Source organism: Oncorhynchus masou, chromosome 6 (assembly GCF_036934945.1).
Source record: "Oncorhynchus masou masou isolate Uvic2021 chromosome 6, UVic_Omas_1.1, whole genome shotgun sequence".
Taxonomy (NCBI): domain Eukaryota; kingdom Metazoa; phylum Chordata; class Actinopteri; order Salmoniformes; family Salmonidae; genus Oncorhynchus; species Oncorhynchus masou.
In genome coordinates this window covers 74721327-74793415 of record NC_088217.1, presented here as the reverse complement: position 1 = coordinate 74793415, position 72089 = coordinate 74721327, and the positions used below count along the sequence as shown (strand labels likewise).

The 72089-nt window shown below is 43.1% G+C and overlaps 1 long non-coding RNA gene and 1 pseudogene across 1 annotated transcript; one reads left to right on the top strand and one right to left on the bottom strand.

The window, feature by feature from the left end:
- The first annotated feature begins 16999 nt into the window (after positions 1–16999).
- LOC135541199 (fidgetin-like) lies at positions 17000–52143 on the top strand (annotated as a pseudogene).
- A 9714-nt stretch (positions 52144–61857) lies between these two features.
- Positions 61858–67569, bottom strand: LOC135541198 (uncharacterized). Its single transcript, XR_010455936.1, has 5 exons — positions 66818–67569; positions 65483–65632; positions 65233–65329; positions 63836–63956; positions 61858–63079 (listed from the first exon to the last, which is right to left on the bottom strand). It is a non-coding gene; the product is annotated as an uncharacterized LOC135541198 (long non-coding RNA).
- Between the last annotated feature and the right edge of the window lie 4520 nt (positions 67570–72089).

Here is a 72089-nt window from a genome sequence, read left to right as displayed (position 1 = left end):
GCCAGAGCCGCCCTTCAGTCAGGAGCTGCCAGAGTTGCCCGTCAGTCAGGAGCTGCCAGAGCCGCCCTTCAGTCAGGAGCTGCCAGAGCCGCCCGTCAGTCAGTGGCTGCCAGAGCCGCCCGTCAGTCAGGAGCTGCCAGAGCCACCCGTCTGTCAGGAGCTGCCGGAGCCGCCCGTCAGTCAGGGGCTGCCAGAGCCGCCCGTCAGTCAGGAGCTGCCAGAGCCGCCCTTCAGTCAGGAGCTGCCAGAGCCGCCCGTCAGTCAGTGGCTGCCAGAGCCGCCCGTCAGTCAGGAGCTGCCAGAGCAGCCCGTCAGTCAGGGGCTGCCAGAGCCGCCCGTCAGTCAGGAGCTGCCAGAGCCGCCCGTCAGTCAGGAGCTGCCGGAGCCGCCCATCACTCCAGCGCTGTCGGAGTCGCCCTTCACGCTCGCGCTGCCGGAGTCTCCTGCCTGTCCAGTGCTGCCGGAATCTCCCGCCCGTCCAGTGCTGCCGGAATCTCCCATCCATTCGGGGCCCGCTGCTAGGGTCCCCAGTCCGAGGTCGGTGGCGAGAGTCGCCGCACTAAAGGCGCCACTGAGGTGGGGAAAGAAGCGGGCAAAGACTATGGTGGAGTGGAGTCCACGTCCCGCGCCAGAGCCACCACCAAGGACAGACGCCCACCCAGACCCTCCCCTATAGGTTCAGGTTTTGCGGCCGGAGTTCGCACCTTTGGGGGGGGGGGGTTACTGTCACGTTCTGACCTTAGTTCCTTTGTTATGTCTTTGTTTTAGTTTGGTCAGGGCGTGAGTTGGGGTGGGTAGTCTATGTTCATTTTTCTATGTTGCGTTTATGTGTTTGGCCTGGTATGGTTCTCAATCAGAGGCAGGTGTCGTTCGTTGTCTCTGATTGAGAATCATACTTAGGAAGCCTTTTCCCACCTGTGTTTTGTGGGTGATTATTTTCTGTTTTTTGTGTTTTTTCATTTCACCATACAGGACTGTTCGTTTGTCGTTTTGTTCAGTGTTCAGTTATTTTATAAAAATAATGGACACTTACCACGCTGCACATTGGTCCTCCTCTCCTCACGACGAATATTGTTACAGTAGATGGATGGAACACTCCTTCTAGGCCCGGGGAGAGAGAGAGAGACCCAGAGAGAGACTCAGAGAGACAGTGTAGTTGTTTTAATTGTTTGTGGTGTTAGTTGGCCTGGCTCTATAGACTCCACGCTGCAGGCTGGTTCTCAGGGGACCGGCACCCGAATGCAGGTCATGACCCCGGTGCTAGCGGTGGAGCCTGACACACGGCAGGATCGAACTCAGGTACATATCAATTAACTCCCCAATTAACAGACACAAACAGATGCTGGGCCCAGATACTGAAGGGACAGGACAGGAAGCTGGGTGCAGGGGAACAACACTGAGCTGTTTGTCTATATGGAACCAGTATGCTATTAAGGGCTGTTCAGCTCTAGTCGAGGTGGCATTGATTGTGAATGGAGCATTGGTCTTGAGAGGGCAGGTACATGAAGGTTAAGAGATAGACTCAATCTGGCCATTAGGAAATATATGCTACAGCTAGTGTTGCAGAAGCTTTTTTGTCAAAGAACGGCCAATAAATTTAGCCGACATATTGATCAGAGCTTGTAGACTACAGCCTATAAAGGACAATGTTGCTATGCTAAAAGCTGAAACATTGTTTACCATGTGAAGATGCTCTTTAAAATACAATCTATGCACTTTATAGTCACTCTATGTGACAGGAGGTTGGGTACTCAGTTAAGAAGCACTGCCATTTCTGTGGGACATTCAATGCCCACGTCTGTTGTTTGGAAAGGCCTGTCTGTCAGGGAAGCACATCTCCTGGTACAGAGGAGAGGGTCATGTGGCTGACAGTGCTCAACTAGTAGTTCTGGCAGCCCTGCCACGGCTCACTGACTCCCCACAGTCACAAGGAAGGAGATGAGAATCATCAACGGTGTCCTCTTCTGCTCCACACACACAGGCATGGTCGTGCGTGGCACACACACAGCAAGACAGACATGCATGGACGGATGCATGTCCCACCCAAGCACACACATACTAACAGACACGCGCACATATATGCACCAAAGTAACCCACAGGCAAAAAACGCAAACACCTTGACTTTGTCTATCAAAATACAAATAAGAATGGCTTGGAATACCTCATCAATATGCCGTAATGAATCAGAAGTATTTCACTTTTACTTTTGCCATTTTCAAGGTAAATCACTACACTTTTAAGGCCTTTATATTCATTCAATTGTTTAAGCCAGGCTGTGGCGTAGTCAGCAGACTGCTATCAGACTGAAAATATGTCTCACCCCATGAGTGAATGCCCCAGTTATTAAGAAAAGCCAACAGTCCTTTAATCTCCTTTACTACTTAATGCTCCCAACTAAACGCTCCAGTGTGGAAGGCAGCGAAGCCTTCAAGTATGAAACATGAATATCTGCACTCAGGGGTTGGCCAATAAACTCTATTATAATGCATCAGGATCTATCTGGGGGCCACTTTGCACATGGTTCTAAATGTATCATATCATCGCTGTTTGAGACATGACTTCACAATCTTGTGATGTAAGTATTATTGCAATTCATGAAATTCAAATACTTATGTTTCATTTGAACTATAAGCCGCAGGAAGCGAGATTTACAACTGGATGCTGTGTGGAGTTGAGGGCCGTTTTAATTTCCTTCCATTAAAGGAGTCAGTAGAAAGAGGGAGAGAAAAGGGGGGAGGACTGAGCCGTTGCGAGGTGTGACTGGCTGTCTTACTCTGAACTTCCCTATCCATGTCACTGAGGCATTTACTTACATCTGTTTCAATTGCAAAGGTCACATTCCTACACATTTACATGTAGTTGTGATAATGCAGCTATCCTAGTTAAGGCAGGCTTCTCCTGGCCTCCTGGTGTAGCTTGCTCTGTAGCAAAGCGCTGCATTTTGCATGAGCATATAGCCTCTGGAATTCTATAGTATTGTTTCCTGATACTTCATGAAGGAATCGCGCCACACACACTCTCATGCCTGATAAGACGTGTTTCCTTGTAAGACATTAGAACAGGAACACACAGTGTCCTGGGGGTCAAGACAAACAGACAAAGTACTCTGTTTCAAACCGGCATCATCAGCCACTAGATTAAAGAACCCACAGTGGAAGCTCATGGGTGTTGTGGCCAGCCTATCACAAAACCACATGTCTCCTCAAATCAACCAATCACAGATGATTTCACCCTTGTTAGTGGTAGAAATGATTGTTTGAAGGTTTTAGCCGCTGTTACTGTTGCATTCACAAAGTGCGGAAAGAAAACACGTGAAGGGCAACATTGTCTTTCAAATTCATTTGTGCTGCAGATGTTTTACGGTATCTTTTCACAGATCTGTGCTCTTCTGCGTGATTAAAACGTCCCCCTCAGTGATTGCCTTGCAGACAAATCAGCTCATTCTATACCTGTACTGCACCTCCACTTCAAGCCGTGCTCATCCTCCAAAACATTGTCTGGACGGGGATTTCCCGACGGCCTCACCTTAACCCACAATAATCTCCCATAAGTGGCCTGTGATCTCACATTAGCAGTCATTTTTCAGATGACGCGGGCCAATGCTACGGGTTCAAACTGAAATTGGAAATGCCTCAGTGCGCCCCAACAGCCCAGCTGTAACCTGTCTTTACTCTCTGTAACCCAGGCTAAGATACCATTATCTTCAAGGTATTCTAGGGGAAAAGGCTTCTGAATCTTTTAGTCATTTCAACTGTTTTGGTGAGCTCTTTGTTATCTCTCCGAGGTTCTTTCATTCATGTTCAGGCTCTGATAGGAATGTTTTTAATGAGCACAGATGGAATTCAGAAGTCATTTTGCAGAGAGGCTGGAGAATTAAATCCAGCAGGGTTTTTGAATGTAGTCTGGTATCCAATAGCACCATGGAAAGAATGGTGTAGACTAGACTCCATACAGTATGTGCCTTGGGTCCTTTTCTACAGACAGCCTTATGACAGCATGATAATCATCATGAGACTGTGAGTCGTTTAAAAATCAAAAACAAATTAAAATAGAATCAACTGGAACACTCTCCACTCATACAAGGAACCTATACACTCGAGTTCAAAAATTTGGGGTCACTTAGAAATGTCCTTGTTTTTGAGGCCAGCATCCTGGAGTCCCCTCTTCACTGTTGACGTTGACACTGGTGTTTTGCAGGTACTATTTAATGAAGCTGCCAGTTGAGGACTTGTGAGGCGTCTGTTTCTCAAACTAGACACTCTAATGTACTTGTCCTCTTACTCAGTTGTGCACCGGGGGCCTCCCATTCCTCTTTCTATTCTGGTAAGAAACATTTTGAGCTGTTCTGTGAAGGGAGTAGTACAGTACACAGCGTTGTACGAGATCTTCAGTTTCTTGGCAATTACACAACTAGTCTAAAGAAGGCCAGTTTTATTGCTTCTTTAATCAGAACAACAGTTTTCAGCTGTGCTAACATAGTCACAAAGGGGTTTTCTAATGATCAATTAGCCTTTTAAAATGATAAACTTGGATTAGCTAACACAACATGCCTTTGGAACACAGGAGTGATGGTTGCTGATAATGGGCCTCTGTACGCCTATGTAGATATTCCATTAAAAATCAGCTGTTTCCAGCTACAATAGTCATTTACAACATTAACAATGTCTACAATGTATTTCTGATCAATTTGATGTTATTTTAATGGACAAAAAAAACATGCTTTTCTTTAAAAAACAAGGACATTTCTAAGTGCCCCAAACTTTGAAACGGTAATGTATATTTCTGGTGAAATGTATTATCACTGATTATCACTATAGCAACATTATTTTTCTTTATTTAATCACATTGTATCTACTCCTATTGTTGCAACACAATTGTTGTTGTGGTTGTGTCTGTATACACATGGTACAGTGTGGACACAGTAGTAGGACACTATCTGAAGACCAGGTACCTTCCCGCTGTGAACATGCAGCACTGTTGACCAGCAGCCTTCATTGGGCCTCAGCTATCTGATAGAGTCCATCCAAGTGGAGCGCTATTGAATCAGGAGAGTAAACCTCAGGGACATGGTCTAGCACACCCTGCTATATATATATATATATATATATATATATATATGTATATATATACATACATATATACATATACACATACACTCGCTGAACATACATGGCCCCTTGCTAATTGTGTAGACACATTGGTGACCATGAGATGTTGTGGAGTGCTGCTGTCTGGGCTGCACCAAGCAAAGTAAATATAATACTGTGCTCTCTGTGACCTGTAACCCCCTCACTGTAACAGCAGGAGGTACACATTCCCATACTGTATGAGCTAGACCTGCAGTGAACTTGTAATAACGCATCACTGAAATACTATATCTCTAAGGACCAAGATGCACAATCCTATAATGTACTAGAACGTTACGTAAAAAAAAGGTTGAATTTACACATACATTCGGGGCAAGACCCTAATTGAAAGATTTGAGTGTGATATACCGCTACAATACTATCAAGACAATCATTCACTCACACATTGTTTTATCCCTTGAGATTTTCACCCATTACCAGGCAGAGAATATACAAGATGCCAACTGTTTCAAAGGACTGCAACATGTCTGCTAAATGGCATATATTACTGTTGTTATCATATGAAAAGGCCAGAGCAGGACTGCATCATGTGAAAGGGCCAGGCCAGAGCAGGACTGCATCATGTGAAAAGGCCAGGCCAGAGCAAAACTGCATCATGTGAAAAGGCCAGGCCAGAGCAGAACTGCATCGTGTGAAAGGGCCAGGCCAGAGCAGGACTGCATCGTGTGAAAAGGCCATGCCAGAGCAGGACTGCATCATGTGAAAAGGCCAGGCCAGAGCAGAACTGCATCGTGTGAAAGGGCCAGGCCAGAGCAGGACTGCATCGTGTGAAAAGGCCATGCCAGAGCAGGACTGCATCGTGTGAAAAGGCCAGGCCAGAACAGAACTGCATCGTGTGAAAGGTCCAGGCCAGAGCAGGACTGTATCGTGTGAAAAGGCCAGGCCAGAGCAGGACTGCATCGTGTGAAAAGGCCAGGCCAGAGCAGAACTGCATCGTGTGAAAGGGCCAGGCCAGAGCAGAACTGCATCGTGTGAAAAGGCCAGGCCAGAGCAGAACTGCATCGTGTGAAAGGGCCAGGCCAGAGCAGAACTGCATTGTGTGAAAAGGCCAGGCCAGAGCAGAACTGCATCGTGTGAAAGGGCCAGGCCAGAGCAGAACTGCATCGTGTGAAAAGGCCAGGCCAGAGCAGAACTGCATCGTGTGAAAGGGCCAGGCCAGAGCAGAACTGCATCGTGTGAAAAGGCCATGCCAGAGCAGGACTGCATCGTGTGAAAAGGCCAGGCCAGAGCAGAACTGCATCATGTGAAAAGGCCAGGCCAGAGCGGAACTGCATCGTGTGAAAAGGCCAGGCCAGAGCAGGACTGCATCGTGTGAAATGGCCAGGCCAGAGCAGAACTGCATCGTGTGAAAAGGCCAGGCCAGAGCAGAACTGCATCATTTGAAAAGGCCAGGCCAGAGCAGAACTGCATCGTGTGAAAAGGCCAGGCCAGAGCAGGACTGCATCATGTGAAAAGGTCAGGCCAGAGCAGAACTGCATCGTGTGAAAAGGCCAGGCCAGAGCAGAACTGCATCATGTGAAAAGGCCAGGCCAGAGCAGAACTGCATCGTGTGAAAAGGCCAGGCCAGAGCAGAACTGCATCGTGTGAAAATGCCAGGCCAGAGCAGAACTGCATCATGTGAAAAGGCCAGGCCAGAGCAGAACTGCATCGTGTGAAAGGGCCAGTCCAGAGCAGAACTGCATCATGTGAAAATGCCAGGCCAGAGCGGAACTGCATCGTGTGAAAAGGCCAGGCCAGAGCAGGACTGCATCGTGTGAAATGGCCAGGCCAGAGCAGAACTGCATCGTGTGAAAAGGCCAGGCCAGAGCAGAACTGCATCATTTGAAAAGGCCAGGCCAGAGCAGAACTGCATCGTGTGAAAAGGCCAGGCCAGAGCAGGACTGCATCATGTGAAAAGGCCAGGCCAGAGCAGAACTGCATCGTGTGAAAAGGCCAGGCCAGAGCAGAACTGCATCATGTGAAAAGGCCAGGCCAGAACAGAACTGCATCGTGAGAAAAGGCCAGGCCAGAGCAGAACTGCATCGTGTGAAAAGGCCAGGCCAGAGCAGAACTGCATCATGTGAAAATGCCAGGCCAGAGCAGAACTGCATCATGTGAAAAGGCCAGGCCAGAGCAGAACTGCATCGTGTGAAAGGGCCAGGCCAGAGCAGAACTGCATCATGTGAAAATGCCAGGCCAGAGCAGAACTGCATCATGTGAAAAGGCCAGGCCAGAACAGAACTGCATCGTGTGAAAGGGCCAGGCCAGAGCAGAACTGCATCATGTGAAAATGCCAGGCCAGAGCAGAACTGCATCATGTGAAAAGGCCAGGCCAGAGCAGAACTGCATCATGTGAAAGGGCCAGGCCAGAGCAGAACTGCATCGTGTGAAAAGGCCAGGCCAGAGCAGGACTGCATCGTGTGAAAAGGCCAGGCCAGAGCAGAACTGCATCGTGTGAAAAGGCCAGGCCAGAGCAGAACTGCATCGTGTGAAAATGCCAGGCCAGAGCAGAACTGCATCATGTGAAAAGGCCAGGCCAGAGCAGAACTGCATCATGTGAAAGGGCCAGGCCAGAGCAAAACTGCATCGTGTGAAAAGGCCAGGCCAGAGCAGAACTGCATCGTGTGAAAGGGCCAGGCCAGAGCAGAACTGCATCATGTGAAAGGGCCAGGCCAGAGCAGAACTGCATCATGTGAAAAGGCCAGGCCAGAGCAGAACTGCATCATGGGAAAGGGCCAGGCCAGAGCATGACTGCATTATGTTAAAGGGCCTAGATAGGAGACAGAGAACCATGGCGGTCAATGACGCCAGCACTCTCCCACTCTCAATTAAGGGCGAACTCAAGAATAGACCTTTCAAGTAGTTAATTAGATGAAGCCAGTCATTCATTCAGCGGAAGACTACGCCACAAACAATGAGGTGGTTACCAGCCATGAGCGGCGTTCAAAAAAATACGGCTTATCACCATGGAGATGTGAGTTGGCTTCGATATCCCAACGTAAAAGAGTCGTCAGGTTGAAATGCAGATAGGATGTCATTATAATTTTGGGGGGCCTAATGATGGTCATTATGTGCCAGCCCTGATTGAATTCCATTTGTTAGTTCCACATTTGAGCCGAGTTGGAATAATTACCATTTAAGTGTCTCCATTAAAATTAATGTAAAATTGTTCATGGCCCAGACGTCTCTGGCTTTTTTGAGACTAACATGTTATTCTTTGATTGAGAACTGTTAAGAGGATGTACTTTAGTTTTAGTTATAATATAGAATGAAGGAGAATATGAAATGGACAGGTGGTTTTATGTTGATTTAATTTGAATACATTTAAATTATTGCAAATCAAATATCATATTAATTAATGTAATTTAATCATTAAAGCATACCACATGGAAAACATTAGACTATTTAAAGGTCTGCACTGATGAATTTACTGTGTTAAATGAGGCCTCACCTCCTGGTTACACTAGTGACCATATCCCACGTGCATCCCGCAAAGGCGGAGGTGTTGCTAACATTTACGATAGCAAATTTCAATTTACAAAAAAAACAATGACGTTTTCGTCTTTTGAGCTTCTAGTCATGAAATCTATGCAGCCTACTCAATCACTTTTTATAGCTACTGTTTACAGGCCTCCTGGGCCATATACAGCATTCCTCATTGAGTTCCCTGAATTCCTATCGGACCTTGTAGTCATAGCAGATAATATTCTCATTTTTGGTGACTTTAATATTCACATGGAAAAGTCCACAGACCCACTCCAAAAGGCTTTCGGAGCCATCATCGACTCAGTGGGTTTTGTCCAACATGTCTCTGGACCTACTCACTGTCACAGTCATACTCTGGACCTAGTTTTGTCCCATGGAATAAATGTTGTGGATCTTAATGTTTTTCCTCATAATCCTGGACTATCGGACCACCATTTTATTACATTTGCATTGCAACAAATAATCTGCTCAGACCCCAACCAAGGAGCATCAAAAGTCATGCTATAAATTCTCAGACAACACAAAGATTCCTTGATGCCCTTCCAAGACAAAAATCAGTAACTGAGGAACTTAATTTAACCTTGCGCAATACCCTAGATGCAGCTGCACCCCTAAAAACTAAAATCATTTGTCATAAGAAACTAGCTCCCTGGTATACAGAAAAAACCCGAGTTCTGAAGCAAGCTTCCAAAAAATTGGAACGGAAATGGCGCCACACCAAACTGGAAGTCTTCCGACTTGCTTGGAAAGACAGTACCGTGCAGTACCGAAGAGCCCTCACTGCTGCTCGTACATCCAATTTTTCCAACTTAATTGAGGAAAATAAGAACGATCCGAAATGTATTTTTGATACTGTCGCAAAGTTAACTAAAAAGCAGCATTCCCCAAGTGAGGATGGCTTTCACTTCAATAGTAATAAATTCATGAACTTCTTTGAGGAAAAGATCATGATTATTGGAAGGCAAATTACGGACTCTTTAAATCTGCGTATTCCTCCAAAGCTCAGTTGTCCTGAGTCTGCACAACTCTGCCAGGACATAGGATCAAGGGAGACACTCAAGTGTTTTAGTACTATATCTCTTGACACAATTATGAAAATAATCATGGCCTCTAAACCTTCAAGCTGCATACTGGACCCTATTCCAACTAAACTACTGAAAGAGCTGCTTCCTGTGCTTGGCCCTCCTATGTTGAACATAATAAAGGGCTCTCTATCCACCGGATGTGTACCAAACTCACTACAAGTGGCAGTAATAAAGCCTCTCTTGGAAAAGCCAAACCTTGACCCAGAAAATATAAAAAACTATTGGCCTATATCGAATCTTCCATTCCTCTCAAAAATGTTAGAAAAGGCTGTTGCACAGCAACTCACTGCCTTCCTAAAGACAATCAATGTATATGAAATGCTTCAGTCTGGTTTTAGACCCCATCATAGCACTGAGACTGCACTTGTGAAGGTGGTAAATTACCTTTTAATGGCATCAGACCAAGGCTCTGCATCTGTCCTCGTGCTCCTTGACCTTAGTGCTGCTTTTGATACCATCAATCACCACATTCTTTTGGAGAGATTGGAAACCCAAATTGGTCTACACGGACAAGTTCTGGCCTGGTTTAGATCTTATCTGTCAGAAAGATATCAGTTTGTCTCTGTGGATGGTTTGTCCTCTGACAAATCAACTGTAAATTTCGGTGTTCCTCAAGGTTCCGTTTTAGGACCACTATTGTTTGCACAATATATTTTACCTCTTGGGGATGTCATTCGAAAACGTAATGTTAACTTTCACTGCTATGAGGATGACACACAGCTGTACATTTCAATGAAACATGGTGAAGCCCCAAAATTGCCCTCGCTAGAAGCCTGTGTTTCAGACATAAGGAAGTGGATGGCTGCAAACATTCTACTTTTAAACTCGGACAAAACAGATGCTTGTTCTAGTTCCCAAGAAACAAAGAGATCTTCTGTTGAATCTGACAATTAATCTTGATGGTTGTACAGTCGTCTCAAATAAAACTGTGAAGGACCTTGCGTTACTCTGGACCCTGATCTCTCTTTTGACGAACTCTTTTGACGAAGACTGTTTCAAGGACAGCTTTTTTCCATCTATGTAACATTGCAAAAATCAGAAACTTTCTGTCCAAAAATGATGAAGAAAAATTAATCCATGCTTTTGTTACTTCTAGGTTAAACTACTACAATGCTCTACTTTCCGGCTACCCGGATAAAGCACTAAATAAACTTCAGTTAGTGCTAAATATGGCTGCTAGAATCCTGACTAGAAAACAACAAATTTGATCATATTACTCCAGTGCTAGCCTCCCTACACTGGCTTCCTGTTAAGGCAAGGGCTGATTTTAAGGTTTTACTGCTAACCTACAAAGCATTACATGGGCTTGCTCCTACCTATCTTTCTGATTTGGTCCTGCCGTACATACCTACACGTATGCTACGGTCACAAGACGCAGGCCTCCTAATTGTCCCTAGAATTTCTAAGCAAACAGCTGGAGGCAGGGCTTTCTCCTTTAGAGCTCAATTTTTATGGAACGGTCTGCCTACCCATGTGAGAGAAGCAGACTCGGGCTCAACCTTTAAGTCTTTACAGAAAACTCATATCTTCAGTGGGTCATATGATTGAGTGTAGTCTGGCCCAGGAGTGTGAAGGTGAACGGAAAGGCTCTGGAGCAACGAACCACCCTTGCTGTCTCTGCCTGGCCGGTTCCCCTCTTTCCACTGGGATTCTCTGTCTCTAACCCTATGACAGGGGCTGAGTCACTGGCTCTGTCGCATCCCAGACGCGACCAGGAGGTCCGAAGGGCGACACACAATTGGCGTAGCGTCATCCGGGTTAGGGAGGGTTTGGCCGGTAGGGATATCCTTGTCTCATTGCGCACTAGCGACTCCTGTGGCGGGCCGGGCACAGTGCACGCTAACCAGGTTGCCAGGTACACGGTGTTTCCTCTGACACATTGGTGCGGCTGGCTTCCGGGTTGGATGCGGCTTGGTTGGGTTGTGTTTCGGAGGACGCATAGCTTTCGACCTTCGTCTCTCCCGAGCCCGTACGGGAGTTGTAGCGATGAGACAAGATAGTAGCTACTAACAATTGGATACCACGAAATTGGGGGGAAAAGGGGGAAAAAAAGAAAAAAAAAAGGAATAAGGCTGGAACGTAACAAAATGTGGAAAAAGGGAAGTGGTCTGGATACTTTCCCTAATGCACTGTGTTGACTACACTATGCATGCTTAACAAGTCTGACCTTATCATGTATGGATTAGACTGCAATCTAATTGGCAAACACTTCTCAATGTGATCATCTTTCCACTATGCTCTGAGTGATCCACTGTGCTGTATTGATGCCATGTGCTGTATTATAAATAATCCAATCAACAGCAGCAACGACACTTATTAGCTACCACCTGAAATCTGACTGACACGACATGTCTGCATGCTTATGAAAAGGACATGTTTTGTCTGTCTGGTTTCGCAGGCCTAAAAAGCATGTTTCTATCGTGCAGCAATAACAAACAACAGCATGTATGGTGTCCTTGCCCGCTGCAGTGGGAGTCCTCTCATGAGCCTGTCCACCTGAGTGGATGTAAGTGTGTGTTTGTGTAGCAGGCAGCGTTAACACACACGCACATGCACACACACACATGCACACACACTCCCCTAATACAGCCATTCCCTTGCACATTCACACTGCAGCAGCAGCGGGCGGCCAGCCTACCAATGCACTCGGTGAGGGGATTTGGCCAGCACCTAATCAATCAATGACAGATTACCTCGAAAGCCACTTCCACAGCCATTAAGGCAGGACAAATGCAGAAATGCAACTGAACAACTTGGAGTTTTAAGCCAACAGTGGGACTTCCTGGTTATTTGTCAAAGTCACTACTGCTGAGCCGCATGACTGGGTGCACAGAACGAGTGTGTGGGGCGACTCACGTAGCAGACAGAGGCAAACCAGCCAGGCGGGAGAGAGAGTGAGTGTGTGTGTGTGTGCCTGGAATGTGTGTGTGTGTGGGTGTGTGCGCGCGCGCTCGTGTGTCTCTCTCTATGTGTTTGCGCCTCTATAGCCGTGACTCAGTGGGCCCAGTGGCGTTTACAGTAAATCACATTGCCTTTATTGCCAGATTTAGTAGCTTATTCTCAATAGGCTCCGTTCAATCTAAGCTCCGACCCATCAGGGTCTTAGTCTCTGTCCATAAAGGACAGCAGACCACACACCAGCAGAGACACACAGACCTTTCAGCCTGTCTACTCAGTCTATTTACTTCCTGATTCTCTGAACACTAGGCACTACGGAACAGTGACTAGGTTTCATTGTAAATACTCTCATTTTTCTCCCTTAGGCTTTCATTGCTTTTTGAGGGTGTTCTTTTTATATCAGTGTTCTCTATTCACTGGGGGTTTCTATGCAATGTAACTGCACTTAATAAGAGACACCAATACAATCTTATTTCACATAGGTACTATTACCAAGGGAACGTATTGTATTGTAGGGAATTTAGAAAGGTGAGATTTTTATGTTAGATTTCAGCTTCATTCAAATTGTACTTGACATCTTTATTTGTTAATAAGAATGGCAGGTTAAATGTTTGCATAATGATTTATAAATGAGGAATACAATTATATCTGTGATTTGAGGATTATAGACATCAAGGAAAGAAAATAGATTTGTATTCTTAATGTATGTAAAACACATTCTCTCAATTTAAATGTTTGATCTGTGTGACAGTTGATAAAACTACTTTGCCTTTATACAAAGCTGCTTGTTTTGTTTTTAAGGACGAGAAGCATCTCAAATTAAGCTTTTTAAGATGTTTTTGGATCCGGCACTTCAGTGGCCCACTAAATAATGCATAATCCAATCATAATATGACACCAGACAATGTTTTTCTTTTCATTTTCAGGATGACTGGGGGAAAAAAACAGACATTCCTCCTGTAATTGATGCAAAACAAAAGTACAGCTTGTGGTCTTGAAGTGATGAAGGGTGACATCAAAGTCCTCAGGCGGGGGGGGCTGTAATCCAGACAGTCACGTGACGAGGAACCCCTTCTCTAACCCCTGTGAGGAAGGAAAAACGTTGTCAACGTCGAGTGTGTGTGTGTGTGTGTGTGTGTGTGTGTGTGTGCGTCACCACATGTCACATGCATGTGTGTGTCGACAGTGTGTGTGTGGTAGGGTGGAAACGAGGAGGGTGGAGCGAACGTCTACTGTGGGTTTAGCATCACTGTACACCCCCTCCTATTCAATTAAGAGCTAAAGCTCATTAGTGGCAGCACCACATCATTACCTCTGAAATGGTTAATGACTTCAAATCCATTTAGATTAATGGAGCAGTAAAATCACAGCTAGGCCTGCTCAAATTCAACAAGGCCATGCTTACACATACAGTATACACACACACACGCACGCACGCACACACACACACACACACACAGTCTATCGAGCCTATCCATTAGTCTTAGGGAATCATGTTGGTGGTGGCGGACTGAGCTTTCTTGCAAATTCCCTTTCAAATTGGACTTGTGGTTAATTTGAAAACTAAATCCGAATGATAGATGACTTTGGGAGATTCGTACACTAGGTGGTATTTTACCGATTAGTGTCAAATATTTCATGCCATCGTTGAATATTCAGTATCCCCTGAATTGCTGTCTTCACTGCAATTTGCAAATTAGATGCAAATATTCTGCCTACCACAGGAGGGTATTTTATGTGTGGAGACTACACAGTACTTTCTACATCAAGTCTGAAGTACTCTAGGTACTCCACCATTTCCTGCAAAAAACATAAGAGTGTCGTGGATCAAACGGAAAGGGACAAAGATATTACGCAAGTAGAGAGAAACCAACACTATTCGGAAGACATTTATGAGTGTATGTGAAGTGTGGATATTATAGGGGAAGAAAAGGAGAAAATTCCATGTGTCCTGCCTGCTGACACAAGGACAAAAGGCTGGACACAAGGTATATGTGTCCTTGCGTGCGTATTTTCAAGTATGTGTGTGCATGGTATGTGTATGCATGTGTTTGTGTATTTTTGTGTGTATGCATGTGTGTTTGTATATGTGTGTATTTGTGTGTGTGTTTGTGTGTGTGTGTGAGTGTGTATTTACACACCCACAGCACCGTCAAGAATCACAGCGTGGCTGTATCTCAGGATGACCTCTGTGTGGACCTCACAGCCACGTAGGTACACCATCACGGTGGCTGGCACACACAAGGGCGAGCCAAACCCCCTCCATTCTCAGCCCCCAAACCCCCCTAATGATTCAACACTCTGTCTCTGTTGCATCACTTTCTATCACCACAGCAATACCACTCCTAGTAGTGTGACTCACATTCAGCTGTGGCCTCCTATCGGCCTCAGTCCAGTTTAGAGTCCAGGTTTCAACATAATGGGGGGGGGACATTCTCTCAATGTGTCAAGTACTTTTTTGCAACAAAATAAGGGTGAGATTTACTCAGCATGTGAAGAAAATATGCAAATACAGTGAGCGTACAAAACATTAAGAACATCTTCCTAATATTGAGTTGCACCTCGCCTTTTGCCCTCAGAACAGACTCAATTTGTCGGGGCATGGACTCCACAAGCTGTCGAAAACGGTCCATGTTGACTCCAATGCTTGACACAGTTGTGTCAAGTTGGTCGGATGTCCAACTTGACGTAAAACTGTTGAGCGTGAAAAACCCAGCAGCATTGCCGTTCTTGACACACTGAAACCAGTGTATCTGGCACCTACTACCATACCCCATTCAAAGGCACTTAAATATTTTGTCTTGCCCATTCAACCTCTGAATGTCACACATACACAATACATGTCTCAATTGTCTCAAGATCTTTTTCTAACCTGTCTCCTCCCCTTCAGCTACACTGAATGAAGTTGATTTAAAAGGTGACATTAAGAAGGGATCATAGCTTTCAACTGGATTCACCTGGCCAGTCTATGGCATGGAAAGAGCAGGTGTTCCTAATGTTTTGTACACTCAGTGTAAATTGCACCTCTTACTTTTAGCGTGGAAAATGTCTGTATATCTGCTTGTCTGTCGGTCTGTTGGTCTATCTGTTTGCTTGACTGTCTGTCTGCTTGTCTATCTGTCTGTCTATCTGTCTGTCTGTCTGTTGGTCTGTCTCACTGTCTGGATGTATACCTGGGGACCACAAGGTGGTAGACCTACATTGGAACCTGTTTTGGGAGGTGTGATGGAAACTGGAGCACTGGGATTTGGAATAGCTCCATGCTGAACTGATGATGTCCAAACCAGAGGTCCCCGTAAAAGGCCAGTGAAACCCTACAGTATAGAGCCAGCCCTAGCCAGTCAGTCAGCCAGCCAGGCCATGTGTGATCAGGGGCTAAATTGAAGGGGAACAGAGTGGAACAGATGGGAGCATACAGTGGGAATTGAAGCGATTCTCTGTTAGAAATGGTCATCGAAATTGCAACCCCTTTTGGGGACAGTTTTATAGCACTTTAAAAAATAATTCCCAATTGAACCTCTCTGTGCGTCTAGGTGTGTGTGCGCGTGCACACGCACACATGCGCGCCTGTGCAAGTTTGTGTGCGTTGTGCATGTGCGTATGTGCGTGCGTGCGCGCGCAAGTGTGCACTCAGTGCCGTCAACTGTTCTTTTGTGAGCACTGAAGACCATCTCAGACGTCTCACTATGTTTTAAATTAACGTATTCCCTTTATTTCAACTGTATACAAATCAAATTCCTGGCTCTTATTTGATTGTATAAATAAAATATATCAGCCATGATAATTGGGATGTTTCAATTGAGCCTTTATTTGACACACTGAACTTCATCTGACAGTTGTTCCATCTTTGATGTCTTGTTTAAATGTGATCTCCCTACTGATGCTCTGATAGTGTGTTAACTGGGACAGCTCAGCTCTAATTAGGACTCAGATAGATAATTCTACATTGGTGCTATAATTATCATTGGGAGACACAGCACTAGGGCTAGTGGAATGAGTGCGTGTGTCTGTGTGTGAGCGCGCGTGTGTCACACAGCAATCACACATTCACACGATAGGCTACATTCCCAGATTGTTCTCGAAATATGGGACAATGGTTATTGATTTCTTATTTTCAATTGTTCTTTTTTATCAGCACGCTATTATAAATGATACATAGATTAAAAGTATCTGCTTAGACAGATCCAATCTCATAGCCTACAATAGTCTACTGCAGCTTTTACTTGAACGCAATCACGAGCTTCTGCTTATTTCCCAATACAATGCCTCCTCGATGTCTATTGTTATAACAAGATAATAACCTTGCATAATTACCCCTTTACGCGGGACTTTGAATTTCTGGTCTTTGCAGCTAGACGCATGCGCAATGCAAGGCATACTGGTCAGTCTTCGAAGCAGCTGTTTTAGGGTTTGAAATTCCAACATGGCAGTGGCTGTGGTCAGTGTTGCCTGCGCTAACTTGGAATGGTTTTAAATCGCAGGCAGCCTCGCTTAACCCACCGCACACTCATTCATCAGCAAGCTCTACCGTGGATCGATGTTGCTCTAACCCCAGAGGTCGACCTGTCGCACATACAGGTAAGCCTTTCCAGAACTAGTTTCGAGATGTCCGCAATTAAAGTAGCCGATATTAGGCGAGTCTTGCCTTAGCAAGGAACCCAAGAGCTTTATCCGTAAAGACACCACCACCCTCCGAGACGCAATGGATCATACGGGATTTAAGCATTCACAGTTAAAAACAAGTTTTAGTGGTTTTGCAAATCATTTATCAACGAGTTTGTTCGTTTTAGAATTGTGAAGTAGCGCATTTGCGTTTTGGATTAGTGGCACTTAAAACCGCATGGGTATGTTGTGTTCTTATTTAGGCGATCCAAGGGCTATTGCTCGGTTCGAATGACAGTGCATGGGGGGGGATATTTGAATTGTTTCAAAGTAGCCAACTTTTATACATGCACACGGTGATTACAACAAGTATCCATCCATATGCATTTTATCGTTCGCATGAGCGGATGCAATATCACAGTCCTTATGACACGCTATCTGTTGTTAAAGCACGAGAGTAGCCTATGCTAGAGCTTGTGTATTTTTATTAGGCGAGAGCGAATTCACCACATGTAACTTTCTCGATAACATAATAACAGTAATCAATGCGCAAATGATCTGGTGTGAACCAAGTGGGTGCACCATCATATGATCCCCCCCCTCTCTACAGCGCTATCCAACAGCGTTTTGCAACCAGGGTCCACTTTCCCTGTAATAGTATGCATGTAGGTTAGATGAGTATTGAGTAGCCCTGACTAGAAGGACTCACGTTAAACTGAAATGTGAGAGTGGAGAGTATTGCTTCTTATGTAAAACAACCTTTGGAATTCCTCCTCATCCAAATTCCAATTCCAATGCTCTCCCCTCTTCTTCCCCGTTATTCGCAGCGAGACATGATCAGTAGCAGCAGCGTCTATGGTAGGTTCTTTTTCCCCCCAATCTTTCATTTGATTAACTGTTGTTGTTATTTATTAAATTGTGGTTGTTTTGACCGTGCTTATTTTCAAGCATGCGTTTTGTGTCAGTTTCTTTAAAACAATGTCAGGAAATATTATTGATGTACGATGAGATATGTTGCATGCGTGTACATTGTTTTGTGAGAGTTTAGCAATGTAGGCCTACATGTTGATTTTTCCACGCTATTAGGTTTATCATCCAAGTTAAAACGATTAAAATATCAAAATGATTTTGCATCATACTCCATCTTGGCCGAATTGTTGCCACTCTCGGAAAACAAATGATTACTGTAGTATACCTAATGGAATATGCCTCGCATCAGATGGTCGCCGTGAAGCAAACCGACCCTTGACGTCTGTCTGTCTGTGCTGGTTTTGAATGCACATCACTATGACGCCGATATGTTTTCTGAATTGCTGCACCCAGAACCCCTTTCACACGCTGTGCTTTGGCAATAGTAGGCTAACAGGAATGTCTCCCAGGTCCACTTGTTTTGTAGGCTATATTCAGAATATATTAGTCTGCTTAAATTATGACTAATATACCGGTACACGTGTTATACTAATCTTCAAACGTTGTTATTATGGATATGCTACTAGTAAATGAGTATAATCAAATGATTAGGAGAATAGACTGTAAGGTTAGCTTTTGTTAGTCTCACGTGTGGCAAACAATCTGTAATGTAATCACAATATATCAGTCATTTATCAGTAATTTGCTTTAATAGAATGTTTCTTGTACCAGAAACCTACCCTACAAATAAGAATTATAGATAGTAATTTATTATTAACCTCATCATAAATGACAAACCGAAGTTTTAAGCAGCTATTAATAACACATTAAGAGGTCATCTGTCACCATTAGGCCTTTATCAACATGGAACACTGAAATATTTAGCCTAGTTAGGCTATTAGACACATAATTCAAATTGATAAAAGACTATTGAGATATTTTGCATCAAAACCAAAATATCCCGAATGAGCATGACAATAATTCCACTTTGTCCTGAATATGTGATTGTAGAAGATTTGGGCCTTATCCCATTTCTGGACTGGCTTTGTGACGTTGATCCGTACAAACTGTAATGTGAGGTGTGCGATTCAAAAGGAACAAGAATGAACTTTTTTTAAGTCACCAAAAAAGAGTGTTTGTTCTTTCGATAATGTAGTGGAACAGTCATCACAAGGTAGGCCAGACAGAATGTTATGCACCAAGTCTAATTTGTATTTCTCTGTGTGTTCCTGAGAAATAACAAATAAGGACTTAGCCTGCTTTCTTCAACATCAACATTTTGTTAATTTGTCATGTTAATTTGTCACTGTTTTCACTTGTTGTTTTATACCTTAGTATAGAGATGAATGTTAATATTAGCCTCTCTGTCTCTCTCTCTCTCTGAAACGCACCACAGCTCGTGGTCACATATGTCGATTGATTATCCTTTTCCACCCCCTTACTTTACTAATTCATTCATTTCATGTAAATCCACTGTATATTTGCTGAATGATAGAATAGATTAGTTTTCATTAGATTAGCCCACATAATGCAGCTTGTTATAGTGTGGGCTAATACAGCCAAGAACTTCTCTGGAATGAAGATGAAGACGGTTTCAGATGGAGATATTTCCGCTGCATTGTAAAAATGTCCCCCTTGCTATAGTGCTGTTGTTTGATTCATTCTCAAATGTATTTTGCTTGATTTATACAGTACATCTGTATTCTGTTTTCGATTCTATTACGCACATCATGGAACCTGTTTGCAAATCCAAATATCTCCGTTTGGGCCCCTACAGATGAGTGGTCTCTTGTCGCATAAGTCAAGGCAAAAGCCCGTGTGAACATTAAACACGATTTATTCATTAAAAAAAAAGAATCAGGACAACTATCTGTACTGATATTTACTGAATTTAATTTGGTTATTTCCTAAATAAGGAAGTTGACGTTCTACGTCATTTAGTGTAGTGATGGATAGCTGGTGTGCACCGAGTAGTCTCTTAGTGGTGTTTCTACCCGGTGGTTCTCCTGATAAATTGACAGAGAGAGGGAAGTTGTGGAGGCTACAGGCACAGAGAATGACTTATACCCTGTGTCATTTATACTGGCTACTGGCTGTTGCTGATGTAATGAGAGTTGTGTGTGTGGGACGGGGGAGGGGGGGGTATGTGTGGGTGTGTTGGATGTATGTGTGTGGGTGTGTTGGATGTATGTGTGTGCGTGTGTGGGTGTGTTGGATGTATGTGTGTGCGTGTGTGGGTGTGTTGGATGTATGTGTGTGCGTGTGTGGGTGTGTTGGATGTATGTGTGTGCGTGTGTGGGTGTGTTGGATGTATGTGTGTGCGTGTGTGGGTGTGTTGGATGTATGTGTGTGCGTGTGTGGGTGTGTTGGATGTATGTGTGTGCGTGTGTGGGTGTGTTGGATGTATGTGTGTGCGTGTGTGGGTGTGTTGGATGTATGTGTGTGCGTGTGTGGGTGTGTTGGATGTATGTGTGTGTGTGTGTGGGTGTGTTGGATGTATGTGTGTGCGTGTGTGGGTGTGTTGGATGTATGTGTGTGCGTGTGTGCATTCACTCTCACATAGTATTATCATGTTGTACTAAAGATCTAAACACTAAAGATCACTATCCACTACACATCCCTACTATATTAGAAACTGAAACTGACAGCACCAATGATTCCCCTCATTATGTACATATTGTCTCATTTTATGTCTTTGTCAGAAGCGCCGTAATAGTTGCTCAAAGAGATAATGAAGGGGAAAGTAGAGATATTAGAGAGGGTTCAAGAAAACGGTCTTCACAAACAGAGACACTAATATATAACAGTCTCCTCGCGATTACTTTGTTTATCTAGCTAGTGATTTTCCCTCTGACTCAGAGTGAATACAGAGAGCGGTTTGGCGTTAAGGCTAGCTGGACTATTCCCTGTGGGACTAAAGACAGGAATTAGCCTGACAGTTTCTATCCGTCTGTAATGTTTACCATTAAAGAAGCCCTCTCTCTTATTAACGTTCCAAAATGACTCCCTTACATATACTGAACCCTGGGGAATTACTGCTCAGGAAGATGTATGTAGATGGATTCCTTGTAATGTTAAAGAAAGAGACACTTGTCAGACGCTCTCTCTCTCTCTCTCTCTCTCTCTCTCTCTCTCTCTCTCTCTCTCGCGCGCAAATATCAGTGGACTTCTCTCGTCTGCAGCTCCTGACAAAGGCCGGCTTCAAATGAGATCTAGGCAGGGTTGTCATCTTTTAGCAAATATGTTAAGTGTTGTCTTTTGTGCTCTCCCCATTTCAGCGAGCGAGGAATGACCCCAAGGGAGCCTGGCTCATGCAAATCCCTCCCCCCCCCCCCCCTCACTCTCTCTCCAAAAACTAGTCCCTGGACTTGTGGCAGCTGGCTATGTTGTCTTTGTGCGTGTCTCTCTGTGTGTGCTGACAACCCTCTCAGTGATCTAAGTTAGAGAGGCACACAGCGCTGGAAACGGGAGGCAGCTGTCTGTTGCTATACTGTCTGTGAGACGAAGAAGCATTCGTTCTGCTGCTGCAAAGATGAACGGCCGCCAATCCGTAAATCCTTGACATCCAGCCTGCCCCTCCTCGCTCTCCTCCTGCACCCCCTCCTCGTCTTCCTCCTCCTTCATTTCTTTGGATCCATCTGTCAGCTCTGGCTGTCTGTTTAGATGTTTTTGTGTGTTTGGTGTTCCTCTGACTGACAGTGTATGGGCAAAGGCATTCTTTTGGAAAGTATGATAGTCCCAGAGACAAATGCCTAAATCCTTCCTCTAGCCATTTGAACGGTGATCTGTTTGTTCTTCCCCTCTGTCATCATACTGTTATCATTCTGAGTGCTGACAGCCCTGTGTCTTGTGGGGGTTTAAGAGAGAAAGAGGCCTCCTGATGTACAGTATCTGGTTTAGTACAGTAATACTTGTTACTGTATCTGGTCTAGGAGCATATATACAGTACATTGCCCTCAGAAAGTATTCACACCCCTTTACTTTTTCTACATTTTGTTGTGTTACAGCCTGAATTTAAAATGAATTCAATTTAGATTTGTTGTCACTGGCCCACACACAATACCCCGTTATGTCAAAGTGGAATTATGTTTTCTGACATTTTTACAAATTAATAAAAAAATGGAAAGCTATAATGCCTTGAGTCAATAAGTATTCAATCCCTTTTCTATGGCAAGTCTAAATAAGTAAATAAGGAGTAAAAATAAGGAGTAAAAATGTGCTTAAGAAGTCACATAATAAAACAAGCACACATTTGAAACACACCTTGGATGGTGTATCAATATACCTCATCACTACAAAGGTACAGGTGTCCTTCCTAACTCAGTTGCCGGAGAGGAAGGAAACTGCTCAGGAATTTCTACTCAACAACACTAACCTAACTGAGGATGGATCAAAAACATTGTATTTACTCAACAACACTAACCTAACTGAGGATGGATCAAAAACATTGTATTTACTCAACAACACTAACCTAACTGAGGATGGATCAAAAACATTGTATTTACTCAACAACACTAACCTAACTGAGGATGGATCAAAAACATTGTATTTACTCAACAACACTAACCTAACTGAGGATGGATCAAAAACATTGTATTTACTCAACAACACTAACCTAACTGAGGATGAATCAAAAACATTGTATTTACTCAACAACACTAACCTAACTGAGGATGAATCAAAAACATTGTATTTACTCAACAACACTAACCTAACTGAGGATGAATCAAAAACATTGTATTTACTCAACAACACTAACCTAACTGAGGATGAATCAAAAACATTGTATTTACTCAACAACACTAACCTAACTGAGGATGGATCAAAAACATTGTATTTACTCAACAACACTAACCTAACTGAGGATGGATCAAAAACATTGTATTTACTCAACAACACTAACCTAACTGAGGATGGATCAAAAACATTGTATTTACTCAACAACACTAACCTAACTGAGGATGGATCAAAAACATTGTATTTACTCAACAACACTAACCTAACTGAGGATGGATCAAAAACATTGTATTTACTCAACAACACTAACCTAACTGAGGATGGATCAAAAACATTGTATTTACTCAACAACACTAACCTAACTGAGGATGGATCAAAAACATTGTATTTACTCAACAACACTAACCTAACTGACAGAGGGAAAAGAAGGAAGCATGTACAGAATAATAATATTCCAAAACATGTATCCTGTTTGCAATAAGGCACTAAAGTAATGCTGCATAAAATGTGGCAAAGCAATTCATTTTGTGTGTTAATACAACACATTACTGAGTACCACTCTCCATATTTTCAAGCATAGTGGTGGCTGTATCATGTTATGGGTATTCTTGTAATCGTTAAGGACTGGGGAGTTTTTCAGGATAAAACATAAATAGAATTGAGCTAAGCACAGGCAAAATCCTAGATGAAAACCTGATTCAGTCTGCTTTCCACCAGACATTGAGAGAAGAATTCACCTTTCAGAAGGACAATAACCTAAAACACAAGGCCAAATCTACACTGGAGTTGCTTACCAAGATAACAATGGATGTTCCTGAGTGTCCAAGTTACAGTTTTGACTTAAATCTACTTGAAAATGTATTGCAAGAGCTACAAATTATTGTCTAGCAATGACCAACAACCAATTTGACAGAGCTTAATTAATTTTTAAAAGAATAATGGGCAAATGTTGCACAATCCAGGTGTGCAAAGCTCTTAGAGACGAAACCAGAAAGAGTCACAGCTGTAATCTTTGCAGGTGCTTCTACAAATTGTAGACTCAGGGGTGTGAATACTTATGTAAATCAGAAATGAATGTATTTAATTTTCAATACATTTGCAAACACTGTCTAAAAACATGTTTTCACTTTGTCATTATGGGGTATTGTGTACAAATGAAAAATAAATAAATGTAATCCATTTTGAATTCAAGCTGTTACACAGCGGAATGTGGAACAGTGTAAGTCAAGAGGTTTGAATACTTTCTGAAGGCACAGTACTTTAGGTATCACCATATACCCAGTAATAAGGGGAGGGATATCTTTTTTGTATGTGTGAATGTTTTCATTATGGTGACGATAATCTGCACTTTGTATTCATTAGCCTATTTAGTATTTTGAGTATGCTATTTTAAGTGGGCCCCATTATTGTAAAATCTATTGTTATAATTTTTCTTTTAATGTAAAATACTTTCCCCATCATTCAACATTACAAGTGGGTTTTAGGGAGTTTTTTTTCTGACGTTGTTGTAATTGGTGCAGAAAGACACGTGTGAGAGCTCAGGTGTGTCTTGAGATGTGTGGGCAAGTAAAGTAATTAGTAGGCAAGTAAAGGGATCGGTATGGGGCCTGGAAGGAGAAGCAGTGTCAGACAACAGTCCACTAGTGACCATCCACCGTTTAAAACACTTTACCCATCATGCAATTATACTCATCTGTGAACACTGAGACAGTCAGCACACATCTCAGGAACATCGCACTGTTTCTTCATCCCGAGTTCGGCTAAGTTCACCTTGGTGTGAATACAGGAATTAAAAGAATATCTTCCCTGTGTTTGGCAAGTCCTCAAAGTGTTTGAAGTTCCCCTGTTCTTTATGCCATGTGCCATTTTCATAGGTTTAATCAAATCGAAGCTATGGATTTCTCCCCTCCTTTTTTCACTGCCCATCCAGAATTTTAATCAGTCATTTCTCACCCCGCGTGGCTTCTCTCCTGCTCAATCTCTCCATACTACCCGTGGCTAAGATTCTCCTAGATATTAACACATTCTACCGAGATGATGGGGAAGTGAAATATGCTAAAGACTTATTAAAGCTAACGTCCCACTACCGGATATTCGGCTTCGTTAGATCCACTATAGACCACGGCTTATCCTGTACATTGTATTTTCAAATGAGACCTTCGATGGTTCTAATTAAGTTATTGATATGGACATCTGAGTTTAAACGGTGCGTTGATATGCGAATTTCCTGATGAGAGAACCAGTTATTAAACGATGACTGCTTTTTTCAGGGCTGCTGGGGGGAGTGAAAAAGACAGCAGCAGAGAGAGAGAGAGAGAGAGAGAGAGAATTGAGTCATCTCTCATCTGCCTGTGATCTGATCCTATATCTTACTCTGTGCGTCTCGGCTGGTGTACAGCTTGATTAGGCAGACGATCATTGGAGAATCGCGCAATCTCTCTCTCTTTCTCTCTCTCTCTTTCTCTTGTCAGCCGCGGTCAAGTAAGTCCCTGCCTGGCATATTCATTCACCCAGCCCCTCTCTCCGCAGAGCTGTGTGTGTGTGTGTGTGTCTGACAGCTTGGCAGGCTGCCAGGGGGTGGCACAAAGGACCTTGAGTGGCTGGGCTGGGTGTGTTATGTGTGTGTGTGTACGGCACGGCCAGCACGGCAGCCTGTGGCCTGTCTCCGGGAGGGAGGGGAGAGAAACAGACAGCGAGGACGGAGGAGAGTGGTGTTTTGTAAAGTGCCGCGTCCAGCAGAAGCGTGTGCATAATCAGGTTGATCTGCGGGGGACCTGTTGGGAAGGGTGTGTGTCTGTGTGTGGCAATGTGTACGCAAGCATGTTTTTGTCTTGTGTGTGCTTGCTAATTTGTGTGTTAGAGTCTCTATCAGTTTTTGTGTGTTTGTGTCGGGTGCGGGTTTGGCTGTGTTTGAGAATGTAGACTCTGCTAAGGATGGTACTGTATGCACTGGGTAATGAGATGCAGCTCTGAGCTCCTCAACCTGGTTTCATACATTATCCATATAGGCAGATACACGCGTGGTATTGACTTTAGACTGGGTGCGCATCAGTCGTGGGAGTTGTTTTGGGTCAAAGAGGAAGATTTGTTTTTCAAACCCAACCGATGCAATTTCTTCCATTATTTTCAGAAGGTTTTGTTTGACATGTAGAAACTATATCCTCTTATACTTGTAACTCACCACTCGCTTGTTTTAGTCTTATTAGATAGAAAACATGCAAAAATCAGTGTGTGTGTGTGTGTGTGTGTGTGTTCTTGTATGTGTTTCTGTTCTTAGAGTGTGTATGGCAAAAGAACCTCATCACGTTTAGACAGAGTGTTGAATTGAGAGACTTGGCCAACTTCCACCCTCCACCCGGTCCACACATTAATCCTGTTCTCCACCCTCCACCCGGTCCACACATTAATCCTGTTCTCCACACTCCTCCAGGCCAATGAGAACCCTGGGGGGTCTCAATGACATGATTACTAATGTGTGCTTTGGAATAAAGACTGCCGTTGTGTCCTGCAAAGCTCATAAACCACTGTATGATTTGTCCATTGTTGTCAAATCACTTTGCTTTCGCCAAGAACTAGGCATTTCACTGAGGGCTTAATGCTTTTGAAACCGTCAGCGACGTATTCGAGTTCCTCTTTTGTTACTTTGGCCGGGAAACTGCCAAGAGCGCTGCGCTGAATATTGTTGTCAGGATAGAAAAGGGGGGTTTTGCCAGAAGAGTCCATTGAGCAGACTGAATGGACCATTCATATTTAAGAAGAATTACCGATGCGCCATATTGTTGGCGCAACAAGGCTAAACGCTCTCCAACAAGGGAGAGATTGTGCGTATTTTGACGAGTTGTGAAAGTGTAGAAAGGATGGGTCCTTAAAGAAGTTTAAAAAAGGACTGCGGTGGGCCGTATGAATGGAATTAAATCATTGTTGCAATATTATGAAAAGTGGTGTGAGTATTTTGAAAGTGGTAGTAGATAGGGCTGGTAATTGGCAGGGACCTCACGGTACAATATTATCACCATACTTAGGTTTCGATACAATATGTATTTGCAATTCTCACGATTCTATATGTATTGCGATTCGAAGATGGAGAACAAGCTATGAAGGGAAAATACTGGAGTTTTAGTGCAGGTACAGCCAACTAGGGCAAAAATAATATTGTAGTTTTGTCAAAACGGTACGATGCGAAATATCTTCAAAAATAATATCCCGATATGTAACTGTATCGATTCCCCCCCCCCCCCCCCCATCACTAACTGGTAGCTGTAGATTTATCTCAGGGTCGAACACATTTGTAATTTTAGAGACGGCTATAGGTGATAGTTTTATGGTTGTACTTCAAAGCACCATTTTAAATACACAATGTATTGTTAAGAAAGCAAAAGGTTCACTTACTGTTCTCCAGAATGGGTTTTATTGAAGCTCGTGATACTGCAACATTTCAACTGACCCATATTTGTCCTGTGCCAGTGCCAGTTATCCCTCTCTTCCCATGAATTTTGCAATGTAACCCAGTTATTTGCTACAGACAACTTTCCCCAGCATTCTCCACTAATAATTCTAATAGCAGAATATTCTTAACAACATACACAACCTTTAGAATGTACTACCCAGCCCAACACATTTTGATTCCAAGAACGTTGTAGGAAAACCAAAGGAGAACCTTTCGGGAATGTTACGGGAATGCTCTGTGCTAGCTGGGTACAGTACCACACCCTTTAATTTGTTCTGTAAGCACTAGAATCTCTGCTCCCTTGGAAGGCAGTTCAGTCCTGTTTACAGTACGGTATTAGCTCGCTAGGCTATCCCTTAGCATAGTGTCATCTCGTCTAGAGCCTTTATGTCACCCTGGCCATGCATTCACCCGGGTATTAATCACCACTGTGGATCTGCATATTAGAGGATTATCAAATTTATTGTTTGGCTGCCTGGGACTGTAATGGGTGTTTAATTACTCAATAAAAGCGCTTTTATGGATTCCAGTCCTCCCTTGTATCGAGCAAATGGTATTGATCTGGCTCTCCGCTGCAACATGATCGCCTGTGAAGGAGAATTAGAGATGCCCGCCTGCCTGCCAATGGGTCTGCTCGTTCATTAGTAGCACATTACATACTGGGTTGGTTCAGACATAAGATAGGTAAGATCAGGGTCTAGACAAGACAAACAGTTAGCTTCTGTACCTTAAATGTGTAGATTTCCTGATATTACACATTTTCCGGAAGTTAGTCTGATTTCAATAGTATCATTATGAATATGGTTATGTGGTGTTCTGTTAGCACAATTAAGACTCTCTCCTATGACTTGCTATAGTCTAGCTGAGATATAGAGTTAAGCTCTGAGATGTCTACCTGCTAAACAGCTTGTTTCTGTAATCTGTATGCTCATTGTGGTCTCCCAGGCACAATGCTCATAATGCCGTATTTCTCCAGCCCTCCCCCGAACGATTACAGGGGTGTGAAATCATCCTAACACGAGGGAAAATGTATGTGTATTAGGAGATTAGAGTAGTTAAGTGCTATCTTTAAGTAGGACTTTCATTGTGTGTTCGCACATGCGTGGAACGACAGTACCAAATATCTGATTTGGCAATCCCTTGGTTTTTAGGCCACACCTGAATAACGTGATTAAAGACTACATCTAATCCTTAATACTGTAAGTTTATAGGTCACCTAAGGCAAATCAATCGTAGTCTCTCTCATATCTTCAAGCATTTGAAATGAATGTTTCCCCACTTAACAGTGAGACAGAGGAGTCAGTGTGGAGGCATTAGTGAAAAAAGAGAGGGCCGCGTAGCGTGGGGTAGACGGACCTCGACAGACCATAATAGCAGCACTGTCCAATATGGACTACAGTGCCTTCGTAGATAAAGGGATTTTCATGGCGATTCACTTGAATACAGACATGAGTGAAATGTGCTCGGACTGTGGATAATATGAAGTTATTCTCACCTCTCGCAACTATAGTTGAATCCTTTGTACTGTGCCGGTGGTCAGGGAGAGATATTGTACGGTTGTATTTAATAGATATTAGATTTAGAGCTTAGTATCCATGTGCGGCCACATCAATCATCAACCACACTCTATCACTTGTAAATAACCTGAGATGATCGTTAATTCAGTCCTGGGGTCATGGTTTTCCACCATTTTCACATTGAAGACCACAAAGTATCTTTCAGACTGTCAAATATCCCGAGCTTCCATTAAACATCATATAGATTACTATATGTTTAGCAGCCAAATTATTATTTTGATGAAAAGAAAAACAAGGTTAACTTGACATAGAATGGGCTATCTACATACTTATGTGCACTTGCATTCGTCTATGTCTGATTAATGTGCATGAGCAATCTAGAACATAAAGATATGCAAGTGCCCCCCCCCCCAGTACCATCTCTGTGGTCAGAGTGAGTGTTGGAGAAGACTATTCATTTCGTGCTGAACCGGTGAACTTAGTAATCTGAATGTGCAAGAGGGACAGGCCTATTGGTTTACAAATCAATTGGCTGCATGTCCATGCCATTAGGTTGACATGTTACGGACGCAGTAAGAAGTGGTCGTAGAGGCAGGCTGTGGTTTGTTCCCCTGCTCCCCTGGACCTAGTCCAGCTACTAGACTCGCTTATCTCTGTTTCCATTCATTCTCTCTGTCTTTTCTTCGCTCCACCGCTGTTTGGCTATTCTCAGTGGATGAGTGCTTCAGGGGATATTGCTTACGGGAAAGTGTTTGTGTGTGTGTGTGTGTGTGTGTAGAGGAGATATTTTGGCCAATGAACCCTTGTTTAGCTCCATCCTCCAGCTCTGCTTTCTTGGAGTGAGTAAGTGCTCCCCAGGGAGAGAGTGCTGTAGTTTACCCAGGCTTAATGCACACACACACACACACACACACACACACACACACACACACACACACACACACACACACACACACACACACACACACACACACACACACACACACACACACACACACACACACACACACAGCATACACTGGCTGGCTCAGTGATGTGTGGTGCTGTGGGATAGAAAACAAAAGTAATCTTAAGAGATTCCCATGTTGGACACTGCCTCATAGCCTCATTTCTCTTGGTTGAAGTCAATTTAGGAATGTGTTTGAATAGCTAATTTAATACACAGTTCAAAATTGCCCCCACCTCTATAAAAAAATCAAATCAAATGTTATTGGTCACATACACATGGTTAGCAGATGTTAATGCGAGTGTAGCGAAATGCTTGTGCTTCTAGTTCCAACAGTGCAGCAATATCTAACAAGTAATCTAACAATTCCCAACAACTACCGAATACCTCAAATCTAACAGGTGTTCTAACAATTCCCCAACAACTACCAAATACACACAAATCTAAAGGGGTAAATTAGAATATGTACATATAAGTATATGGAAGAGTGATGGCCGAGCGGCATAGGCAAGGTGCAGTAGATGGTATATAATACAGTATATACATGTTATATGAGTAATGTAATATATGTAAACATTATTAAAGTGGCATTATTTAAAGTGACTAGTGATCCATTTTTTAAAGTGTCCAGTGATTGGCTCTCAATACAGTATATACATGTGATATGAGTTATGTAATATATGTAAACATTATTTAAGTGGAATTATTTAGAGTGGCATTGTTTAAGGTGACCAGTGATCCATTTATTAAAGTGTCCAGTGATCGGGTCTCAATGTAGGCAACAACCTCTCTGGTACCTGTGTGATCTAGTCTAGCTGGGCTAGGATGTTGTAATTCACTGCAGGTTGTCATGTACACATTTTCCCAGGGTGGAATAGTTCTCAATCGTTCCAATTGTGGAGTCATATTGTAAAAAAATTCACAGCGTGGAAATGTTCCCAGTCAATAATTGCATACGCACCTCTGTGGGTGGCTGAGCTTGTGCAGATGATTCTTTCACACCTCCTCGCTCTTGATTTAGCTAGCTAGCATAATTAGCTGTAAACTGGTCAAGATGACATGTTCTCAGAGGTGTGCCATTTTCATTTGTTTGTATAGCTAGCTAACTAACTAACAAACAATTATATGCACTGTCAATCGAAAACGTGGTGCCCAAGTCTTTGCAATCGCAAAAAATCTCTCCTCACATCAACCCTCAGCACTTTGATGCGTGAGTCCGAGTATTTATATGCTGAACTCACGCCTCAACAAGCTTCTGATTGGTCAGAGTCAACACTCCTGGCCACCGTTGATTGGCGGATGTGTGAAGCAAATGCACATGCCCACAGAACAGTTTTTCGAGGTCGAGGCATGGTGTGGAAGAAACATCCACACGAGCTCAGCCATCCACGTAAAGAGACGAGCTCAGCCATCTACAAAAAAGAGACAAGCTCAGCCATCCACATGAAGAGACGAGCTCAGCCATCCACATGAAGAGACGAGCTCAGCCATCCACATAAAGAGACAAGCTCAGCCATCCACATGAAGAGACGAGCTCAGCCATCCACATAAAGAGACAAGCTCAGCCATCCACATGAAGAGACGAGCTCAGCCATCCACATGAAGAGACGAGCTCAGCCATCCACATGAAGAGACGAGCTCGGCCATCCACATGAAGAGACGAGCTCAGCCATCCACATGAAGAGACAAGCTCAGCCATCCACATGAAGAGACAAGCTCAGCCATCCACATAAAGAGACGAGCTCAGCCATCCACATGAAGAGACGAGCTCAGCCATCCACATGAAGAGACGAGCTCAGACATCCATTAAGAGACGAGCCCAGCCATCCATTAAGAGACGAGCTCAGCCGTCCACATAAAGAGACGAGCCCAGCCGTCCATATAAAGAGACGAGCCCAGCCGTCCACATAAAGAGACGAGCCCAGCCGTCCACATAAAGAGACAAGCTCAGCCATCCACATGAAGAGACGAGCCCAGCCGTCCACATAAAGAGACAAGCTCAGCCATCCACATGAAGAGACAAGCTCAGCCATCCATTAAGAGACGAGCCCAGCCATCCTCATAAAGAGACGGGCTCAGCCATCCATTAAGATACGAGCCCAGCCGTCCACATAAAGAGACGAGCTCAGCCATCCACATGAAGAGACGAGCTTAGCCATCCACATGAAGAGAGGAGCTCAACCATCCACATGAAGAGAGGAGCTCAACCATCCACATAAAGAGACAAGCTCAGCCATCCACATGAAGAGACGAGCTCAGCCATCCACATGAAGAGACGAGCTCAGCCATCAACATAAAGAGACGAGCTCAGCCATCCACATAAAGAGACGAGCTCAGCCATCCACATGAAGAGACGAGCTCAGCCATCCATTAAGAGACAAGCTCAGCCGTCCACTTGAAGAGACGAGCTCAGCCACCCACATGAAGAGAATAGCTCAGCCATCCACATGAAGAGACGAGCTCAGCCATCCACATGAAGAGACGAGCTCAGCCATCCATTAAGAGACAAGCTCAGCCATCCATTAAGAGACAAGCTCAGCCATCCATATGAAGAGACGAGCTAAGCCATCCACATGAAGAGACAAGCTCAGCCATCCACATGAAGAGACGAGCTCAGCCATCCATTAAGAGACAAGCTCAGCCGTCCACATGAAGAGACGAGCTCAGCCACCCACATGAAGAGACGAGCTCAGCCATCCACATGAAGAGCTCAGCCATCCACATGAAGAGCTCAGCCATCCACATGAAGAGACGAGCTCAGCCATCCATTAAGAGACAAGCTCAGCCATCCATTAAGAGACAAGCTCAGCCATCCATATGAAGAGACGAGCTAAGCCATCCACATGAAGAGACAAGCTCAGCCATCCATTAAGAGACAAGCTCAGCCGTCCACATGAAGAGACGAGCTCAGCCACCCACATGAAGAGACGAGCTCAGCCATCCACATGAAGAGACGAGCTCAGCCATCCACATGAAGAGACGAGCTCAGCCATCCACATGAAGAGACGAGCTCAGCCATCCACATGAAGAGACGAGCTCAGCCATCCACATGAAGAGACGAGCTCAGCCATCCACATAAAGAGATGTGCGTGCAATTATTTAACTGGGAACTATTTCACACTGGGAAGATTATTACCTGTGTGAGCAAGGCTAGCTGGGCTAGCATGTTGCTCCATCCTCCAGCTTACACAGGTACCTGTAGTGGATTACAACATGCAAGCCCAGCTAGCCTTGTTCACATAGGTACATGTGTCGTGTAGCATGGTCATTGAACACTTGCTCCCTTTAATAATGTTTACATAATGTTTTACCCATTTCATATCTATATACTGTTTCTAGTCAAGGCTCATTTTATATAACTACTGCTGTACACACCTTTGATATTAATTTCACACCTTTGATGTCCATACGGTCAATATACAACATTATATACATTGTATATATTTATATATAGCTCGGGGCGGCAGGGAGCCTAGTGGTTAGAGCGTTGGGCCAGTAACCGAAAGGTTGCTAGATTGAATCCCTGAGCTGACAAGTTAAAGTCTGTCGTTCTGCCCCTGAACAAGGCAGTTAACCCACTGTTCCTAGGCGGTCATTGTAAATAAGAATTTGTCCTTAACTGACTTGCCTAGTTAAATAAAGGTTAAATAAAAAATACTCTCAACTCTGACATTGCTCGTTCTATTTCTTAATTTTTATTTTGGGGATTTGTGTGTATTATTACGTATATTGCACTGTTGTAGCTAGAAACACGAGCATTTCACTGCACCTGCGATAACATCTGCAAAATATGTCTAGGGACCAGTAACATTTGATTTGTAATTGGGTGTGAGCTAGGCTAGCATGGCTATCATGTTGTCATTGGGCTAATGTGTAGAGCTAGGCTACCTGGGCTATCATGTTGTAATTGGGCTGATGTGTAGAGCTAGGCTACCTGGGCTATCATGTTGTAATTGGGTTAATGTGTAGAGCTAGGCTACCTGGGCTATCATGTTGTAATTGGGCTAATGTGTAGAGCTAGGCTACCTGGGCTATCATGTTGTCATTGGGCTAATGTGTAGAGCTAGGCTACCTGGGCTATCATGTTGTAATTGGGTTAATGTGTAGAGCTAGGCTACCTGGGCTATCATGTTGTCATTGGGCTAATGTGTAGAGCTAGGCTACCTGGGCTATCATGTTGTAATTGGGTTAATGTGTAGAGCTAGGCTACCTGGGCTATCATGTTGTAATTGGGTTAATGTGAACCTGGTCTTGGAGGGTCAGTCAAGTGGTGTGTCGCATTTCCTTTCCTTTCCTTTATTTTCCTCTCTCTCTCTCTCTCTCTCTCTCTCTCTCTCTCTCTCTCTCTCTCTCTCTCTCTCTCTCTCTCTCTCTCTCTCTCTCTCTCTCTCTCTGATTGTCTGAAAGTGTGTTCACCGTAAGGTAGGAGATGACTGACTTATTGCAGTACTGTGTTGTCCAGAGGAAGGAGGTAGACGTTGCCCATAGCAACTGATTTAGGGTCAGATATTTTCACCGAAGCTAATGATGTCATCTCCTCAGCACCGTTAAGGTTCATTGCACTCTTTCACTTTTACCATTACGAAGCCATTTTAGGCGTTCTCATTCAAATCAATGTCCTTGTTTTTTGAAGTGAGATACTGGTCAAACGTTTGACGGTGCTCACACGAAAAGTGTGTTTCTAATATCCGCTTCACACTGGTTTATCTGTAGTACAGCTTAGACCACTCTAACACCTTTCGGGTACATTAACGGTGAATGTGATTAAAGCCAGAGATCGATAGAGACTGACACACTGCTGGTGGGTGTCACCAGAGGTGTGTGTGTTTACGTGTGCTCGTGTGTGTGTGTGTGTGTGTGTGTCACGGTGCACCCACCCCAGTAATATGAGAGCCGACGCTGCCTGTTAACAGGCCTACAGCTGCTGTCAGGTACTCTCTCTAACTCTGTTAGGGCCCTTATTGATTGCTCATTATTACTGTTCCCTGAAAGATGAGCTTCCCTTATGATTACATTAAATCTGCTCTCTCTTATTCCTCTGAGACACCGTCTGGCTTATTGCTACCCCCCATCACGCTCCATCCTCCGAGATGCCATATTAAGTAGGAGGTAGGCGTTTTGTAATCGCCGCGGTTTTGCCTGTTTAGTTTGATGCTTCCAAATACCTGTCTGGAAATTGTTTGAGGAATTGACTAACCTGGTCTCTCTGTGAAATGGAAATAAGCGATGATTGATATTCTTTTAGTCAATTGTAATTATACTTAACATAAGAATTTCTTTATTTCCTCCCCACTAATTTGATGTAATACTAAAACAGTTATTATAAAACAAAAGGGAAAATAGAGGATAAGAGATGAAATTATGACTAATGACATTAAAGATATTTTCTTTGTCAGTGAAGCAAGTATCTGTGTCTTTCCTCTTCTTGTGGTGTGATATCATGAGTGAGTTGTCTGAAACATATATTGATCAGTCAGTCACGGGCTGGTTCTTGTAAAGTTTGGACTTTTCCAAATCTACCCCTCAGTCTCAGAGCTGCATCAGAGGCCATCTTATCACTCAGTCCCAATGAATTATTCAAAGGAATCGACGGCATCAGTTCAGTCTGAGAAGCTGTGATGATGTTACGCTGACTGCCTAGCTGGCTTGACATTCACTCCGAGAACTGTAATGGATGTCCTCATAGAGTTAAACTAACAGCTTATTCCAACTTCCAAAAGCACAAATGTCTCGGGAGCAAAGAGACTGAAATATGTGTGGTGTAGTTTGGTTGGAGTTATTTATATTTTGAGAGTGTGTGTGTGTGTGTGTGTGTGTGTGGAGGAGGGGGCTCCTCAGAGGTAGACTGGGGAACGTTAGTGAGAATCTCTTGCCCCCTCGACACGTCTGGCTCAGTCTCAATGCCACAGATCGATGGCCATATTGATCCACTGTTTGAGTGTTTAGACAACCTGTGTGAATTCCACCAGAATGAAATCCACATTGAATTCAAAGTAGAGCTATTTTAGACTCCAAATTAGTCTGTAATTAACCAATGGTTTTTGTCATGTTTTACCAAATTGTAAAATATTATTAGCAATATTAAAGTAAACACATTTTTTAAATTCCTTATAATTTCAGGCATGAATGAAATAATTGCAAACTGTCAATAATGTCCTTTTACTTGGTGTGTCTGTATCCCTTCATGTAGATTTTTTTGTTGGATGAAAAACCCGCCTGAGCTGGCAGTGCCTGATGTGAAGTGTGAAAGACTTGACACCTTTGACGTCCAAACTGATCCCATGCATTTACAGTTCAATATGGAGGTTGGGGTTATTTCAGAATGGTGCTGTTCAGTAGTAGAGACAGGCTGTGCTCTGCTGACAGCAGTTTTTAATCTGAGCCAACTCCTGTTTGGAGCGGGCCTTTCTGACCCCCATCTCACCAACACGCAGTCGCCCGGCTTTTCCTTTTTTGGAGGATTATCAGGGTGGCTATCGTCAGATAATTAGCATCAGCAGAACTCTTAACTGGTGACTCCTCTCTCTGTTGGAGGGGTTTGCACTGTTGGCTATGGCAGTGGAGAATTTATTCTGACACAAACCACTATCAAGAAGCGCATGCATTCGATGCACACAAGCACGCACGCAGGCATACACACTCATTCACAAACAGTGTCACTTTGACAGCCATGCCTGGCTCATCTGTCAAAAGCCTAATGTTACCGTGCCTGCCGCAGCACACACACACACACACAGACAGAAAGCCAGTGACAACAGACAACGTGATGCATCAGTGGCTGGTGTTCAATAACCATTCGAAAGGAAACTCTGGTTCCACTGTCGTCAGAAGGTTAAAAGTTATGTGACAAAACTCTTTCAAATGAAGATAATAGTAATTGTAGGTATTTCTTGTATGTGAAATGTACCAAATTGGCTTTAATTGACATTTGATTTCCATGAAAAATATTTTTCAAGTCGACACCAGACTTGCACTCAAGGAATCACACAGGAATATGAACATATTGGAAACAGCATATCTCGAGTCCACATTCGTTGTCGGGGACTTTAACATAATAAATCTAAGGAAATTCCCAAAATTCCACCAACACATCTCTTGCCTCTTGCAGGAAAAATAAGTTGGACCATTCTCCATTCCCGAGACGGGCACAAAGCCCTCCTTCAACCCCCTTTGGAAAATCAGTCCACGCCTTCATTCTGATCCTACAAGTCAACAAACAGAAATGAAAACAGGAAAACCCATGGTAAGATTTGTTAAACGCTGGTCTGACCAATCAGAATTTATGCTACAAGACAGAGACAATTTCTGGGTTGCCTCTGACAATAGCATCAACGAGTACACAGACTCAGTCACAGGGTTCATCGGGAAATGCATAGAGGATGTTATCCCAACAATGACTATTCACACATATCCCAAACAGAAACTGTAGTTCAATAGCAACATCCGTGCAAAACTGAGAGCGCAAACCAGCGTATTCAACTTGGATTTCTGGGAATATGGATGAATAGAAAAGGACCAGCTACGACCTCCAGAAATAAAACAAAAGACGAAAAGAGACAGTACAGGGATTACATTTAGACGGCTCTGGTGCTAGACGCATGTGGCAAGGACTACAAACCATTACAAGACTACAAGGGGAAAACTATCAGCATGGCGAACACAGATGCCTTTCTCCTAGACAAGCTAAACAACCTCTTCTGTAGGCTCGTTTTCGAGGTAATCAACATTGATCCCTATACGAGGCCCCCTACTGCTGTAGAGGACTGAGCTCTCAATCTCTGTGACTGATGTGAGTAGGACCTTCCAGCATGTGAATATTCACAGAGCAGCCGGCCCAGACGCCATCCCCGGCCGCGTCCTCAGAACATGTGCAGATCAGCTCGCTGGAGTATTCAAAATACAAAACTCAGAGAACTAGAGATCAATGGAGCGAGTTGTTTTTCAGTTCAGCATCTGTTTAGAATCTGTGTATGGGTTCCAGTTCAGGACTCATAGCTGCATGTGGCAAGTTCTCATTGGTCCAAACTATCTATACATTGAAGCCTGAAACAGGATACTTTGTATTTGGCCATTGGCCCAATGTTACTGCAGTGAATTCTAGTTAGTCTACCACAGGCTAGGCGTCGGTATAAACTACATCCTGTCTCAGTGGAGAAACAATGAGAACAGGGAAGAATGAACATCGAACATCCACTTTCAAGCATAACAAATATGAAATGTTCGCTTTGAATAAATCTATTTCCCCCCCTGATTTGCTTTGGGGTCTGTGTTGTTGAAGAATAACATCAACTGCTAACATCCTGTAGCACTCACTTCTGTCATCATGAAGTGCTTCAACAGGCGGGTCAAGGACCACATCAGCTCCACCTTACCTGACACCCTGGACCCACTCAGATCCACAGATGACGCAATCACCATTGCACTACACACTGCCCTCTCCCACCTGGACAAGAGGAACACCTATGTGAGAATGCTGTTCATTGCTTACAGCTCAGCGTTCAACACCATAGTCCCCTTCAAGCTTGACACTAAGCTCAAGGCCCTGGGTATGAGGACCATCTGCAATTGGATCCTGGACTTCCTGACAGGCAGACCCCAGGTGGTGAGGGTTGGCAACAACACCTCTGCCACGCTGACCCTCAACACGGGGGCCCCATACGGGTGCATGCTCAGCCCCCTCCTCTGCTCCCTGTGGTGCCAGGGAAACAGCCTCTTCCTCAGCGTCAGCCAAACCAAGGAGCTGATAGTGGACTACAGGAAACAGGGGGAGGAGCCCTCCCCTATTGTCATTGACAGGGTTGCAGTGGAGAGGGTCAAAAGCTCCAAGTTTCTCAGCGTCCACATCACAGAGAACCTGACATGGTCCGATTACACTACCACCGTAGGCGCCTGAAGAAATTTGGCATGGGTTCTCGGGTCCTAATGAATATCTACAGCTGCACATTCGACAGCCTGGTACGGCAACTGCTTCGCCCGAAACCAGAAGGCCCTATAGAGGGCCTAATACATCACTTTGGGCGACATTCCTGCCTTTCAGGACATCTACACCAGGTGGTGCTTGAGGAAGGCCCAAAAGATCATCAAGGACTCCAGTCACCCGAGCCACAGACTTTTCACTCTGTTACCAACCGGCAAGCGGTATTAGAATATCGGGTCACGGACCAACAGGCTCCGAGACAGCTTCTACCACCAGGCCATCAGACTGCTGAAAAACTCAACCTAGCTCTCCCTGCACCGACCTGCAAATTAGAGACTATTTGCACCGGAGAGACTATATATGGGCCATAGAAATTATTTGCACTGACTACCCACATATCCACACACACACACACACACACACACACACACACACACACACACACACACACACACACACACACACACACACACAGAACTCTCACACACACAGTCAACACTGCTGTTCTATTATATACTATTGATCTCACTACCCACTTAATATTAGTAAATACTGTGTAAAATCCAGTCCATTATTAATGTGCAAATACCTCTATTACATCTACTATTTTGGACTCTTCTCATTGTTATTATTGATCACTGGTTAATGTACTGCATTGTTATTATTGATCACTGGTTAATGTACTGCTTTGTTATTTTTGATCACTGGTTAATGTACTGCATTGTTATTATTGATCACTGGTTAATGTACTGCTTTGTTATTATTGATCACTGGTTAATGTACTGCATTGTTATTATTGATCACTGGTTAATGTATGTTATTGTTATTATTAATTACTGGTTAATGTACTGCATTGTTATTATTAATCACTGGTTAATGTACTGCATTGTTATTATTAATCACTGGTTTATGTACTGCATTGTTATTATTGATTGCTGGTTAATGTTCTGCATTGTTGTGGGAGCTAGGACATAAGCATTTCGCTGCATCTTTTATACCTCCTGTAAATTGTGTTTGGGACAAATACATTTGATTTGACAGTGAGATGTATGCATATTAGAGGGCGACCGATTATGATTTTTCAACGCCGATACCGATTTATTGGAGGACCAAAGGAGCCGATACCGATTAATCGGCCAATTTTTTAAATTTGTAATAATGACAATTACAACAATACTGAATTAACACTTATTTTGACTTAATATAAAACATCAATAAAATCAATTTAGCCTCAAATAAATAATGAAACATGTTAAATTTGGTTTAAATAATGCAAAAACAAAGTGTTGGAGAAAAAAGTAATATATGCCATGTAAAAAAGCTAACGTTTAAGTTCCTTGTTCAGAACATGAGAACGCTGGTGGTTCCTTTTAACATGAGTCTACAATATTCGAAGGTAAGAGGTTTTAGGTTGTAGTTAATATAGTATTTATAGGACTATTTCTCTCTCTACCATTTGTAATTCATATACCTTTGACTATTGCATGTTCTTATAGGCACTATACTATTGCCAGTGTAACAATATAGCTTCCATCCCCCTCCTCGCCCCTACCTGGGCTCGAACCAGGAACACATCGACAACAGCCACACTCGAAGCATCGTTACCCATCGCTCCACAAAAGCCGCGGCCCTTGCAGCGCAAGGGGAGTAACTACTCCAAATCTAAAAGCGAGCGATGTTTGAAACGCTATTAGCGCGCACCCCGCTAACAAGCTAGCCATTTCACATTGGTTACACCAGCCATTAGGCTGATAGGCTTGAAGTCATAAACAACACAGTGCTTGCGAAGAGCTGCTGGCAAAATGCACAAAAGTAATGTTTGAATGAATGATTACGGGCCTGCTGCTGCTCAGTCAGACTGCTCTATAAAATCAGACTGCTCTATAAAATCAGACTTAATTATAACATAATAACACACAGAAATACAAGCCTTTGGTCATTAATATGATCGAATCCGGAAACTATCATTTCGAAAACAAAACGTTTATTATTTCAGTGAAATATGGAACCGTTCGGTATTTTATCTAACGGGTGGCATCCCTAAGTCTAAATATTCTTGTTACATTGCGCAACCTTCAATGTATGTCATAATTACGTAAAATTCTGGCAAATTAGTTCGCAATGAGCAGGCAGCCCAAACTGTTGCATATACCCTGACTTTACGTGCAATGAACGCCAGAGAAATGACACAATTTCACCTGGTTAATATTGCCTGCTAACCTGGATTAGTAGTTATAACTAGTGATTATGATTGATTGTTTTTTCTAAGATAAGTTTCATGCAAGCTAGCAATTTACCTTGACTTCTATTGCATTCGCGTAACAGGCAGGCTACTCGTGGAGTGCAATGATTAGAGCGTTGGACTAGTTAACTGTGCGGTTGCAAGATCGAAACCCTGAGCTGACAAGGTGAAAATCTGTCATTCCACCCCTGAACAAGGCAGTTAACCCACAGTTCCTAGGCAGTCAATGAAAATAAGAATGTGTTCTTAATTGACTTGCCTAGTTAAATAGAAGGTATAAAAAAATATAACAAAAATAAAATAATAATAATCGGAAATCGGCGCCAAAAATACAGAATTCTGATTGTTATGAAAACTTGAAATCGGCCCAAATTAATCGGCCATTCCGATTAATCGGTTGACCTCTAATGCATATGTTGACATTGTGTCTCATTTAGTACCTACGGACCGTGAATCCGATGGCCTGCTCTGTGATTTCGTTGCGTTTGTACGCGTCATCATGTGGATTATTCTCTGACTAGTACATTAGAATAATGAGCCTTTCTCTTCTAGTGTCTCTTTGTGCTGCTGCGGTAACAATCCCGTGAATAGTTATTTTGGATTACCTATCAAAGTCTTCTTTCCCCAAGCACGCAATAGATGGTACTTCTAGAAATGAGTCACTTGAAAATGATCATCGTCCAACTCCGTATAAGGTAATGGATAACCATCACACTCCATTTCCCTGCCTCCTCACCCACACAAACGCAGCACTCTTGAAATATGATGCATCTACTGTGCTTAGCGGGCACTTAATGTCTGAAAGCACCCTGTTTGCGTTGATTTACCGATCGCAACGCTAAAAAAAAGAGTGCGCCTCGCGACGTTTAGTGTCTCGCCACTTGTTCACTCAATAATTATCTCATTTTATTTACGCAGACAGACAGCTTTAGACGAGGTGAGAGCCTTCCCCTCCATTATCTGTAGGTGGGCCTCTCTTGCTGCCTTTCTACTGCACCCCCACCCTCAGAGTCCACAGTCCCTTAATGACGTCCTCCACGTCGAGGACTTTTCCAAGTTTCGATTTCACGAGGAACACACAGTGCACATAGATATGTAGGCACACACACACACACACACACACACACACACACACACACACACACACACACACACACACACACACACACACACACACACACACACACACACACACACACACACACACACACACACTCCACCTGTGTTAAAAAATAAACGTTGAACTGAATGACACAATGACTCTCCTCTGCCGGTCGTCCAATCAATGTGGTTTCTAAAAGGATTAGGGCCTTCAGTCTGAAATCTATTTTAATTACTTAACAAGCAGGTAAACAAAGTCGCGGTGGCACCGCCAGTATAGATCCAGGCTGGGGTGTATCAATACCACCTAGCCCTGTGTTAACCCCTGCAGACCCCCTAAAGAAAGGAGATCTTGGGCCCCTCCCAAATTGTAGCTTATTACCTATAAAAGTGCACTACGTTTGAACAGGGCCCATATAGCACTGGTGAAAAGTAGTGCACTGTATAGGGAATAGGGTGCCATTTGGAACAAAGTCCTGGTCTACGCCACCAGGAGGATCCCATCACCTCTAAGAGGTTTAGAATATATGTAGATGAGGTCCCTCAGCAGTGGCTTACTGTTTTAAATGAGCCCTGTTTTTTCTACCGTCCTGAGTGTCAGCACATTCTGGGGACGTATTAGGACATGTCCATGCTTGTTAAGATGAATCTGCAGGATTGCAGTTTGTGTGTGTTCGTGTGTGTGGAAGGTGTTGGAGATGAGGGAGGAGTCATTATGTTGGTTAACAGCGGTGAAAGACATTGTCGGTGTTAACACTGGGTTAAAATGATGTCTCAGTGGGCTACAGGCCCGGTGTGTGTTTATGTATGTGTGTGCTGTGTCTTTGAGAATGCCATCGTGGGTATAACCGGGTGATTAGGCACGGTGCGCCAGTCACAGGAAATGGACTGTCTGAATGACAGGCCCGGCTGCATTAAAGATGAATGGTGAGGCGCTAGGGCGTTAGCGTCCCCGTGTCGCCGCGGCGGCGGCTTAGAGCTCACTCTGAATATCTCTCAATTTCCTCCCTGACTGACACGTGAAGCCATGCACAATTTCCTTGATCCGGAGCATTTGTTTAACTGTGCTCTCCGTTTAACCCAGAGCTCTGATAGTAGGTCTAGTAAAAGGCAATTTATCCCGTGTCAATTTATTATACTGCTCGGGGGAAAGTGTCACTATATTTGCCTAGGTAGATTTGTTTGTGCACAATGGAATAATCAAAAGTGTCTGTATTGTCATGTATCTGTATTGTCATGTGTCTGTATTGACATGTGTCTGTATTGACATGTGTCTGTATTGATTGTCATGTCTGTATTGTCATGTGTCTGTATTGTCATGTATCTGTATTGTCATGTGTCTCTATTGTCATGTGTCTGTATTGTCATGTATCTGTATTGTCATGTGTCTGTATTGACATGTGTCTGTATTGTCATGTGTCTGTATTGTCATGTGTCTGTATTGACATGTGTCTGTATTGACATGTGTCTGTATTGTCATGTGTCTGTATTGTCATGTGTCTGTATTGACATGGACTCTTCAAAACATTAGCTCACTTTTAAGGTCTGAAAACATCTGGCAAACTTTTACTGGAGAGTGAACTATCACTTTAACTATCCCTGAAAACATCTGGCAAACTTTTACTGGAGAGTGAACTATCACTTTAACTATCCCTGAAAACATCTGGCAAACTTTTACTGGAGAGTGAACTATCACTTTAACTATCCCTGAAAACTGGCGGGTTATAGTCTCAAGAGCAAATCCATACATGAGGGTGAATTAGTAGGGATGAGGGATCACCAAATTACTAGCAATATTTAAAGGATATCTGTTGGATTTTCTAAAATGACGTGTCACTCAGAATTTCCCGAATTCCAGTTGGTGTTATAATGTTTTCTAATTTTGGTTGATGACAGTTTATCTTTTGTGTCTGTATTGTCATGTGTCTGTATTGTCATGTGTCTGTATTGACATGTGTCTGTATTGACATGTGTCTGTATTGACATGTGTCTGTATTGTCATGCTCTTATTGTCCATTGTCCTGTCTGTATTGTCATGTGTCTGTATTGTCATGTTTTTGTCTGTATTGTCATGTTGTCTGTATTGAAAGTGGAAAGTCACTGCTTGGTTTTTGTTTATCTGTACTTGGTGCTTGGTCTTTGCTTGGACTGTGGGGGTTCATAACTAATTGGTCAGGTTTTGGGTTCTAGCTATTTTATTTTAATTTTGTTTCATATATATTTCTGTTTTGGGAGGGATCTGTGGAGTGACAGATAATATTTTTGGGATGAAATGATCTGATCCTCAGACATTGGAATTTAAACATTCACGCGAGGTGTTTCAGCTCCATCTTCTCAGACACAAAGTACTTCTTTAAATCCGCATTTACATACCAACAGAAGAGAAACAAATACTTCAAATATAACTTCATTTGTTCTGTTGTTTTTGAGGTTGGACCCTAGACTCCCAAGTCCTTGCTTTCCCTTCTGTTTCAAGCTCTATAAACAGGCAGCTTGATTCTAAGTGGAGTTTTCTGCCTGACAATCTATTGTATACAGGTACCCGCATTTCTGAACAACACTATGAGTATTAGTGGGCCACCACACAATAGTTACCTTCATTAGAAGTACACAAGCGTTTAGGAATCCAGATGACAACATTGATGCAATGTTATGGTTGGGTCGTACACTAAGAGTCAAACTGTAACTTCTTAGCTTAGGGACCTGACATCAGTATTTGTAAGTGCAGCGGTTCAATCAATTAACCAAAACACTGAAGCAATTTTGATTGCAGTGTCTGACACTCATTCACGACTAATTACTTAATTAATTGCATTTTAGAGGGCTTAATCACATTATTTTACACGGCAGGTAGCGTGCCAATACGCCATCGCCACTGGCTTAGTAACAGTGTCAATGTGGCAGCCTCATTAACAAGGTGACGCACACACACACACGCACGTACACACACACACACAGACAATATCTCGCTGAATTCGAGGTTAAATGATGCCCTCTGCTCTATTTCAGTAATTGCTGTGACCATTTCCTCATGAAATTTAATTGGTCTCTTATTCTCATTTGATGAAGTTAGATCACTTGTCAATCAGTTGCTGCCACAAATTCAGTCTTTCACCACATTTCATTTCAAAACCCGCTGCCGAACATGTCCTGAATATATTGCGGCATAACTTGTTTGGCGTGCATAGTACGAGATGACTCGTCGGAAGAGAAGGATCTTTGGATGTGTGTTTGTTCACGTCTGTCTCTGTAAACGCATGGGTCTGAATTATGACAGGGCTGAAATAGGCCGTCGCTCACACACTACACTCTGTGCAGAATCACACAGCAGACGGACTTCAAAGAGCTCATTAGTGCTTTCTAAAGACCTGTTTACTCCACACACACAGACACACATGCACGCATACACACACACACACACACACCCCTTTCTAATATGCAGCCGCGTTGATGCCAATGTCCAGAAGCAGAAATGAGTTTGATTTGACCTTCTATATGACGGACAGAAAGGACACAGACATGCCTTGATGCTCTCTGGACGTATCCAGATCTTGTTGGATGTTGCAGATGAGTGCATTAATGCTTGGCCAGACTCACACACTCTCACTCTCACTCAGAGAGCGCACACACACGCACACACACACATACACACAGTTCCTGATCAAAGTCTAGTTGCTCTTGACAATTTTGGTACACGGTCATTCATGGTGATCCATATTCTTGCATTGGATGTTAATATTAAGAATGTTTTCAATTAGAGTGGCATAATAGTTTTTCTAAGATTAGAGATTTGTGTATTCCATGTTTTAACCATCACGTAGACTACAATGTATGATTCAAGTGCCCGTCTTAGGGCCCGTTCCATGTCTTTGTGGAAGTGCATGAGGTTCAAAGAGTTGAGTTCAAACTCATATGCCCTCATCTGAATAACGGGAGAGTAATCAGTGTTACCTGATTTAAATAGTGCAAGTTATCATTTGGCCCTTATTTGCATAGTGGAGGTAATCACTGTGGATGCGTCTCAAATAGGACCCTATTCCCTATAAACTGCACCTCTGGACCAGGGCCTATAGGGCTATGGTCAAAAGTAGTGCACCATGTAGGGAATAGGACACCATTGAGACGCATGCTGTGGCTTTACATTAACCCCCTGATTGGAGAGATGAAGGCACTGATGGAGCCTGACACGTCTCTTAGAAGTGTTGGCTTTATTGATGATAGAATTATAAAGAGTCCATGTTTTCTAAATGGATTTAAATAAGATAGGGGTGATTGAGGTTTTCTATGTTAATATTACGGTGATAAAAGGGAGGTTAGGTGGTTGTTTTAAGTGGGCTGGAATTTGGAAGATGTGTTTTATTTTTTTTACTGCGTAGAAGGTCGTGTGGGTGTGTATGTATTTGTGTGTGTGTGTGTGTGCTTGAATCCGTTGGCACTGCATACCCTCTCTCTCACCCTCTATTTCCCCTATAGCTTCTCTCTCTCTCCCTTTGTCCCTCTCCCCCTCTGTTATCCCCCCTCTCTTTCCCTCCTTCCCTCCTGTGTGTTTCTCTCCATTGACATGCTGGCAGCTGAACCGTGGTCCCCAGAGCAAGGCCCAGTACACAGTACTAGGAGTCAGACTGTGAATTCTCCAACACAGGCAGGGAGGAGGGAGGGAGGCATCTCTAGTTAATAATGACACTGTGAGGGGAGAGACTAGCTAGCACTCCTAGGAGAGAGACCATACTGCTGTGAAGAGAGAGAAAGAGAGAGATGTTGTTTGGGTAGACCAGGTTATTGTGAGAGAGATACAAGAAGATATACTGTTGTGTTGAAATATTGAAGATACTATATTACTATTGAGATACTATATTTTTAAGAGAGTACAGAAGGGTCTTTATCCCACCCAAACGGTTACTACCATAACCTCTGAACTACTTAATACTCTGCTATCTACAATTGAAATGATCATTCTTCCAATAAATTATATTTACCCCAAAAATTGAAATGCCACAGAAGTATTTTAGAACTTTGGACAAATATTGCAGCTATTGTATATTGGGGAAGTTGGGAGGTTTTTGAACCTCACAATTAGTGTAATGGATTTGAGAAATACTGCAATAACCACCCACATAGCTATCGGGTGTAATGTCTTGCTGGGTACAAGACATAACCTTCTCCATTAGCTAACCATGACAAATATTATTATGAACCGGAAAATCACAGAGTTGAGAAGAATATTTTCTGCTGATGCTTTTTTTTAAATGTAAATGTATTTAAATCCGGATGCATTATGTTTTAGAGTTCTCAAATGAGCTGCATTGGCAAATGAATACCTTTTTGTTTTTAACTCCCATCCTTACCTAAACTTCAACTTTTTTACATTTTGGCAATTAGTTCACTTCTGTGTCGAACCTCTAAGCCCAAAATATACGTAAAGTATATCCAAACACATTTGACTTTTTTTTACAAAACAAGAAAATAATACAGATGCTGTATGATTAATTATCAATGACAACAATTATTCCCATCATGCAGCAGTTCTTTTTCAGAAACCACTGTCAATGAAACGTCATGTCATGAAACACACCACACTGTTCCGTTATATTAGCTGATTGCTGTTTATTGATCAGTTTGATCCAGGTTGAAGTATTTCCAAGCCCTTTCTGTCCATCGAGGTTCATAAAGTCATTACAATAAGGAGAGTGACATGCGTGCCAGCCCCGGCAAGACTCCCCTCGGCTAAAACCTTGTAAATGAACACAATTAGCAAATCGTCATCCTGCTAATTAGCTGCTGGTGTCTGGCGAGAAGTCTGGGAGAGAGAATCAGAGAGGAGTCTGGGGGATTTCCCCCGCTCTATTACCAAGCAAACACCATGCTATGCTGGCACGCCGAACGTACTGGAGATGTGCGTTTGTGAATATGTGTGTTAGTGAATGTGTGTGTGTGTGTGTGTGTGTGTGTGTGTGTGTGTGTGTGTGTGTGTGTGTGTGTGTGTGTGTGTGTGTGTGTGTGTGTGTGTGTGTGTGTGTGTGTGCATGTGTGTTCACGCCAGATCCACTTAAAAAACCCAAAAGGAACGTCCGCGGTACGGTAATTGTAAGGCATACAGCGCTTAAAGAGCCTCCGACAGTGGATTCATAAGACATGTTACTGAGACTGAAGAAAGGACAGAGGATGGTCATAAATGATCCTCATAATCCGCTGTGTGTTAAATCAAATCAAACAGAGTCCGATCTGAGAGGAGGCTCCTACGACGATGTGGGTCTGGCCTTTGATAGCACCATGCTTTGATAGTGAGATGACTGTGTGTGTGTGTGTGTGTGTGTGTTAGTATTTGCAGATAGTCTTCGGGGATTATATAAAATAGTGGCTCTTGAGCCTCAGAGGCAACAAAGGAAGCTAGGTGACTGAAGTGTGTGTGAGATGTAGCGAACGAGCCAGAGGAGGAGGGGGGGGGGATGAGGACAAAGATGGGAGGGGGTAATGAGAGAGGGTGGACAGGGAAAAGGAGAGAGAAAGGTAGGAGAAAATGGAGATGGAAAGGCAGAGAGAGAGAGAGAGAGGTGACGGGGTGGAGGTGCAGTCCGGCACTGTGCGGTGTATGGCGGAGGCCTCATACACAGGGTGTTGTAATTCATAGCCAGCTGTGGCTCTGGTGTGTGTGTGTGTGTGTGTATTGATGAAAGCAGCAGAACACTGACGACGGGGGGAGATTGCTTTGCTGCACTAGGCGAGGCGCGTTCTGAAACCATCTCCGGCCGCCTGAGATGAGAGAGGGATTATGGAGTGACCTGCCATGTCTGTGTCATATTGTTCTGTGCAGGGTGCATTATTTTGTCCTAACCTGGTAGCGACCAGCCCGGTCCCAAGGCAGGGAGACGGTGTCCTTCATGTGATCTGTCAGTACTCGTGTCATATTTACCATCCGTTTTCCTAGAAACAAAAGAAATGCGTGAGGCCGAAAAGAATCAGACAACTTAAATGTCAAGAATGTTCGTTAGTTAGTCATTTTCATGAATGTAATATTTTAGTTTATTAAAGATGCACTTTGCAGAAATTGCTCTGCCATTTCCTGGCTGCAAAAATTATAATAGTTCGCCTAATTTCAGTTTATGTGACAAAACAAGCAAGTATAGTATAGAGAATCATTGTACCATCTAAACCGCTGTGTAATATATTTTCCATAACCATATATTGTATTTTTAGCTGTTTGAAGTTGGTGAACAAAAAGTTCACCAACAAGTGAAAGTAAAAGACGCAAAAACTAAGCTTATGAACAGAAAGCATGAAAAAAGCACACATAGAACAGATTTACCGCTTCTTAGACTTGCTTTCAATGAGAATGACAGATCTATAAAATACATTTCTATGTGAATTTGGTCGGGTCGCCCAAAATGTTACATATTGCCGCTTTAAGCCATTCACTAAATGAAACTGATGGACATCAAAAATAAAATATACAATTATTATTCACAGTAATTATTATTCAATATAAAGTAGCACGTAATGTAAAATTTCATTAAACTAGAACACATTTTGCTCAGTAGTACATTAGTCATCATGGATGTTAATTATTGATCATGATGTGTGAATCATGTCATAAATGACCCACTGTATAACCTCATAAATGACCCATTGTTTAACCTCCGAGCTCAGATTCATATACACATTCATGAGTTGTATTCTCGATTTTATATTGAAGAAATGGCAGCAGTGAATCTCCATGATTAAGCAAAATACAGTGAGTACTATCATAAGCATGACAGTGTTTGATCGCACCCAATAAACTGTCATCACATCACAGCCATTATAATCAATCCGTTGACAGCATAGCGAAGACCAATTGACAGAGAGCCTAAGTGAAGAGATGCTGAATTTTGAGTGGCTGTACCTTGTCTTATAAATAAGACCAACCTAACTGTCCTGTCTGTCTCTATGCTCTTGCCGTTGCAGGCCTAAAGATGCAGTGGACCCCAGAGCACGCGCAGTGGGCAGAGCAGCACTTTGACATCACCTCTACAACGCGCTCGCCGGCCCACAAGGCCGAGGCTTACCGGGGTCACCTGCAGCGCGGCAGCAGCACATACCAGTACGCCTGGGCCAATGATGACATTTCTGCGCTCACCGCCTCCAACCTGCTCAAGAAGTACGCTGAGAAGTACTCTGGCATCCTGGAGATGCCCAGTGAGAGGGCCCTGCTGAACTCCTACGCCGAGTCCGGGATGAACGGCAGGAAGGGGGATGGCGAGGCCTGGCAGGAGGGGGTGTACTGCGTCCCCGAGGGGATGTCTATGAGGAAAGGAGGGGTGGCGGCGGAGGTGGCTGGTATGTGCAGCTCTCCGTCCCCGAGCCTGGCCTCCAGCGGCCTAACAGAGCCTGGTTACTCCAGCAGCAGCTGTGGTAGTCACACCGCCACGGCCCTCCACTCCTCTGCAGGCTCCTCTCAGGAATACAGCCACAGCTACAGTGGCTCCTACCTGGGCTACAGCTCCCAGGTCACCACCTCCCCGCTGCACAGCTCCGGTCTCTTGCAGCCCCTCCTCCGCCACCACACCCCTCCCTTGTCCCGACCTACAATGGGGGATCCTCCAACCTCTCTGGCTACAATTACCCACATGCCGGGTACCCCTCCCAGAGCTCTGTGGGGCCAGGCTACAGCCCTGGGGGAGCCCCCCCTCCATCCTCCTACCTACCGTCAGGGATCGCCGCTCCCACCCCCCTGCCCCCCTCCTCCACGCTCCCCGGGTACCCCTACCAGTCGCACAACCTCGGCCCCATCGCGCCCACACCTCTGAATGGCAGCTCGTCCAACTCTCTGAAGAGAAAAGCCTTCTACATGACAGGGCAAGGAGAGATGGACTCCACTTATGGAAATTTTGTCTATGGCCAGGCGCGCAGCTCCGCAGAGAGCCCCATGTACAGGGTACCGGACAGCAGCATCTCAAATGCGGGCGGAGGGAACAGTTTTGACAGGATCGCTGACAAGTCATCTTTGCCGTTTAATCCCCACAAGCAGCCCATGGCCTCTGAGCAGTCTGCAGGCGGAGCACTCACCCCTCCGTCCTATGCCTCCACCCTGGGTGGCTCGCGCTCGGCCGACTCCCTGGGCAGCTTCACCTCTCCCTCCCTAAGCGACCAAGGGGACGAGCACCGCGTGCACCTCTCCCACCTCTCCCTGACGGGGGCGACCTCATCCTCCCGGCCCGCTGAGGAGCAGCTGAAGAGCAGTGACCCCCACCTCCTGGACATGGTGACCTCTGAGATCCTGCAGCAGGGACCCCAGGTGGACTGGAGTGACATTGCAGGCCTGGAGCTGGCCAAGGCCACTCTGAAGGAGGAGGTTCTCTGGCCCATGCTACGTCCGGACATGTTCAGGGGCCTAGGTTCGGCCCCGAGGTGCATTCTACTGTTTGGTCCCAGAGGGACGGGCCGGACGTTGCTGGGCCGCTGCATGGCCAGCCAGCTGGGGGCGCCCTTCCTGCAGCTCAGAGGCTCCACCTTGGCCACCAAGTGGCTGGCCGAGGGTGACAAGATCCTGCAGGCCTCCTTCCTGGTGGCGCGCTGCCGCCAGCCCTCAGTGCTGTTCATCAGCGACGTGGACATGCTGCTCTCGGCCCAGATCAACAACGAGAGCCCCGCTCACCGCCTCAAGGCCGAGCTCCTGGCCCAGCTTGATGCGTTGCTCCTGGGGCCGGCCGATGACTCCAACAACCACGTCCTGGTGGTCTGCTCCACCAGCAAGCCTCAGGACATGGACGAAGGGCTGCGACGGTACTTTGGCCGGCGGGTCCTAGTGCCGCTGCCGGACGGTTCGTCCCGCCACCACATGCTGAGCCAGCTGCTGTCCCAGTCCCAGCGCAAGTACTGCCTCAGTGAGGAGGAGCTGGTGCTGCTGGTCCAGCGCACAGAGGGCTTCTCCGGCCTGGACGTGGCAAGGCTGTGCCAGGAGGCCCTGGTGGGCATGCTGCACACCTCCTCCCAAGGCCTGGACCTCTCGGTGAGCATTATGCCCACAGGCCAGATGCGACCCCTCACCTACCAGGACTTTGACAGTGTTTTTTGCAAATTCCAGCCCAGTATATCGCAGAAAGAGATCGACACATACACCGAGTGGAACAAAATGTTTGGGTGCGGTCAGTGAACCTCGGGGGGGGGGGGGGTCCTCAAGAAAGAGGCGTTGGGAATTCTTTGACCTGGCTGTGGTGCTAACCAGAGAGGAAGTCATACAAGAGGGGCGACGTAACCCCCCCCACACATGAGACCTGACACCAGAGGTGGAGAAACATCAAGAGACTTGGTTGGAGTGATACCTGATGGTTTGGCAGGTAACGAGCAGAGATTTCATTAGGATGCTTGACACTGCTAAAGTCAGGCATTGTTTACACATTTTGAAGGGGTCAACTTGAGACAGAGGAGGACCCTGTGTGTATATATATATATACCTTTGTTGTTGTCTCCTAAAATGTAGTTGGCTAACCAAGTGCCTGTAGTGGTGCTTTCTAAATTCTAATTTCTTTTTTTATGTATAATGATTTTGTTTGCCTCACAATCTACATTAATGGCATGTGCTGATATTAAGAGCTTTAAACTTCAACAGCGAGATTAAAATTAGAGTGGCGGTTGCCAATGGAGATGGTCAATTTTTTTCTCCTGCCATTTCACCAAGTATCAACAGTATTCCTCAGGGGGTGACAGTAATCTGGACCCCCGATCCATACACTTCATCTCTTTTGATCCTCTGTCTGCAAAAAAAACTCAGGAAAGTGTTTGTGAATTGTACAGTACCTCAACGACATCACCACACATAAGCACTATGATCCTCTGAGAGTATTAAGACCAGGATTTGTGTCATGTATATAATATCTAGAGAAACAGTGTTAGGTTTACCTCAAACCTTCTCGGTGAGACGGTCAAGGAGATGAAAATGAATGTAACCAGATTTAGTTCTGGAACGACGGGACAAATAAGTCAATATGGAGGTGCTTAAAGTGAAGAATTTGGTGATGAGTTCCGTTTCCATTTTAAGGTTTTTCAAAAATGCGATGCCCTAGTGTGTTTTTCTGATCCTGCCTTGTGTATTGATTGAATCAAGAGCGTTGTTCACCTGGTGTTTTAATGAGGCACTGATGACCACGTATAGTGGATTATATTGTTGTCAACAACCCACAACTCTTTAGATGGAACGGTGGACTTCGGTTGCTATTGCGTTATCACAGGAAGCCATAGAACTGCTGTACTTGACGATAAAGCAGAAACCAAATGAAAGAAAGCGAACGGTGCCGTGACACAGTTGTGTGACTCCGTATATTCCCAGAATAAATGCAACATCAGGATCACACATACTTTCTGTTCCACCTTGGTTGGTTTTAACTCACCTAGGAGGCAGCAGAGCAGTCGGGGACAGCCTCAGATCCAAAATGGCTAGTTGCTAATGACTGCTCTATGTCAGCCAGTTGAGTCAGTTTGAATGAGAAAAGGCTGCCATCTTTATTCATCACCGAGGTCAGAGGTTCAGCACCAGGGGCTCAATTCCAAACCGGTTTTCAGTTCCTTACCAGAGGTCCTCATTGGCTTAACCAGGTACAGATCTGACATGATTGGATTGTTCACAGCGGTATGGCTGTAGAGCCACCTAGACCTCTGGAATGCTCTGGGGATTTTCGGTCATATTGCTAACACCTATCCAGTTGTGTCATATCTGCAAGGAGACTCAACAAGGGCTTGCGGGTAGGAGCTAGAATTTGTTTTAAGATATTTGGCCAATCGCATCTTCATTGTACAGTATGTGCACACATTACCCCAAGAACATGGTCAGGGTGAATATACTACTAATTTGACACTCGTCCTGGCTCTTAAAGGACCAGTACAGTCAAAAATGTGATTTTTCTGTGTTTTATATATATTTCCACACTATGAGGTCGGAATAATACTGGGAAATTGTGAAAATGATGATAATGTCATTTTAGTGTAAGAGCTGTTTGAAAAGACTGCCTGAAATTTCTGCCTGTTTTGGTGGGATGGGGTTTTGGCCATTCGTGGTGAGATCACCATGCGGTAAATTAGTTATTAGACCAATAAGAAAGAGAGTACCAAACCTCTCTGCCAATAACTGCACATGTTCTGTTTTCCACTCCACACTCAGACCACTCCCAGGATGTCCTAGCAAAATTCTTGCTTGAGAAATTGCCCTTTGCTGAGAGCAATCACAGTAAGGTACTTCAATGTTACCCAGAAATGATTTGATATTGAGATAAAAACAGCTGCATTGCACCTTTAAGAAACGTCCAGTCAGTCTACTGTGGTCAGTTCCAAAAGACCCACAGAACAGTGATTCATAGCTCATTGTGTTGCATTTGAATGTATTTTGTTGCTCTTCTTTTGTTCTCTGTGCGTGACTGTTGCTAAGCACCACAATGGTGATGTTGAAGTACCGTAGGTATATTATTATTATTGTACAACAGCTGCACTAGAGCATTCCTTTGTGTGTATTTCTGTCTCGTCTTTAATAATCACAGGTTTGCAATCCCCGAGCACTGAGATTGCCAGTACCATGTTGCTTGCGTTTACGTTTTTGTTTGTTTTGTCAACTTGTGACCAGTGTAACGTTTACCTCTTCCATTGATTGGTATTATTTCCAATTCTGGTTTGCATACCTTTTCCATTTTAGCACTCAAATGAATTTAGATGTAACTTGCTGTGACTGCACATGCGCTAGTCTACCACGATGTCTCGGATATTTAAGATTGAACACTTCTCCAATTTCTCTCACTTGGGTAGATTAAAGGGTGGATCCACGGAAGTAACATGACCATAATATAACCACTTACATGGCCTTTGAAACTTTGACTCAAATTATACTTCACTCATATAAAATAATGGTAGGTGGGAGAAATGTACAATGTTTTATTGATATACTACAAACAGACAAACTTTAAAACACAACACATCCATGTTGTGCTCTCCGCTTTTGTTTACCTCTGGAGTTACTTAAGAATTAGCTGGATGCACTTTCACATAACTTTAATTCATCGGAATGTTCAAATGTTTCACAAACCTGAAACGGTGTCAACAGACTAATACACACAGCCTGAGTGTGCTGTATGTGTAAAAGCTCATCGCTAGAAGGCTTATTCTGGAAATAGAAAATGGAGTCTCCTACATTCTCCTTGACCCGCATCCCAGGCGTGTGAATCTCACTTCTCCATTCACTCTCACTGAGGTGAGGAAAGGACACGCTGAGGTGTGGTGTGTGTGTGTGTGTGTGTGTGTGTGTGTGTGTGTGTGTGTGTGTGTGTGTGTGTGTGTGTGTGTGTGTGTGTGTGTGTGTGTGTGTGTGTGTGTGTGTGTGTGTGTGTGTGTGTGTGTGTGTGTGTGTGTGTGTGTGACAGCGCGGCAACAGCACATGGAAACTGCAGTGCAGTGTGTCAACAGCCTGACCAGAACGCGGTCTATCCCATAATTCAGTCTGCCATCTCTAAACTGGTGTACATGAGAGCACAAAAAGCCCATTCCTTCACATATACAGTACTTTCGACACAACCAAATCACTTGAATTGTACTTTCCAACCAATCTTGTATTCTTTGTTTTGTTGCTATGTACTTGGCTTCATTTTTGTCTTTGTACCAGAGCTGGCAAGCAATGTTATTGGTGGTTTCTGTGTTTGTTTATTTGTCCCTTTCTATTCAATCATTTTATTATAGTGTTCTTTAAAACATTTCTACCTCATGGCTACATATTATACATGTAGTATTTCATTTATGTCTTTTGAATGTCCTACATTTGTTGAAAAATCGAACAAAAGAAAAACAAAAAGGAAATGGGTGGGAGCAGGAAATCACAGGTCCTTGAGCTTGAGTCTACCTCAGAGGCACTGAGCAGAGGAGATGGTGGTACAGTCTAACGTGTGTCTGACAAAACTGGATGCACACTCACTCAAGACACCGAGCGACATATAGACACACAACACCCGCAAGGAAACATTTCTGGTGGACGGGAGGAAACTGCTGGACTTTGCAGGTCCTCTCCGAGGTTTCTCTTGATGCATCAACCAATGCGTTGCTTTAATCTTTGGTGAACTGTAATTGTGTGATTGTGTATATTACGTGGGCACACATGAATATGATTTGGTTTGTGTGGGATTTTATATATAATTAGTATATATAAAACACACATGCACAAAACTTTAACTGAGTGTAACGTGTTTCTGTTGTACATATTTATATACATAAATACAAACAAAATGCACCACATACATGTTTATATGTGTGAATATGTTGCCATACTTGCAGTCGACTTAAATGTATTTTCATGTAATCTGTCTGAGGTACAAAAGACAACAACTGATTCATTAAAGATGTTTTCTTGAAATAACATTTTCTGGTTGTATTTTTTTAAGATCTAAGGTCTTTTTGTGTTCCTTGAAATAAAGCTTGTTTTCATGACATCCTCTAACTGTGTTGAATGCCAACATAACAGTAGAGTTTACACTCTTAGAAAAAAAGGTGCTACGTAGAACCATACTGGGTTCTCCAGTTTGTCCCCATAGGGGAACCTTTTTTGGTGCTAGGTAGAACCCTTTACCTAAAACCCTCTATGTAGGACTCTTAAAAAGAACCCCCTGTATATGGTTCTACCTAGAACCCTCTGAAGGATCCTTCCAATAACCATTCTTTATCATCTAAAGGTTCTTCCTAGAACCCTTTATGAATGGTTCCACCACCCTTTAAATGAATTATAACAATACATTATACACTGATTGTACAACACATTATGAACACCTTCCTGCTAATGAGTTGCACCCCCCCCCCCCCCCTTGCCCTCAGAAGCTCCTTCATTTGTCAGGGCATGGACTCTACAAGGTGACGAAAGCGTTTCAAAGGGGTGCTGGCCCATGTTGACTCCAATGCTTCCCACGGTTGTGTCAAGTTAGCTGGATGCTCTTCTTGGTACACACAGGAAGCTGTTGAGCGGGATGAACCCAGCAGCGTTGCAGTTCTTGACACACTCAAACCGGTGCGCCTGGCACCTACTATCATATCCCGTTCAAATGCACTTAAATATTTTGTTTTGCCCATTCACCCTCTGAATGGCACACATACACAATCCATGTCTCAATTGTCTCAAAAATCCTTATTTAACCTGTCTCCTCCCCTTGAAGTGGTTTTAACTGTTGACATCAATAAGGGATCATAGCTTTCACTTGGTCAGTCTATGTCATGGAAAGAGCAGGTGTTACTAATGTTTTGTACACTGTATATATCATGAGGCCTTTCATTGAGGGCCTAGTTATATCCTAACAGAGTGGTGTTAGGAAACCCTGGTTTACAGGCACTTCAGGCCTGCAATTCACATGATGCTTTCTTGCAAAGTGATGTGTACTTCCTAATGGAATCCAGACAGAGTTAGGATATCCAACAAGTCACATTTTTTATCACCCGCAACATTCATTCAGAATTAGGGAAGATTGAATACTGAGACTACCTCAATGATCTAAACTGTAACAACCATCTCTTTAGCGTGGGCAATAAGTCCAACGACTAACAGATTGGTTTAGTTAAAAAATATGTTATTTGTCTTTGTTTAGCATAAAATTAAATCAACCAATCAATGTAGATGCAAGAACACATTTGAAAAAATTCTAAAAATCCCCCTAAAATAGAACATGCTGGAAAATATGATATATGGTTCCATGTAGAATCCCTCTTGCCTTCAAAAGATCCCTTATTGCCTTTCCAAAGAATCCTTGCCTTCCAAAGATCCCTTATTGCCTTTCCGAAGAATCCTTGCCTTCAAAAGATCCCTTATTGCCTTTCCGAAGAATCCTTGCCTTCCAAAGATCCCTTTTGGAACCCCTTTTTCTAAAAGTGTAGTTTCTATTTAAATCAAGGCTGTACTTGTGAAAAAACAAAGTCCCTGCTCTGCTAGATCTTAGTAATATATATGTATATATACATTATTATTTTTTTTGGGGGGGGGCTAATTGAATTGTTTAAATATACTTTAATGTTAAATGTTGTTTTTACACAATGTACATTTCCTGTAGTGCAAATGATTTGATATCAAACACAGATAAAAAGGAATATCTTCACAGCAAGATGCCTTGTGTATGCCGTATACAGTAGATAATGCACATTTGTTAACAAACCTTGTGCCACCTCAACCTACATATGTGTGCAATTAAAATATTTCTGTAATTTTGCAGTACACCAAAAGTGTAGTCATACATTTCTCTCATTAAAATGTAACAATTCATTTATTTTTGTGGGGAAAGTGTCAAGTGAAAACACTAAAACCTTACCTCACACAAAGAATTCACATAAAATGACTACTATGAATGTAAATTAGGTGCTTTTTTCTCTACCATTTTTGAAAGCATCATTATATGGTTGATGGTAAGCGTAGGAAGCTAGCTACAGTGTAATTAGCTGTGCAAAGCAGACAGAGATTTCAGGTTGATTTCAGGCAATGGAGGTTCTGCTTGGTCTTTGTCTATTGTACTTTGCTACATGTTCTCTCTTTATAAGGTCTGTGAGATTTGAGGTTCAGCCACTGCTCCTTTTTCTTGCCTTGTTTTTAAAACAAAACATGAAATGTTAAGTTGATTTGAAAAGCTACAACCAGTCCCATCCTTACTGCGTGTATGTACATTCTACTACAGTTTGGCCCAATATGTTGCAGGTCCAAGGTCTTCTCATTACAATACAAACCTTGGATGGGCTTATAGATACAGTACATAATGTTAGCTCATTCAGGTTTCATTGAAACAGTTATATATGTATGTATTGTTATGGTAATCTTATGAGTACCGGTAGATCATTGGTGGAGCTCTGTTAAATCAATGTGTTGTCATTTTGTTGATATCAAAGAGGCACTTACTCCTGTGCTCTTCATTTGCATTGCAAATATTGGTGTGTGCGTGCCTGCGTGTGTGTGTGTGTTTGTGTACGTGTGAACTTGGAGGGTTACTCTGGTCACCACTGCACACCTAGAATCACCTGGCTAGAGCAAGACTCAATAGGATACACCTAACATACCTCTCCCTGCACAACATTTCAAATATGCAACGTGATAATTCTCTTTATGTAGCCTTAAATGTGCAATAGATTCAAATTGTGAGAGGAAATTGCCCAAAGCTCTAGAAGAGGTGGATGGAAAGAATACATTATGCAAATAACACAAAGGACTGAAGCACTTGAAAGCCTAATTCCACTATAATCAGCATACTGTGTCGTTTAATATGTTTTCACCTCTTATTAAAAGTGACTGTTCTTCTGCACTGTCAGCCGGCTGGATCTGACATTGGACTGAGACAACGGACAGACCATCACGCTTTCGCATTCCGCCGCCAGAGCTTTTAGATGATGGTTACATATTCCACCCCCCCCCCCCCCCCCCCCCCACAAGTAATTATGCGCCGGAGAGTCCAGAAATAAGGTTTAATTACACAGTAATCGCCTCTGATGGACACTAGGAAGTGGTGAGCACTGCCAGACTGCAATCCATCAATGACAAACCTCTGTCCACTTTTAATTCCTCCTCATTTGCATCATAACCTCCGCACCAAGTTGCACAACCGCTGTTAAATGCTAATGGGACCTGTCTCTCCACTCAAAATGAATGCTTAAGCCCAATTTCACTCCCTCGCTCTTTCATCCCACTCTATCCTTTCTCTCTCTTTTTTTCTCTCTCACTGTCCATCGCTTCTCCCTTTCTCTCCCTCCCTGCTCTTCCCCCTCCCTCCCTGCTCTTCCCCCTCCCTCCCTCTCTCAGCCAGCGTTAACGGGTGAAGAGAACCCACAGCGTGGTCAGTGATGCGCTAATTGGGAGCAGTTTTATCTCTCCAGCACTAATAGCGGCCCTGCACCGACAACCCTCAGCATGGGTGGTGTGGAGGGTGTGAGAGGAGGATGGAGAGAAGAGGCGAGGAAAGGAGGAGAGTAGCGGGCATGTCCTGTATAGGAAATGTAGATCACAGCACAGATCTAAGTATGATTGGCCCCTCCAGTCATAGTTAATGCGAGTCTGGAGGGACCCCATACACAATTTCCAGCTTCATTAATTGAAAATTGTGTTTTTTTTCCTTTGGGGGGGGGGGGGGTGAATAAAATAAAACACCTTGGCCATTTATCAAGTATTTTGTCTGTTTTATTCCCGCCACTCATTGACGAAGAAGTGGGGGACTATCTAATAATCGGTGCCGTCATGATGAGTCGCTATAATCCAAGCCCTTATTGTTTCACCGCTCTAACAGAGAAGTAAATACCCACAATGTTTTGCTGTGTTGATGCAGACACTGTGTGGAAAATAATAATTTGAAGTCTCATCACAACACACATGGAAATAAATCTGATATTAAACATTCCACACTGGCTCTTGATAGTGCACACAAACACCTTCTTTTTTCATCATTAGCGCATCTTGTTCATTGCATTTTACCGTAATTGGAATCAACATGTATTGTTCGAATTCGTGACCTCCTACTTGTTTTCCCTCAGATGCACAAAAACAATATATTAATGTTGAGAGGGACTGATAGCAAAGAACACAAGGTACTATTTTTTTAAATGAGCATTTGTTTTATTAGCGTCGTGTTTCTTTAAGCAAAGTGTTGTTGAAAGAGGCCCTTTGTGGTTCAAAGTTCCTATTTTAATCCATTTCAGTGTTTTAGAATAAGAATATTGCATTCTTAAGAAAATACATTCTACTACTTAATCTATCATCTGTGTGTCTGTTTTCAAACAGGTAATATTTTTAAGCAAATTATTTGGGGTGTAGAACAAAACGTAAGACACATTCTTAAGTATAATCTTGAAGAGTGCACAGACTTTGTTTCCTCAACAATGTCTGTTTTCCTAGAGCTGGTCTCTTCCGAACACTGTCACTCCTCAGGCAGCCTCGATGCCACCCTGCCTCGCTCTCAGAAGACATAACATTCATGTGTGCCCTTTAAAAACAAGCATGCTTGGAGGTTTCAGAGAGACATCGCAAAATTGATACATCTTAGAATGTTTTTAAAGGGATAGTTCACCCAAATTACAAAAAACACATTTTTTTTGTCATTTGAGTGAACAATCCCTTTAAGGTTGTCAAGACTGGATATTTTTTGCTGATGCTTAATATGTAACTCTGGTTTATTAGTCCTTTCCCTATGCAAATTATACATGATTAATAATGTATTCTTTTTATGATAATACATGATTATGATAATGAGAGACATCTTTAATGCATGACATTGAGATATTGATAACACGGTGCATTTTGTCATGCAAATTGTATGTCTGGAACTCATGGAGTAAGCCTAATTGACACTTACTTCAGGTTGTCAATAAATACATGGACAGTTCAGTCTCAGAGATAACCGCCATTTGTTATACTCAAGCCAATACATCATTCACTTATTCAGCTTCATTCATGATGCCTTATCATATCCGATAGAGACAAGATCAAGATCTCTCTCTTCACTATAGCACTGCTATTCATAGATGTACAGTATCTTCATTGACTATCATCACAAGTCATCGGAGATGTAGCCTATCCGTATCCCTGCCCATACATTTTAGATTAGAGTTGATAGAGCTAATAGAAAATATGGCGGGTATAACGTCCCTTATCAGTGCGGCGCTCCGTCTATTACTGAGCCCCAAACGTTCGCTAATTACTCAAACAAGCGGAGATCAGTTTCATCCAGTCCCCCTCAATGACTGGGAGTCAGATGCTGATGTCTTCACTTCATCTCCCTTCTCCCACCTTTAATGCTTAAAAGGGACTCTGTTGAGTCGGTCGTCACAGGAGAGTAGAGCTTTATTAAAAACAATAGCTTCAAAGTAGAGCTTTATTAAAAACAATGGTTATAGAGTAGAGCTTTATTAAAACAATGGTTATAGAGTAGAGCTTTATTGAAACAATGGTTACACAGTAGAGCTTTATCGAAACAATGGTTACAGAGTAGAGCTTTATTGAAACAATGGTTACAGAGTAGAGCTTTATTGAAACAATGGTTACAGAGTAGAGCTTTATTGAAACAATGGTTATAGAGTAGAGCTTTATTGAAACAATGGGTACAGAGTAGAGCTTTATTAAAACAATGGGTACAGAGTAGAGCTTTCATAGTTATTTTAGAGCTCTTACTGCTTTGTGTTGTCAGATTACACTGTGCTTTAACGCTCTCAGACACACAGGCAGAGGCTGTCATGTTTGACTCAGCCGTGACTGATGGACAGGCAGACAGATATGCAGCAGAGGCCTACTGTGGGGCATCAGCGTGCGTTCACATAGTGTGATAGCAGCGCTAGATAGGCTGACAAAAGACAGACTGAAGTTCTGAAGGGATTTTTGGTGGGTTTCTCCTCGAATCTATCGTCTGGTGTGTGTGTGTTTGTCAGACTGACTGCTTTTTGTTCAGATCATTTCACAATAGTCTTTCCATCGTTTCTTCCTTTCTGTAGACAGTGGAGTAAAATAGTTGGGAGAAAGACCCAAAAAAACTTAGCACATGGAATTGAAGCTAAAGCAAAGGACATTCGTTATCCTTCCCCATCAACCTGGTCTCAGAGCATTTCGTATTATTTTGTATGTACAGTTGAAGACGGAAGTTTACATACACTTAGGTTGGAGTCATTAAAACTCGTTTTTCAACCACTCCACAAATTTCTTGTTAACAAACTATAGTTTTGCCAAGTTGGTTAGGACATCTACTTTTTACATGCCACAAGTAAATTTTCCAACAATTGTTTACAGACAGATTATTTAACTTATAATTCACTATAACACAATTCCAGTGGGGCAAAAGTTCACATACGCTAAGTAGACTGTGCCTTTAAACAGCTTGGAAAATTCCAGAAAATTATGTCATGGTTTTAGAAGCTTCTGATATTCTAATTGACATATTTTGAGTCAATTGGAGGTGTACCTGTGGATGTATTTCAAGGCCTACCTTCAAACTCAGTGCCTCTTTGCTTGACATTATGGGAAAATCAGAAGAAATCAGCGAAGACCTCAGAAAAAAATATTGTAGACCTCCACAAGTCTGGTTCATTCTTGGGAGCAATTTCCAAATGCCTGAAGGTACCACGTTCATCTGTACAAACAATAGTATGCAAGTATAAACACCATGGGACCACGCAGTCATCATATTGCTCAGGAAGGAGACGTGTTCTGTCTACTAGAGATTAATGTTCTTTGGTGCGAAAAGTGCCAATCAATCACAGAACAACAGCAAAGGACCTTTTTTTTAAAAAATCAAATCAAATTTTATTTGTCACATACACATGGTTAGCAGATGTTAATGCGAGTGTAGCGAAATGCTTGTGCTTCTAGTTCCGACAATGCAGTAATAACCAACAAGTAATCTAACTAACAATTCCTAAACTACTGTCTTATACACAGTGTAAGGGGATAAAGAATATGTACATAAGGATATATGAGTGAGTGATGGTACAGAGCAGCATAGGCAAGATACAGTAGATGGTATCGAGTACAGTATATACATATGAGATGAGTATGTAAACAAAGTGGCATAGTTAAAGTGGCTAGTGATACATGTATTACATAAGGATGCAGTCGATGATATAGAGTACAGTATATACGTATGCATATGAGATGAATAATGTAGGGTAAGCAACATTATATAAGGTAGCATTGTTTAAAGTGGCTAGTGATATATTTACATAATTTCCCATCAATTCCCATTATTAAAGTGGCTGGAGTTGAGTCAGTGTCAGTGTGTTGGCAGCAGCCATTCAATGTTAGTGGTGGCTGTTTAACAGTCTGATGGCCTTGAGATAGAAGCTGTTTTTCAGTCTCTCGGTCCCAGCTTTGATGCACCTGTACTGACCTCGCCTTCTGGATGATAGCGGGGTGAACAGGCAGTGGCTCGGGTGGTTGATGTCCTTGATGATCTTTATGGCCTTCCTGTAACATCGGGTGGTGTAGGTGTCCTGGACCTTGTGAAGATGCTGGAGGAAACAGGTAAAAACATATCTATATCCACAGTAAAACGAGTCCTATATCGACACAACCTGAAAGGCCTCTCAGCAAGGAAGAAGCCACTGCTCCAAAACTGCCCTAAAAAAGCCAGACTACGATTTGCAACTGCACATAGGGACAAAGATCGTACTTTTTTGAGAAATGTCCTCTGGTCTGATGAAACAAAAATAGAACTGTTTGGCCATAATGACCATCGTTATGTTTGGAGGAAAAAGGGGGAGGCTTGCAAGCGTGAAGAACACCATCCCAACCGTGAAGCACGGGGTGGCAGCATCATGTTGTGGGAGTGCTTTGCTGCAGGAGGGACTGGTGCACTTCACAAAATAGATGGCATCATGAGGAAAGGAAAATTATGTGGATCTATTGAAGCAACATCTCAAGACATCAGTCAGGAAGTTAAAGCTTGGTTAAAGCTGGGTCGCAAATGAGTCTTCCAAATGGACAATGACCTCAAGCATACTTCCAAAGTTGTGGAAAAATGGCTTAAGGACAACAAAGTCAAGGTATTGGAGTGGCCATCACAAATCCCTGACCTCAATCCTATAGAAAATGTGTGGGCAGAATTGAAGAAGTGCAAGCAAGGAGGCCTACAAACCTGACTCAGTTACACCAGCTCTGTCAGGAGGAATGGGCCAAAATTCACCCAACTTATTGTGCGAAGCTTGTGGAAGGCTACCCGAAGCGTTTGACAATTTAAACAAGTTAAACAATTTAAATTCAATGCTACCAAATACTAATTGAGTGTATGTAAACTTCTGACCCACTGGGAATGTGATGAAAGAAATGAAAGCTGAAATAAATTATTCTCTCTACTATTATTCTGACATTTCACATTCTTAAAATAAAGTGGTGATCCTAACTAAGAAAGCACATTTTTACTAGGAATAAATGTCAGGAATTGTGAAACTGAGTTTAAATGTATTTGGCTAAGGTGTATGTAAACTTCCGAAGGTGTATGTAAACTTCAACTGTAAATATCTGAATTCACATTTACAGTGTTACGTGAGACCTGGCTGTCAACATAGGCGATTTGGTGCCACTTTCTATGAGGACCTCTGTTCATAGCAGTGGAGGCTGGTGACTTGAATAATTGAGGAGGATGGGAGACCCACGGTATAGGCGCAGAATGCACGGAGACAACAAAGTGTTTGTTTTTTTAATCGTCAAAGACAAATGACTTTAACTTAAAGCATTTAATAAAGTCATTTATGGTACAATATTATGGGGAATGAGGGGGCTACTTACACCATGTTGGAAAGGGATTACAGCAGTGATTGAATGAAGGTATGAGGCATGAGTTGAGTTGAGGTATGAGGCTTGACCAGTGCAGGACAGGATTTGACTTAGGAAGACAAAAAACAATAACACACCACATTACACAGTTAGACAAAAGAGTTAAGAATGAGTTAGTCCAAGCAAGGAGTAAAATCATTGATGTGTAATAATGAGATTGTTTCTACATACAGTAATGGGAGAAAATTGATAGGGTACTCACAGTGCTTGGAGGGGAAGTATTCAATGTGCGTGCCAGTGTAAGAGCGGGCACATGAGAAGGGGCTTCAGTTAATGTCAGGAGAAAGTTGACAATGGTAGTGAAGTGGAGTAGTCATCACCTCTTTAAATCAGGGAACAGGAGGGGACTTGGCTGTAAATACAAATATCAGATACATTCCATTACAGCTGCGCCATCGTAGGTTTGGACAACGACTTGCTCTATGAAGTCTCAAAATTAATAAAGTCAAACACGGATTACACATCTCGCTCACTTCACACATCAAAGTATCCAAAGAAATGTTCCTGAATAAAGCCCTGATCATCCACATACCTGATGATAACTGACAACTGCAAGCAGACTGGTGGCACCATAGGTCCCAGAGCGGTGGGGCAATTTTTACCCACTGAGACCTGGAGTTTGTCCTTATATAAACTAGGAAAACTCTATAGCAGTGTATGACAGTGATTAATCAGTTGTAAAAATGGTTTTATATGGGCTATGATGTGACCAGTTTTCCTAATCAGGTCACATGGTTTGAAAAAAAAACTCCTGGGGGGGGGGGGGGGGTGAAAACCCTGTCAAACTGCAGCTACCTTATATTTGTTCATCTAAATTATATTTAGACAAGATTAGGAGTGGGATTTCGTGGACCCAGACACATAGATAACAACTGATAGACAATAGAACTCACAGGGCTGAGCTTGCTTTATGTATGTTTGCATCATGCAGGCCTATGCAACTGTAGGCCTTATAAAAAAAATGTACTCAAATCTGTCATCACTATTATGTTGATTAATTAATTCCAGTTAATCGTTTTGGATTTTAAAAATTTTGTCAGCCAAGCCAGCCCAATTTTGAATAGAAACTCAATTTGATCACATACATATTTTTTCCTGACACACAAATGGACTATAAATACATAACGTTACCAATTAGTTTACCCTGACCAGATGGACAGGATACATAGGCTGTATGCATCTGTTCTTATTAGTAGCCTACAGTTGATCAGACTGAAATAGTCTCGTTTTCAACCCAGGTTTCTCATGTTTAGGTGTAGCCTAGGCTGCTGCAACATTTATGTAATGACTTTTTGTTTGTGTCTGTTCGGAGTGATTATGTGTTATCATTTTTGCTAAATAAATAGCGGAAGAAAGTGGAAAGTCTACTTGAGTGTACAATAAAAAAAATGCGCTGCGTCAACCGCTCTCTCTTCTAACTTGTAATGGATGATGCGATGGACGCTATCAAATCGTTCGGAATTGTTTTCGACAAAACAGAAAATACAGAAAGTTCCATATGTTCAGCAAGTGTTAGTCCATCGTAACGTGCAATTACCTCTGCAAGCTCCTTGTAGTAGTTGCCCTTGTTGGTGGAACTTTACCTCTCGTCGTGTCCTCTAAAAGTAAATTATTGCATGCCAAAAAACGCAGTTGTGTTGATAAGCAGCTTGATAACATCCCTGTTTCTTCTTACTTTCTCGTTGTGTTGCGCAGTTTGAATACGCAGACCTTTGTCATAATCGATGCAGCTTTTTCCCAGAAGCTTGAATCTGATGTGGGCATTTATGTGCTCCCTGCTTCTGTTTTGCCATTTAGCTGAACGATCAATGTTCTTCAGGTCACTGTACCCACCTTTCGACCAAGGCGCAGACTTTCCAAAAAGCAGGTAAGGTCAGCAATAAATCCTGCTTCGATGAAAGTTCCCTGTTAACCAGATATACTTTTGATACCAGTTGGTATTGAACGCCCTCAACTTTTCATCCTTCATGAAGCTGAGTTCAGGCAGAGGTCAAACCCTGCATTTAATTTGCAACTTTTCCATGTACCCCAGACAATGAAAGGGGTTCTTCAACAAAAAGTCCATAACATTTTCGGCAGCATTGGCCATTCTGGCAGAGAAAACTACACATTCGCGCTGGTAGCTAGCTAGCTACTGAAGTTAGCAAGGCAACAAAAATAAAGTTCTAAAACCGAGAAAACAATTCATAATATACCTCCTCCATCTCCTGTAATTTGAAAAAACTAATTTGAATGGAATAATATCCCCAAAATGCTAAACTATCATTCTTCACTCTTAATCCAACAATGTCACCGGATTTCTCAACACATAGAATACCCATAATGCTCTGTGACACAATCCCAATTCAACACACTAGGTTTATTCTCTGATTGGATGGACAACATGTCAGTTTATACTGCAAAAGCTTTGATTGGTTGGAGGGCGTCCTCCGGAAGTGGTCATAATTACCATGTATGTCTATGGAAGGGTGTGAAGCCTACGAGCCTCCTCGGTTTTGTATTGAAGTCAATGTCGCCAGTGGAGGACAGACGCTAGCTGACCTCAGGCTACACCATGGCGCTACCCCAGACAGTGCTTTTGAAGTTACTGTAGACCTTCATTGGAAAACAATGTATTTCAATCAATTATTTGGTGACATAGGAATATATTTGGTTTAGTTTTATCTAAAAAGGATAACTTTTTTAATGTTTCACAATAATAATAATAAATTAATTTCACTGAGGAGGATGGTCCACCCCTTCCTCCTCTGAGCAGCCTCCATTGGTTCATAGAGGTTCGACGATGTGACTACTCTCTCGGCTACAGAATCACACCATGTATGACTACCAATGGTTACATCCAATTAGTAGTTTTCCTTGTTGTTTTATGTTAGTTAAGACAACTTACAGTCCACATTATCACCACCACTTGTCTTACATTTTCCACACGCGTTCACCCGTGTTAGTCCAGTGGGGATGGGTGGATGGAGGACAACAATGGACAAAGAAGGGGGAGAGGGGATGTCAATGTCAACCAATCAGGTGTGGATGGAATGACTTCATTACAACCAGTAGGATTCCAGACCAGACCCTGGAATTGTGTGTGGTTGGGAATGGGGGTCAGTAGGGAGTGAGGGAGGGAGGGATAGGCAGAAGAGGAATGAGATGGGAATCCCTGTTTTATCCTCTGTGTGATGGAGAGATCCAAATTGATGTCTGCCTGCCTGTTTACCTGTCTGTCACTGTAGTTTGATAGCCTTCCAGTTACATTTACCAAGACCCAGCCCAAAATGTAAAAACCTAGTATAGAAGATGGAAACAGACTTAGTAGTGCTGTTTCAATAGGACAAAAGTAGAAGTACAATAGAGGTTTGTGTTCAAAGACAAACACACGCAGCCTTCTCTCTCAACGCCCTCCAAGGACAGTGACGAACAGCAGAGGAGAGGCAGACAGAGGCCGGCGAGTGTCAACAGACCAAGGTCATTTCAGATTGAGAAGTTTGTCAAAATGTGATGACATCAGCAGCAGTCCGTAAAGCGTTATTGCACCTTGCTGCAGGTGCCACTGTGAAACAGTCTGAAATTACAGAAACGCACAAGCTGCCAGAGCACTGCCAAGAATGATTGCCCCTGGAGTTTTTTCTTTCCTCTCTCTCGTTCTTGCTCTCTCTCTATTCCCCCTACCTTCTCTCTCTCTCCCCCATCCCAGCACCCCCCCCCTCCTCTCTCTATCTCCTCTCTCTTACACACATGGATAACTGCCAGATGTGAAATGGAGGGAAGGAGGGAGAAATAGGAGGGGGATACAGATCTAGATTTAATGATATTAAACATGTTTCTTGATGCTCAATAAGAAGCCTATTATGATTGATACAAGGCCACTGACACTTTATCTACGCAGTAACAGAATCATCTGTCACCCAACTGTATTGAATCATTAATATCCGCTCTCTCACTGTGTTTTTTTCCCTACTGTTAACAGTGACTAATCATCTGTCTAGTTGCCGATGTCTCCGGGTGCTTGATCGGATCGTGTTTGTGAAAACCGACGCAGCCAATCCAACGCCGCTCCTAGGAAGATTGAGAGGGGCCCCATTATGTTCGCTAGCTGCCTGTAGCGATATCCGGCTCTTCTTCTCTCTACATAATACAATGCCAGTAAATAAGTCACGGAGTGTCCAGCGCCACTTCCACTCTTTTATTTTGAGTGCTTCTGGTGAGTTGTTCTCCACCGGATGAAATGCTGTTTTATATGTTGGGTGCCTGTCAAGACAGTCCAGCGGCAGACTAAGAGAGGCTGGTGTAGAGTAGACTCTTCTAGGCTGAGCTGCATGCTCTATAAGGATACTGCCACGGATCCCTCCGGAACTTTCACCACGCACACCTGTCCCCTATTCCAACTGATTAGTGTTTGTATATATGTGCCCTTTGATTTCCATGGTCTTGTCGATTATTGTTACAATGTCCGTTGGTGCGTGTGAGTACCTGTGCTGTGTGTTTTGGGTTTTCGTGCCCTTCTGGATTGCGCAGATGATTATGGGTCTCGTCCCATGTGTTAATCATTGTGCGCTAGTGTTATTTATTCAAGGTATTCCTCGCTCTTTTGTTTGGGTTTCAACCCTGTGTTTTTGTAACGTGTTTGGTCTTTGTCCCCGTGCCTTAACATGGCACACCGTAATTTGGGTAAAATAAAAAACCCTGTTACGCTTTCCTGTGCCTGTCTCCCGAATCATTGTTACCAACGTGGCAGAATAATTGACCATTGAGGGAGACAGCGGGAATGACCCGTCCGACGATGCTTCGACTGGTCCGTCCAGCGTCGCCGCAACGTCACCACAACGGGTCCGTCAGACAACGTAACTTCAGCAGCTACAACTGGCCCGTTGCTCTTTGCTCTTTTGTTTGGGTTTCAACCCTGTGTTTTGTGTACGTGTGTGTTTGGTCTCCGTCCCCGTGCCCTTACACGGCACGTCGTAATTCGGGGTATAATAAAAAAAAAACACTATTACGCATTCCTGTGCCTGTCTCCCGTATCTCTTCATACCAACGTTGACAGATACAGTGTAGGCTACAGTATCATGGTACTTTACATGATTTGTTTGAATGTTGAATTGGCAAAAGAAAATATGTGTAGCCGGCCGAGGGAAAAACCTTCACTTCGTCCAGATTTGGATTTGTAGAATTTTGCTAACTGAGATGTCTTTATCAGAACCTAGTTCTGAGATTTTGAAGTTGACTGCAGCCAAAAAGTTAAAACTGACGAAACAGCATTCAAATATTTTTTCTAATTCCGCTGAGGCATGAGAGAAAAACACCAACACTCAGCTTGTTTCAAAAGAGATTGTCACGAGATTTGATATTTTGAAAGTAGCAACTGCTGGTATTGTTTGCATGAAATAATCATTACTAGAACACATTATTATACTGTACAATAATAGATACAAATATTTGAATTGGAGCCGAAATAATGTCAATTTTAGTCTGATTATGAATCATCAACAACAAATCCTTAAAAAGAAAAACATTATAGAAAGATCTGATTGATTTGACTATCTACAACACTGGATGGCATGAAAGATGACAAAAATTATGATAATCATTTAAAATTGAGCTGCCGGGAACGGTTATTAGAATGAGTTGCCAACGTCTCCATGGCCAGGAGGGACAATCTCATTTGCTGAGAGATGAGATTAGTTTGTCATAAAGGCAAAGTAAAAACAATGCAATTACTCACAACACTACAAGAAGTAAGCAAAAATAGTACAGCACTAGTGTGCAAAAGCCAACAAAGTGACTGTGTAGTGTCGTGTGTTGACTGCGACCTGGTGTTGTTGAAGGCCGGATGGCAGTGGGCAAGAAGGATTTAATTCATATTGATAATAATGATTCATATTGAGAGTCATGATTATTATCTCTCTCTCTCTCTCTCTCTCTCTGACAAGCATGCACAAAGAGATCTCTAAGACACACAAACACAAACTACTAGGTCATCTTATTTACCTTACCTGTATGCTCCATGGTGACGACCACGTTGGATCCAGCGCTGGCCGCCAGATCCATGAGCGTCCCTTCACCATCTTACCCAGAGGGAAAAAAACATGTTTCAGTACTTAATCAGTCTTTTTTATTTGGGTCCACATTAAAGTCAATAGTCATGGAGACCCAATTTTTTTTTTATACACACACATACTGTACACACACGCAAAGAAGGGTCTCTCTTCCTCTTCAAACTGCTCTCTTATCTCTGTCTCCCTATCTCTCAATTAATTAACATGAACTTATTAGCTACCTAACGTGTTTTGTGGGATACAGGGATGAAAAATACCATGACTGGTGAAATAGTCGGTGAAACATTTAGGCTAACGTTAGCTATAGCAGCTTGTCTTCAAACTTGTCTTCAATAGTACTGTCACTCTAACAACACTGGCTATAGCTTACATAGAACAATACAAAGAAGATGCAGGTAGTGAAATCCTTAAGAGAAGGGTTGAAACCGGTTCAGGAAACAGTTTCCCGAAAACCAGAAAATTATGGGCTTTTTTAAGGAACAGAAACAGAACATGGAGCGAAAGTGATCCATACTGTTCCGGAACAGAAGCGTTATTTTTAAAGCATGAGAACCGGTTAATAACATTATTTTACATTCCAGGCACAACAAGACGTAACAAAGCGCCTATGCAAAGCCCTCACTTTGCCACTCAGAAACATATTCCAGTGTCTGCCAACAAGCTGAAAAACTTTGCATGTCGCCTGTCTGTGTTTCGGCTACCTGCTACCTGCTATTTATATTTTCGACTACTTTTACTTCACTACATTCCTCAAGAAAATAT